This window comes from Motacilla alba, chromosome 21, assembly GCF_015832195.1.
Source record: "Motacilla alba alba isolate MOTALB_02 chromosome 21, Motacilla_alba_V1.0_pri, whole genome shotgun sequence".
Taxonomy (NCBI): Eukaryota; Metazoa; Chordata; class Aves; order Passeriformes; family Motacillidae; genus Motacilla; species Motacilla alba.
In genome coordinates, this window is record NC_052036.1 from 1608212 (window position 1) to 1662394 (window position 54183).

The 54183-nt window shown below is 48.4% G+C and overlaps 3 protein-coding genes across 6 annotated transcripts; 1 reads left to right on the forward strand and 2 right to left on the reverse strand.

Annotated features, from left to right (window-relative positions):
• Positions 1 to 3102: 3102 nt before the first annotated feature.
• Positions 3103 to 13103, reverse strand: C1QTNF12 (C1q and TNF related 12). Its single transcript, XM_038159637.1, has 8 exons — positions 12702 to 13103; positions 11263 to 11382; positions 10418 to 10529; positions 9287 to 9468; positions 7746 to 7854; positions 7042 to 7132; positions 5185 to 5263; positions 3103 to 3789 (listed from the first exon to the last, which is right to left on the reverse strand). Exons 1-8 carry the CDS (start codon positions 12852 to 12854, stop codon positions 3691 to 3693), a joined length of 945 nt encoding a protein of 314 aa, XP_038015565.1. The 5' UTR covers positions 12855 to 13103; the 3' UTR covers positions 3103 to 3690.
• A 7402-nt stretch (positions 13104 to 20505) lies between these two features.
• Positions 20506 to 28975, reverse strand: UBE2J2 (ubiquitin conjugating enzyme E2 J2). 3 transcript variants are annotated; one of them, XM_038159930.1, is made up of 7 exons: positions 28807 to 28942; positions 26638 to 26875; positions 25383 to 25423; positions 24779 to 24881; positions 24129 to 24267; positions 23105 to 23185; positions 20506 to 21959 (listed from the first exon to the last, which is right to left on the reverse strand). In XM_038159930.1, exons 2-7 carry the CDS (start codon positions 26766 to 26768, stop codon positions 21675 to 21677), a joined length of 780 nt encoding a protein of 259 aa, XP_038015858.1. In that variant the 5' UTR covers positions 26769 to 26875; positions 28807 to 28942; the 3' UTR covers positions 20506 to 21674. The 3 variants fall into 3 exon arrangements, with proteins under 3 accessions (XP_038015858.1, XP_038015857.1, XP_038015856.1); XM_038159929.1 differs by having other exon boundaries at positions 26638 to 26769; positions 28807 to 28937; XM_038159928.1 differs by having other exon boundaries at positions 21106 to 21959; positions 26638 to 26782; positions 28807 to 28975.
• Positions 28976 to 29032: 57 nt separating this feature from the next.
• On the forward strand, positions 29033 to 53076 carry SCNN1D (sodium channel epithelial 1 subunit delta). 2 transcript variants are annotated; one of them, XM_038159927.1, is made up of 13 exons: positions 29033 to 29168; positions 39877 to 40211; positions 41108 to 41363; positions 42349 to 42536; positions 43836 to 43939; positions 44676 to 44839; positions 45610 to 45708; positions 46156 to 46273; positions 47180 to 47258; positions 47679 to 47736; positions 48425 to 48480; positions 49876 to 49951; positions 52125 to 53076. In XM_038159927.1, the coding sequence occupies exons 2-13, from the start codon at positions 39892 to 39894 to the stop codon at positions 52374 to 52376; spliced, it is 1770 nt and encodes a 589-aa protein (XP_038015855.1). In that variant the 5' UTR covers positions 29033 to 29168; positions 39877 to 39891; the 3' UTR covers positions 52377 to 53076. The 2 variants fall into 2 exon arrangements, with proteins under 2 accessions (XP_038015855.1, XP_038015854.1); XM_038159926.1 differs by lacking the exon at positions 29033 to 29168 and adding an exon at positions 31606 to 32625.
• Positions 53077 to 54183: the final 1107 nt, after the last annotated feature.

Genomic DNA, 54183 nt, shown 5'->3' on the forward strand with positions numbered 1-54183 from the left:
GGGGGAAAGGAGGAGAAAAGGAGGGAAAAAGAGGGGAAAAAAGAGGGGGAAAAGGAAGGGAAAAGGAGGAAAAGGGGGGGAAAAAGGGGGAAAAAAGAGGGAAAAAGGAGGGGAAAAGGAGGGGAAAAAGGGGGGAAAGGAGGGAAAAATGAGGGGAAAAGGAGGGATTAAAGAGGGGGAAAAGGAGGGGAAAAAGGAGGGAAAAAAAGAGGGGAAAATGAGGGGGAAAGGAGGGAAAAAAGAGGGGGAAAAAGAGGGAAAAAAGAGGGAAAAAGAAAGGGAAAAGGAGGGGAAAAGGAGGGGAAAAAAGACGGGGAAAAAGAGTGGGGAAAAGGAAGGGAAAAGGAGTGAAGGAAGAGGGGAATCCCGGCTCCAGCCCAGCCAGGCGAGCAGGATCCAGGATCCCATCCCCCGGGCGGGATGTGGCGCCTGCAGGGAATTCGAGCCGTTCCCAAAGAAAATTGGGATTATTTCATTCCTGGCTCCGTGCCCAGGCTGGCGGGTTTTGGTGGAAATGATGGAAAAAAGGAGGAGATTCCCAAAAGTTGCTCAAATCTGTGGTTCCCGAGGTTTGGGGTTGTCCCGGGGAGAGGCTCCTGCAGGGGGGAGGGGAAGGGATGGAATCCAGATTCCCAAAATTCACCTGGATTGGGACCCAGAGAAATCCAAACTGCCCCAAATCCACCCAGGAAAATCCAAACTGCCCCAAAATGCACCCAGGAAAATCCAAACTGCCCCAAAATCCACCCAGGAAAATCCAAACTGCCCCAAAATTCACACAGGAAAATCCAAATTCCACCCAGATTCGGACCTGGAAAACTCCAAACTCCCCAAAACTCCAAATTCCCCCCAAATCCACCCGAATTTGGATCCAGAAAACTCCAAATTCCCCCAAATCCACAGGGAAAACTCCAAATTCCCCAAAATCCACAGGGAAAACTCCAAATTCCCCAAAATCCACAGGGAAAACTCCAAATTCCCCCAAAATCCACAGGGAAAACTCCAAATTCCCCCAAAATCCACAGGGAAAACTCCAAATTCCCCAAAATCCACGGAGAAAACTCCAAACTCCCGCAAAATCCACCGGAATTTGGACCCAAAATCTCTGGAAGCGCCCGGAGCAGGATTTTCCGTGGATCTCTCCCAGTCCCAGCCAAGCCCAGGGATAAAAGGGAGATTCCAGCTCTGGAATTGTGTCCCAGTTTTTGGGAAAAACTCCCAAAAACCCCCGTGGAATGGGGGCCCCCTCTCAGATTTTCATTTTTCACTTTTCCTTTCCCGTTTTTCCCCCTTTTCCATGGGTTTTTTTTTGGGAATGCGATATCCCGTGCCCGCCCCTCCCGCTCTTGGTCTGCGGATCAAAGAGACCAAAGGAAATCAAAACCCGGCAGGGAAAGAGAACAGCTCCTAATAAATGAAATAAATAAAAATAAAAATAAAGTGGAATTTTATCCTAAAATAAAGGGAATTTTGGGAGAATTCCTGAGGGCCCCACGCGGCTCCAGTCCCCGATTCCCTGGAAAACATCCCAGAGGCAGCAGCTCCCGGCTTTTGGGGAATCTGGGGTCCATTTGGGATGGTTTTGGTTTGCCAGGAAAATCCCTCAAACCCTTTTGAATTCCTTTTTTTTTTTTTTTTTGTGGGAATTTCCCAGGAATTCCAAAAAAAAAAGGGGGAAATCAATGGAAAGGGAGGGGACATCGGTGAATCCCAGGAATTGTGGCTGGGAAAGAAGAAAATCCCGGGAATTGTGGCTGGGAAGGAGGAAAATCATGGGAATTGTGGCTGGGAAGGAGGGAAATCCCGGGAATTTTGTGGCTGGGAAGGGGGGAAATTCAGGGAATTGTAGCTGGAGATGTCCTGGAAAAGAATTTAAAGGGAAAAATTTTGGGAGCAGATCCCAAAGCACCAAATTCCCTCTTCTTTTGAGGGCACGTCTTGGAGCAGTGCCTGGAATTCCTGGAATTCCTGGAACAGGCTCCTGCCGGGAAGAGAATTCCCCTCAGGGAAGAGAATTCAGGATTTATCCCAGATTTTCCAGCTCTAATGACTCCACGGCCAGTGGGCACAGGCAGGGAGGGAGGAGCAGCCGGAAAATACTGGAAAATCCCGGAAAATCCTGGAAAATCCTGGAAAATCCCGGAAAATCCTGGAAAACCCTGGAAAATCCCTTTTTCCCTGTGCTGGGAAAGCAGGAGAAGCCCCCAGGGCTGCAGGCTGTGCAAATCCCAGCCCAGCATTCCCACTTTTCCTGGGAATCTCCTGGCTGTGCAAATCCCAGCCCAGCATTCCCACTTTTCCCGGGAATCTCCGGGTCTGGGGTTCTTGGCGGTTTGGGGTTCTTGGCGCCGCGATCCGCGTTCCTCGCCAACGCCGACTGGAATTCCGGGCTCCCAGAGCTCCCGGAGCCGGGAAAAAACGGGAACAGAACAAAAATGTGCGATCCCAGGATGAGATAAACGGGGTGGGGACACGGAACGGCCCAGCCCGGGGGGGCTCCAGAGATTCCCGAAAAATCCCCAGGCCTCGTTCGGGGTCCCGAGTGGGATAAAGCCGCGGGATGGCTCCGGGAATGGGGCTTGGAGAGGGAATGGGGAGAGGCTGGGATTCCGGGATTGAGGGGGAGTTTGGGATTGAGGGGGAGTTTGGGATTTTGGGGGAGTTTGGGATTCCTGGTTTCGGGAAGAGTTTGGGATTCCGGGATTGAGGGGGAGTTTGGGATTTTGGGGGAGTTTGGGATTCCTGGTTTCAAGGAGAGTTTGGGATTCCTGGTTTCAGGGGGAGTTTGGGATTCTGGGATTTTGGGGGAGTTTGGGATTCCTGGTTTCAGGGAGAGTTTGGGATCTTGGTTTGAGGATGAATTCAGGATTCCTGGTTTGAGGAGGAGTTCAGGATTCCAGGATTTGAGGCAGAGTGAGTAAATAAACTGGGAAAGCTGTCCATAGAAACTATGGAAAACCACAGATACACACATCATTATATATATTCTATATTTTTAAAATATAGAGTATATATAATTATAAAATATTTAATCAGATCTATAATTAGATATATAATTATAATATATATAATTTTATTTTGATATAAAGGACCCCAATTAAAGAGTTCAAGCCTTGGATTCCTTGGATTGTGGAAAAATTCAACCTTTTCCTGGTCAAATACACCCGGGAGAGGATCCAACCCATTTCCAACCCCCTGGAAAAAGCAATTCTGCTGGAAAATCCTTGCCCCCTTTCCTCCCCACCAGACAGAAAAGAGTCACCGATTTATTTCTGACATTTCCCGACTCAATCCTTCATTTCCAACCCCAAAAGAAAAACCCCCAAATCCATCCCTAAAAAAAAACCCCAAACCCGTGCTGGTGACAAGTGCGACGGTGAAAGAATCAAATCACAGCGAGCCCCAAATGCCAGCGTGCTGCTCCGTGAGCGCCCGGTGAAGCGCACATTAAATATTCCGAGGGGTTTTTTTGGATAAAAAGAAGATAAAAAGCGGAATTCTGACGAAGAACGAGCTGGTGAGGACCTCAAAAACCAGCAGCGGCTTCTGGAAGCAAAGCTGGAGGAGCTGGGGGTGGTTTGAAATCCCGCGGGTACGGGGAGCGGTTGCACGTCAAAGCGGGGGTGGGTTTTTCAGTCTGAAAGGCGGGAAATCGGGAATTTGGGAATTTTGGGATGGCCGCCCTCGCCGCTAGGCTCCCAGCAGCATGCCCATGAAGTCGGAGCCCTGCAGGACGGTGACGGCAGCTCCGGCGCCGTTGTCCACGAAGATGGAGGTGTACTGCCCAGCCTGCGGGGAAACGGGAGCAAAACGGGAATTCCTGCAGGGAGAACAGGGAAATCCCCCCCAGCAGCAGGAATTCGGGGAGTTCGAGCTCGTTGAGTTTTAGCTCCTTTTTCCCCAGGCTGGGATTCAACCTGCGGCGGCGGTGGCTGCTGGGACTCGGATGTTTGTTGGTTTTCATCTGCATTATTGTCCCGTAAGAGCTCCGCAGCTCTGCCCCCCAACAAACGGACACGGGGCCGAGGCGCTGCCGGGCCTCCAGGGACAACGGGACCGACGCAGAAACGACACCTCCGTTAGTGTCACCTCCGTTAGTGTCACCTCCGTTAGTGTCACCTCCAGCCCCGTAACCAACAGCCACGGCCTGAAATGGGGGCTTTCCATCCACACCCACAAAACACACAAACCCAGCGAGGAGGAGGAGGAGGAGGAGGAGGAGGAGGAGGAGAAGGAGGAGAAGGAGGAGAAGGAGGAGAAGGAGGAGAAGGAGGAGAAGGAGGAGAAGGAGGAGAAGGTGGAGAAGGAGGAGAAGGAGGAGGAGGAGGAGGAGGAGGAGGAGGAGGAGGAGGAGGAGGAGGAGAAGGAGAAGGAGAAGGAGAAGGAGGAGAAGGAGGAGAAGGAGGAGAAGGACCAGCACCACCCTGAAGCCTCCCTCTTGCCCCACATCTGTCCCCACATTCTAAACCCCAAACTCTCCGTTTCCCAGGCCGTGCCCTCGCTCCCTCCTGTCCCAGCCCCACACCCACAGCCCCAGCTCCGTCACTCCATTCTGGAAGCTTCTCCACGGCCCCAGGTCAGTGCAGGGCTTTCCTGGGGCTCAGAGCCTGCCAGCACAGAAATCCGAAATTCCCAGCAGGAATCCCGCCCAAGCCTGAGTCGAGCTGATGAAGTGGAGGAATTTTTGTGGCTTTGGAAGGAATTTGCTGTGGTTTTTTTTTTTTTTTTCCAAAAAATCCTTCCTGCCCTGGCGCCTTTTTGGGTGAAGTGGCTTCAGAGCCCCCCCTGGGAGCTGGGAGGTCCCATCGGGAATGGAATTCCCAGAGAAATCCCATCGGGAATGGAATTCCCAGAGAAATCCCATCAGGAATGGAATTCCCACTGAAATCCCATCGGGAATTCCCAGAGAAATCCCATCGGGAATTCCCAGTGAAATCCCATCAGGAATTCCCACTGAAATCCCATCGGGAACAGAATTCCCAGAGAAATCCCATGGGGAATGGAATTCCCAGAGAAATCCCATCAGGAATTCCCAGAGAAATCCCATCGGGAATTCCCAGTGAAATCCCATCAGGAATTCCCACTGAAATCCCATGGGGAATGGAATTTCAGTTCCTCGGGAATGGGAGTTCCATTGGGAAGGGAATTCCATGGGGCAGGAATCCCCAGCTCCCAGGGCCCCACCTGCAGCTGCAGCAAGCCATGGACACAGACTGTGAAGACTTTGCTGTTGCTCTCCAGGCCAGCAATGACTTCCAAGGAGCTGGGAATAAGAAATAAACAGATTAAAAATGGAAACCTTGGAGCCGCTCGGACCTGCTCAGCTCAAGCCCAGCTAAACTCAGTTCTAAGCCTGGCTGCTTCCTGCCTGGCAGAGTTTTTCTTATTTTCCCAATTTAAGCAACCCCTTTCCTTCTTCCTTTTTTAAATTATGTTTCTCCCAGTGATGAATCCCTGCACATTCCAACATGTTTTTCCCAGAAAAAATAAAAAGCGGGAGCCCCTTGGCACCTGCTCAGCACAAACCCAGTTCAGCTCAGTTTTGAGCCTGGCTTTTCCTGATTTTCCCAATTTAACCGACCCCTTCCCTCCTGTTTTATTGTTTTCTAATTTTGTTTTTCCCTGTGAATCCCGGCAAGTCCCAGCGGGTTTTCCCGGGAGCAGTGAGAGGCTGGAGCCCTTGGCAGCGGCTGAGCTGAGCCGTGTCCCATCCTGCCCTGCCGGGGTGGGGCCGTCCCACAGCCCCGGGGGCGCTGCCAGCGCCATGGATGGATGGATGGGTGGATGGATGATGGATGGATGGATGGATGGATGATGGATGGATGGATGGATGGAGGGATGATGGATGGATGATGGATGGATGGATGGATGATTGGATGGATGGATGGATGATGGATGATGGATGGGTGGATGGATGGATGGATGGGTGGATGGATGGATGGATGGATGGATGGATGGATGGATGGATGGATGAGTCAGTGCTGGCATTCCCAGGAAATTCCACAGGAATGTGTCCAGGCAGGCGCCCAGCGCCGCTGCCGGCTCCGTCCGTGCCAGCCACGCGCGCCTGGCACTGGGACCTGCCCCAAACCCATCCTGAGGGACCTGGGATCCATCCCAAACCCATCCTGAGGGACCTGGGATCCATCCCAAACCCATCCTGAGGGACCTGGGATCCATCCCAAACCCATCCTGAGGGACCTGGGATCCATCCCAACCCATCCTGAGGGATCCATCCCAAACCTATCCTGAGGGACCTGCCCCATCCCAAACCCATCCTGAGGGATCCATCCCAAACCCATCCTGAGGGACCTGGGATCCATCCCAAACCCATCCTGAGGGACCTGGGATCCATCCCAAACCCATCCTGATGGACCTGCCCCATCCCAAACCCATCCTGAGGGACCTGGGATCCATCCCAACCCATCCTGAGGGATCCATCCCAAACCTATCCTGAGGGACCTGCCCCATCCCAAACCCATCCTGAGGGATCCATCCCAAACCCATCCTGAGGGACCTGGGATCCATCCCAAACCCATCCTGAGGGACCTGGGATCCATCCCAAACCCATCCTGATGGACCTGCCCCATCCCAAACCCATCCTGAGGGACCTGGGATCCATCCCAAACCCATCCTGAGGGACATGTCCCAAATCCATCCTGATCACTCCCATTGCTCTGGGATCTGTCCCAAATCCATCCTGATTTCTGGACCTGTGGATTTCTGGGTTAGGGATTTCTGGACCTGTGGATTTCTGGATCTCTGGGTTAGGGATTTCTGGATTTCTGGGGAAGCTCAGGGCAGGGCATTAAAATCACCCTGGGCAGGGATTTGGGGTCTGGGGCCAAGGACAGAGCCACAGCTTTGCCCTCTGCTGGAAAAGCTCCCAAAATCCCCCCGAGCCTCCCCTGGGACACAAAAAAAAGAATTTATGCTATAAAATCCACTTTTGGTGAACTTGGTCTTCCAAAGTTGGCTGAAATGTTGGAAAATGTGGAAAATGAGGGGGAAAGGATCCCCCAAGCCCCCCGAGGGACTCACGTGTGCCTGTGGCACAGGGACTCGATGCAGATCAGCACCCGCACGCTGTCCCGCGCGCGCAGCTGCGCTTTGCTCTTCAGCTCGCTGTGGTCTGGGGGAAACAGAGGGGAAACGTCAGCAATCCCACAAATTCTGGGGTTCGACGGACAGAGGGACACCAGCAGCCTTGGGATGGCTGCAGGAGGTGCCAGAAGGCTCCTCCATAACCGACGGAGCCAAAGGCAACGGATCCAAGGTGGATCCATCGCTGGTCATCAGGGCAGAACCTCTGGGATATCAGATTTTAAAAGGGGATCCCAGGTGGATCCATCAGGGCAGAACCTCTGGGATCGTGGATTTAGAAAGGAGATCCCAGGTGGATCCATCAGTGGCAGAACCTCTGGGATCATGGATTTAGAAAGGGGATCCCAGGTGGATCCATCAGTGGCAGAACCTCTGGGATCATGGATTTAGAAATGGGATCCCAGGTGGATCCATCAGGGAGAGAACCTCTGGGATATCAGATTTTAAAAGGGGATCCCAGGTGGATCCATCAGGGCAGAACCTCTGGAATATCAGATTTAAAATGGGATCCATCACTGGCCATCAGCGGCAGAACCTCTGGAATATCCAGGGACTCTCCGGGGGTTCTCTGGGGGTTCTCCAGAAGGTTCTCCAGGGGTTTGGGGTCTCCAGGGGGTCTGGGCTCCCTGGGCAGCACTCACCGATGTGGACGTTGGCTGAGAACTGGTAGATGCCGCCCACGGGGGCGGTGAAGCGGCCGGTGGCCAGGTTCAGCCCCGTGCCCCGCAGGAACGCGCCCTTGGCCGCGGGCTGCCGAGAGAGAGCAGAGCTGCAGCCCCAGTCCCTGGGCTGAGCCCAAATCCAGCCCTGGGCTGAGCCCAAGTCCCTGGGCTGAGCCCAAATCCAGCCCCGGGCTGAGCCCCAGTCCCTGGGCTGATCCCAAATCCATCCCCTGAGCTGATCCCAAATCCATCCTGGTGCTGATCCCAAATCCATCCCGGTGCTGATCCCAAATCCATCCCGGTGCTGATCCCAAATTCATCCCTGAGCTGATCCCAAATCCATCCCAGCGCTAATCCCAAATCCATCCCAGCGCTGATCCCAAATTCATCCCTGAGCTGATCCCACATCCATCCCCGTTCTGATCCCAAATCCATCCCAGTGCTGATCCCAAATCCATCCCGGTGCTGATCCCAAATTCATCCCTGAGCTGATCCCAAATCCATCCCAGCGCTAATCCCAAATCCATCCCAGCGCTGATCCCAAATTCATCCCTGAGCTGATCCCACATCCATCCCCGTTCTGATCCCAAATCCATCCCCGTTCTGATCCCAAATCTCTGTGCTGATCCCAAATCCATCCCGGAGCTGATCCCAAATCCATTCCCGTTCTGATCCCAAATCCGTCCCTGCTGTGCTCTGGCTCTGCATTCCCCTTTCCCAGAGGGCACAAGCCCAAACCCGACTCCTCTTGCCGCGGGCTGCGGCGCCAGCTTGGCACCCGGAGCTTCCCACAGCAGCTCCGAGCCAGGAAAAACCGGGAATGAGCTGGGCACCTCAGCCCTGAGGCCCAGGAAGCAGCAGCCCTCTGGGATGGCTTAATTAGTCCCATTTTCCCTGCTAATTAACGAGGCAGCAGCTCTCCCTCCAGCCCTGCCCACGCCGCGGGGCTGATCCTGCCTGGCTGCCAAAAGTCTGGGAAATAATGGAATTATGGATTTGAAAAGGGGATCCCAGGTGCATCCATCAGTGGCAGAACCTCTGGGATCATGGCTTTTAAAAGGGGATCCCAGATGGATCCATCAGTGGCAGAACTTCTGGGATCATGGATTTTAAAAGGGGATTCCAGGTGGATCCATCAGGGATAGAACCTCTGGGATCATGGATTTAGAAAGGGGATCCCAGGTGGATCCATCAGTGGCAGAACCTCTGGGATCATGGATTTTAAAAGGGGATCCCAGGTGGATCCATCAGTGGCAGAACCTCTGGGATATCGGATTTTAGAAGGGGATCCCAGGTGGATCCATCAGTGGCAGAACCTCTGGGATCATGGATTTTAAAAGGGGATCCCAGGTGGATCCTCCTCTTGCCTCCTTGGACACCTTCTCCTGGATTCTCTCTTCCTTTCAGCCCCAGAGGAGTTCCTGGGCTGAGCACGAGGCCCCACAGAGCCCAGCAGGGCCCTGGAGCGGGCAGGATGAGTCTGGAATCAATCCCAGCAGGATGAGTCTGGAATTCCTCACCGACTGGAAGTTCTGGAGCTCCACCAGGGTCTTCTTGTCCACCGGCACCTGGCCCTTGAGCTTGCAGTGGAACGCCTCCTGCAGCCGCCGGCGCGACGGGACCTCCTCCAGGGACAGCAGCAGCGGGGGCAGCGGGCTGGGGTGGGCTGGGACGGCCAGGGAGGCCCTGTGCTCCATGGCTTCTGAGGGAAAAGGGCAATAAAATGAAATAAAATTAAATAAAATGGAGTAAAATTGAATAAAATGGAATAAAATGGAATAAAATCTAAATTTAAGGGCCGAGTCTGTCAATGGGACCTCCTCCAGGGACAGCAGCAGCGGGGGCAGCAGGCTGGGGTGGGCTGGGATGGCCAGGGAGGCTCTGTGCTCCATGGCTTCTGAGGGAAAAGGGCAATAAAATGGAATAAAATGAAATAAAATGGAATAAAATGGAATAAAATCTTCATTTAAGGGTCTAGCTTGTGAATGGGACCTCCTCCAGGGACAGCAGCAGCTGGCTGGGGTGGGCTGGGACGGCCAGGGAGGCCCTGTGCTCCATGGCTTCTGAGGGAAAAGGGCAATAAAATGAAATGAAATGGAATAAAATGGAATAAAATGGAATAAAGTCTTCATTTAAGGGCCGAGCCTGTGAATGGAACCTCCTCCAGGGACAGCAGCAGCTGGCTGGGGTGGGCCAAAAGGACCAGGGATGCTTGGTGCTTGATGGGTTCTGAGGGGGAAAAAAAGGAAATAAAATGAAATAAAATAGAAGAAAGTGGAATAAAAGGCAATAAAATCCTCATTCAAGGGCCCGGCCTCGTGGGAGCAGCCGGCTGGGGTGGGCTGAGAGGACCAGTGAGGCCCCGTGCTTGATGACTTCTGAGGGGAAAAGGGGAATGAAATGAAATAAAAGGGAATAAAATGAAATAAAAGGAAATAAAATCTTCATTTAAGGGCCTGGCCTGTGAAACCATCCACGTGTGCTGGGAATCCTGCACTTGGATCTCCAGTTAAAGCCCAGCAGCACCGGGGGAACATTTCTGGTTGCCGTTTGGGTTCGTGGTTCTCCACCAAAACAAAGCTCCTCCAGCCTTCAGTACCCTTTTCCTTGAACATCCTTTGAAAAATCTTTGACTTTTTAACATCCTTTACCTTTTAGGATCTCCTTGAACTCCTGCAGAAGAACTTCCCTGGTGACTTCAGCCCCAGGAGCTCCCGGAGGCCCCTGAGGCCCGGGAGGCCCCGGAGGCCCCACCAGGCCTCGCTGAGGGAACAAACAAAGGAAAATTTGGGATTAAACCCAGGGAATTGCGGGAAATCCCGCAGGAACAGCAGCAACAGGAGGGGGTTTGTTCCCAGAAAATTCCTGATAATTTTTGGAGGACGCTTGAGGGATCAGGAAGGGCCAAGAGCTCTGAGAGTCCCTCAGGGATCTTCTCCAGCTGCTGGGACTCCCATTCCTCTGAGAATCCTCTGAAATTCCGTGGAAAAGCTGCCCAGACGTTCAGAGGATGCAAAAAAAATCCCCCAAATAATTAAAATAATTAAAAGAAACCAAGATTGCCCCAGCAGCAGATGAAAAGTGCCACACGATTAATGAGCTGTCACTCGGCTCGTTAATTTGAAATAAACCACTCGTCCACACCTTGATTAATTTATCCTTTGGGATACTTGGACTTTATCTCTTGGAAAGGGGGAAAAAAAAATAGGGATTTTCTTTTGAATGAGCAGGAAAAAACCCCAAAAAAAAGGCTCAGTTTGAGAGAGGCTGGTTCAAAATTCCCACATCTCCTCTGCCGGAGCAAGAAAGGCTCAAACTCCTCCAAAAATGGAGAAATTCAACGCAAAAAAAAAAAAAAAAAAGGAAAATTAAAAATGGAAATAAAAAAAAAAATGGAAATTCAGCACTCTTTGGGAAGAAAAAGTTGGGAAAAGCTGGAATTTCGAGGGTGAGCAGCAGGAAGGAAAGCTCGGGACACGCGCGGTGCAAATCCTACCAATTTCTTGTCCTTCCCTTTGCATCTCCTCTTGGAGCTCTTCCCGTCGTCCGGGCGGTGCACGAAGGAGATCCAGGTCCTGCGCGGGTCCGTGAGCCGCGCGTCCGCAGCCTCCAGCAGCTGGGGACACAGCGGGACAGGGGTCACCCACTGACAGCCTCAGAGGGTCCCGAAAATCCAGCCCGGGCTGGTGGGGCTGCCTTCGGAGGGTCCGTGAGGGATCGGGAGCGGCCGAGAGCGCCAAAAGCCCCTCAGGGATCTTTGAATTCCATGGAAAACCCACCCGGACGTTCAGGGGATGGAAAAATCCAGCCCGGGCTGCTTTTTGGAGGACACTGAGGGATCGGGAGGAGCCAAGAGCTCTGAGGGTCCCTCAGAGACCTTGAAATTCCATGGAAAACCCACCCAGATGTTCAGGGGATGGAAAAATCCAGCCCGGGCTGATCCTGCTGCTTTTGGAGGACACTGAGGCATCAGGAAGAGCCAAGAGCTCTGGAAGTTTCTCAGATCTTTTTTTCTGAGTCCCTCAGAGATCTTCTTCCAACTGCTGGGACTCCCGTTCCCTGATAATCCCCTGAAATTCCATGGAAAACCCACCCAGACGTTCAGAGGATGGAAAAATCCCGCCCGGGCTGATCCTGCTGCTTTTGGGAGGACACCGAGGGTGTCCTTGAGGGATCAGGAGGAGCCAAGAGCTCTGAGAGTCCCTCAGGGATCTTCTTCCAACTGCTGGGACTCCCGTTCCCTGATAATCCCCTGAAATTCCATGGAAAACCCACCCAGATGTTCAGAGGATGGAAAAATGGATCATTCTGGGATGACCCCAGCACCCAGCTTGGGACTTCTGTGCTGCTCCCAACGTGAGGAACAATGAAAATGAAATAAAAAACCAAAGGGAATTGATGAAATGAGGCTGGGAAAAGGCAGGAAAATCCCAATAAATCCAGGAATAAATCTGGGAATGATCCCAAACCCACCTTGGGAGTTCTCTGCTGTTCCCAACATGAGGAACCATCAGAATTAAAATTTAAAAAACCAAAGAGAATTGATGAAATGAGCCCGGAATCAGCTCAGAAAAGGCAGGAAAATCCCAATAAATCCAGAATAACTCCAGGAATGATCCCAAACCCACCTTGGGAGTTCTCTGCTGTTCCCAACATGAGGAACAATGAAAATGAAATAAAAAATCAAAGGGAATTGATGAAATGAGCCCGGAATCAGCTCAGAAAAGGCAGGAAATTCCCAATAAATCCAGAAATAAATCCGGGAATGATCCCGAACCCACCTTGGGACTTCTCTGCTGCTCCCAATGTGAGGAACCCTCAAAATTAAAATTAAAAAATCAAAGAGAATTGATGAAATGAGCCCGGAATCAGCTCAGAAAAGGCAGGAAAATCCCAGTAAATCCAGAATAACTCCGGGAATGATCCCGAACCCACCTTGGGCTGCTCCTCGCTGTTGGCCAGGGAGGCGTTCAGGGGCTCCGGGTGCTCCTTCCTGCCCTTCTTGTCCCTGTCCCTCCTGCTGGCTGTCACCACGCGGGGACACAGCTGGTGGCACAGCAGCGCCAGCAGCAGCCACCAGCCCGGCATGGCGGCAGCGAGGAAAACCGGGATTGGTGTCCAGAAAACCCAAACTGGGCAGGGCAGGGTCAGGGAGCCGGGGGAAAATGGTCCAGGACCAAAAAAAACCCAAAAAATCCGAATTAACCAGGTCAGGGTCAGGGAGCCAGGGGGAAAATGGTCCAGGACCAAAAAAACCCCAAAAAAATCCAAATTAAGCAGGTCAGGATCAAGGAGCCAGGGGGAAAATGGTCCAGGACCAAAAAAACCCCAAAAAAATCCGAATTTAGCAGGTCAGGATCAAGGAGCCAGGGGGAAAATAAAACCCAAAAAAAATCCGAATTAACTAGGTCAGGATCAAGGAGCCAGGGGGAAATGCTGCAGGACCAAAAAAAACCCGCAAAAAATCCAAATTAAGCAGGTCAGGATTAAAGAGCCAGGGGAAAATAAAAACCCCAAAAAATCCGAATTAACCAGGTCCGGGTCAAGGAGCCAGGGGGAAAATCCTTCAGGACCAAGAAAAACCAAAAATAATCTGAATTAAGCAGGTCAGGATCAAAGAGCCAGGGGGAAATGATCCAGGAAAAATTGGATTTGTGTCTGAGAAATCCAGATTTATTCGGTTAGGATCAAGGAGCCGGGGGGAAAATGCTTCAGGACCAAAAAAATCAGATTTGTGTCCCCAAAAAAATCCAAATGAACCAGTCAGGATTAAGGAGCCAGGGGGAAAATCCTTCGGGAGCAATGAAAAAAAAATCAGATTTGTCTCTAAAATAAATCCAGAATGAAGCAGGTGAGGAGGATCCGAGCGGATTTGTGTCCAAAAATTCCAAATTTCAGGAGGATCCAAGTGGATTTGTGTCCAAAAAAATCCCAAATTTCAGGAGGATCCACCCGGATTTGTGTCCAAAAAAATCCAAATTTCAGGAGGATCCACCCGGATTTGTCTCCAAAAAAATTCCAAATTTCAGGAGGATCCAAGTGGATTTGTGTCCAAAAAAATCCAAATTTCAGGAGGATCCAAGTGGATTTGTGTCCAAAAAAATCCCAAATTTCAGGAGGTTCCAAGCAGCTCCTCGGGATGGAAAAGCCGGAGATGAATTTCTTTGGAATTTCTGTGGAATTTCTGTGGAATTTCTGTGGAATTTCTGTGAATTCCTTTGGAGTTCCTTTGGAATTCTGGATCCTCAGGAGATGGAGCTGAGTTTGTTGGAGCTTCCCGGAAACCCCGCGAGCGAGGAGCTGCTCTGCCCTAAATCCGGCCTGGAGCTGGTTTTAAAGGAGCTCAGCACCCCAAAAACCCATCCTGAGACTGGTTTTACTCTGCCCCCCTAAATCCGGCCTGGAGCTGGTTTTAAAGGCGCTCAGCACCCCCAAAATGGATTTAAAACTGGTTTTACTCGGCCCCCTCTGACCCCCTTAATCCAGCTTCAAACTGGTTTTACTCTGATCCCCCAAATGGGGCTTGAAACCAGTTTTAAAGGCTCTCAGCCCCCCCAGATCGGGTTTAAAGCTGGTTTTAAAGGCTCTCAGCCCCCCCAGATCGGGTCTAAAGCTGGTTTTAAAGGCTCTCAGCCTCCTCCCCAGATTGGGTTTAAAGCTGGTTTTAAAGGCTCTCAGCCCCCCCAGATCGGGTCTAAAGCTGGTTTTAAAGGCTCTCAGCCCCCCCAGATCGGGTTTAAAGCTGGTTTTAAAGGCTCTCAGCCCCCCCAGATCGGGTTTAAAGCTGGTTTTAAAGGCGCTGAGGGCTGCAGGGCAGAGCTGGGGCCGGGCTCAGGCGGAGATCAGCCAGGCTCGGCTCAGAGCCCGGAGCCCGCCCCGTCCATCCCCGGGAGAAATCCCCGAAGTTCCCTCGGCGTCCCGGGAGTGGGAATGCAGGGAATCGCCGGCATCCCAGCTCGGGCCGGCCTCACACCCCAAACATCCCTCACATCCCAAAAACCAGATCCCAAAACCAGATCCCAAAGCACAGATCCCTCACACCCCCAAAAAACCAGATCCCAAAAGCAGATCCCAAAAAACAGATCCCTGGCATCCCCAAAAAACCAAATCCCTTAAAAAAAAAATCCCAAACCCCAAAGCTTTCAAACTCCAAAAAAACCCAACAAATCCCAAACCCCTCACACCCCAAAAACAAACCCCAAAAATCAAACCTCAAAGAACAAATCCTAAACCCCAAATCCCTCAGACCCCAAAAGACAAATCCCAAAAATCAAATCCCAAACTCCAAATCCCTCACACCTCAAAAAACAAACCCCAAATCCCTCAGACCCCAAAAAACAAACCCCAAAAATCAAATCTCACACCCCAAAAATCAAATCCCAAACCCCAAATTCCTCACACCCCAAAAAAACCCCCAACCCCCAAATCCCTCAACCCCCAAAAAACAAATCCCAAAAATCAAACCCCTCAGACCCCAAAAAACAAACCCCAAAACTCAAACCCCAAACCCCAAATTCCTCAGACCCCCAAAAAACAAATCCCAAAAATCAAATCCCAAACCCCTCACACCCCAGAAAACAAATCCCAAACCCCAAATTCCTCAGACCTCAAAAAACAAACCCCAAAACTCAAACCCCAAACCCCCCAGACCCCAAAAAACAAACCCCAAACCCCTCAGACCCCAAAAAGCAAACCCCAAACCCCTCACACCTCAAAAAACAAACCCCAAACCCCTCAGACCCCAAAAATCAGACCTTAAATCCCAAATCCGTCAGACCCCAAAAAACAAACCCCAAAAAAACAAACCCCTCACACCCCGCAAAAACCGCCCAAACCCCAAATCCCTCACAGCCCAAAAAACAAATCCCAAACCCCAAATCCCTCACAGCCCAAAAAACAAATCCCAAACCCCAAATTCCTCACAGCCCAAAAAACAAATCCCAAACCCCAAATTCCTCACAGCCCAAAAAACAAACCCCAAAACTCAAACCCCAAACCCCTCAGACCCCAAAACTCAAACCCCAAATCCCTCACACCCCAAAAAACAAATCCCAAACCCCAAATCCCTCACACCCCAAAAAACAAATCCCAAACCCCAAATCCCTCACACCCCAAAAAACAAACCCCAAACCCCCCAGACCCCAAACCCCTCAGACCCCAAAAGTCAAACCCCAAACCCCTCAGACCCCAAAAGTCAAACCCCTCAGACCCCAAACCCCCCAGACCCCAAAGCCCCAGCCCGAGGCTGCGGGGACGCAGCGCAGCCCCCGCGCGGCCGGAGCAGGTGGAGTTTTCCCAAATTTTTCCTCTTTTTTTTTCAGCTTTTCCCTAAAAACCCCCGCGGCCCCCGGCGCTGTCACGGGGCAGGACCCCAAAAACCCCCCCCAAAAAAACCCCAAAAAGCCCCGAATCGCGGCGGGATCGCAGCGGCGGCTCCGGCTCCCGGAGGAGATCCCATCAACTGCGAGAGGAGGAGGAGGGAAAAAACAGGGAAAAAAAAAAACAGGGAAAAAAAACAGGGAAAAAAAGGGAAAAGGAGGAGCCGGGAGGAGCCGGGAGGAGCCGGGAGAGGAGCCCCGGACAGCCCGCGACAGCCTGGGGGGCTCATCCCGGGAAAAAACCCTTTAGGATTCACCCCAGGAAAAAATCCTTGGGATTTATCCCGGAAAAGCCATGGGGGATTCATCCCAGGAAAAACCCTTGGGATTTATTTCAGAGAAAGCCATGGGGGTTCATCCCGGGAAAAAACCCTTTAGGATTTATACCAGAAAAAAACCCTTGGGATTTATCCCACGAAAAACCCTTGGATTTATCCCAGAGAAAGCCATGGGGGATTCATCCCGGAAAAAAACCTTTAGGATTTATCCTGGAAAAACCCTTGGGATTTATCCCAGGAAAAGCCATGGGGGATTTATCCCAGGAAAAAACCCTTTAGGATTTATACCAGAAAAAGATCCCTTATCCCTTTAGGATTTTATCCCAGGAAAAACCCTTGGATTTATCCCAGAGAAAGCCATGGGGGATTCATCCCGGAAAAAAACCTTTAGGATTTATCCCGGGAAAAGCCATGGGGTATTCATCCCACAAAAAACCCTTGGGATTCATCCCGGAAAAAACCCTTGGGATTTATCCCAGGGAAAGCCATGGGGGATTTATCCCAGGAAAAAACCCTTTAGGATTTATACCAGAAAAAAACCCTTGGGATTTATCCCAGGAAAAACCCTTGGGATTTATCCTGGAAAAAACCCTTGGGATTTATCCCAGGAAAAGCCATGGGGGATTTATCCCAGAAAAAATCCTTGGGATTTATCCCAGGAAAACCCCTTGGGATTTATCCCGGAAAAAACCCTTTAGAATTCATCCCAAAGAAAGCTATGGGGGATTCATCCCAGAAAAGCCCTCGGGATTTATCCCGGAAAAACCCTTTTGGGATTTATCCCAGAGAAAGCCATGGGGGATTCACCCCGGAAAAAACCCCTTTAGGATTCATCCCGGAAAAAAGCCTTGGGATTCATCCCAGGAAAAGCCAGGGGGGATTTATCCCAGGAAAAAACCCTTGGGATTTATCCCAGGAAAATCAGGGTTTTTTTGGGGATTTATCCCAGGGAAATCAGGGATTTTGGGGATTTATCCCAGGGAAATCAGGGATTTTGGGGATTTATCCCAGGGAAATCAGGGATTTTGGGGATTTATCCCAGGGAAATCAGGGATTTTGGGGGTTTATCCCAGGGATCATCCCAAAAATCATTTTCCCAATTTTAGTCCCATAAAACATTCCCAGGGAATTCCCACATTCCCAGAACCCCAAACACTCCAGGATTTCGTGGCAATCCCATAAAACATTCCAGGATTTTGTGGCAATCCCATAAAAGCTTCCAGGGAATTCCCCCATTCCCAGAGCCGCCCCCAGGGTGGGATTTTTTGGGGATTTTTTTGATTTTTTGGGGATTTTTTGGGGATTTTTGGGGAATTTTTGGGAATTTTTTTGGGGGGGGGGATTTTTTGGGGATTTGGGGGGGGGATTTTTTGGGACATTTTGTGGGATTTGTTTCGGGATTTTTTCTGGATTTTTGGGGGGATTTTTTGGGATCGCTCCCAGCCAGGATCCCCCAATCCCCGCTCCAGCCCCAATTCCCGGCTCCGCGGCGCCACCTCGCGGCCGATCCCAAAAAAACCCCAAATTCCCGGAAAAACGGGAAAAAATCCCCAAATTTCTCCCTCTCCAGAAGGGAAACAACCCGGCAGCGCAAAGCTCCCAGCGCTAATTACGAAACCCTAATTAACCCTAATGAGGCTCCTCATTCCCGGAAGAGAAATTCCAGGAATTTGGGATTAATTCCCATTTTTTTGGGGATTTTCCCACTGGAAATGGGATTTTCCTGCTTTGAAAATTCAATTTTTTCCCCATGGAAATGGCGGGATCGAGCTCCCTGATTAATTAAGTGATTGTCCTGATTAATTAAGTGATCGCCCTGATTAATTAGGTGATTGCCCTGATTAATTAAGCATTAATTACCTGTAATTATGAATTAAATTAACATTAATTAAGTGTTTATAAATTGTGTTTATAAATAAATCAGAGATGTAATGATGTGTAATTACAGAAAGCAGTTTACGACATTGAAATTGATAATTAAATATTAATTAATCATTAATGATCAGCAGGAATTCTCCCGAATGATCCCAAAGTTTCAAGGAATGAACGGAATTATTGGCGGCGAAGGAAAGGCAGCGAGGGATCCGAGGGAAGCTGGGAAATCCCACGGGAAAAAGGGGAAAAAATCAGGAAAAATGAAGATTTTCCACCCTTTATTTGTGAACTGAAACGGCCCCGACCCCGTTCCTCCCCACGGGATTTTATTCCCAAAAAAAACCCCAGAAAGGGGATTTAGGGTGGGGTTTTATTGGGAATAAATCAGTTTACAACACAATCATTGCCACTCCTCTCAGCATGGAAAGTCCAGGAAAAAGGGGAAAAAAACCCCAAAAATCCAGGATTTTTTATTCAAATTTTATTCAAATTTTATTCAAATTTCATTCAAATTTAGTAAAATCCATTAAAATCCAAATTGACTTTACTAAAAATCCATTTTAATTCAATTTTTATTCAATTTTTATTCAAATTTTATTGAAATTTATTCCATTTTTATTAAAAATGAAAATTCTGGGAATTTTGGGAATTTTATTCCCAAAAAAATGCCCCACAAAGTGGATTTAGGGTGGGTTTTTATTGGGAATAAATCAGTTTACAGCGCAGCCGTTCCCACTCCTCTGAGCTTGGAAAGTCCAGGAAAAAGGGGAAAAAAACCCCAAAAATCAATTTTTAAAAATTTTTATTCAAATTTTATTCAAATTTAATTCAAAGGAATTTGGGGATTTTTAAAAAAAATTGAAGTAAATGGAACCAAATTTGGGGTTTTCCTCAAAAAATCCCAAAAGGATTTTGGGGTTGGGATTTGGGGTGAAATGTTCTCAGAATCCCAAAGGAATTTTGGGGTTTGGGGTGAAATATTTCTGGAATTCCAAAGGAATTTTGGGGGGTTTTTTTTAAGAAAGAATGAAGAAAATGGACCCAAATTTGGGGTTTTGCCTCAAAAAATCCCAAAGGAATTTTGGGGTTGGGATTTGGGGTGAAATGTTCTCAGAATCCCAAAGGAATTTTGGGGTTTTTTAAAAAAAATTGAAGTGAATGGAGCCAGATGTGGGGTTTTGCCTCAGACCCAGCTCGGCAGCCGCTCCTTTGTCCTTCCCACCCCAAACCTGGAATCCTGCCCTCCCCCGGCACGGCTCCCTCCACCCCAGAGCCCAAAATGCGGGATTTGGGGACACAAACCCCATTTTGGGACAATAAAACCTCATTTTCGGGACAGAAACCCCATTTTTGCGACACAAAATCCCCATTTTTGGGACGATAAAACCAATTCTTGGGACAATAAAACCAACAAATTTGACTTCTGACCAGCAGCAAAACCCAAAGCCCCACCAGAAGCCAGGAAGGGCCAAAAAAATCCCAAATTTCCCACCCAAAGAGCAAAAATCCCAAATTTTCCACCCAAAGAGTCCCAATGATCCTGAATGAAAACTCAACGGAGTCAAAATTTGCTGAAGAACTTCAATTTTGAGATCACAGATGGAGAACTCTACAAAGCAAAGTGGTTCCTTAACAATGCTTTGACTTCCCAACCCCAAATTCCAAGACAACCCAGGAAGGGCAAAAATCCCAAATTTTCCACCCAAAGAGTCCCACTCCAAAGAGTCCCACTGATCCTGAATGAAAACTCAACGGAGTCAAAGTTTGCTGAAGATCTTTGATGTTCAAAGCACAGATGGAGGAGAACTCTACAAACCAAAATGGTTCCTTAACAATGCTTGGATTTCTCAACCCAAAGCCCCACCAGAACCCAGGAAGGGCCAAAAAAATCCCAAATTTTCCACCCAAAGAGCAAAAATCCCAATTTTTCCCCCCAAAGAGTCCCACTGATCCTGAATGAAAACTCAACGGACTCAAAACTTGACGAAGAACTTCAATTTTGAGATCACAGATGGAGGAGAACTCTACAAACCAAAGTGGCTCCTCAACAATGCTTGGATTTCTCAACCCAAAGCCCCACCGGAAGCCAGGAAGGGCCAAAAATCCCAAATTTTCCACCTAAAGAGCAAAAACCCCAGATTTTCCACCCAAAAAGTGCCACTCCAAAGAGTCCCACTGATCCTGAATGAAAACTCAATGGACTCAAAACTTGATGAAGATCTTCAATGTTCAAACCATAGATGGAGGAGAACTCTACAAACCAAAATGGTTCCTTAACAATGCTTGGATTTCTCAACCCAAAGCCCCACCAGAAGCCAGGAAGGGCCAAAAAATCCCAAATTTTCCACCCAAAGAGCAAAAATCCCAATTTTTCCCCCCAAAGAGTCCCACTCGTCCTGAATGAAAAACTCATCGGAGTCAAAGTTTGCTGAAGATCTTCGATGTTCAAAGCACAGATGGAGGAGAACTCTACAAACCAAAGTGGTTCCCCGAGCCCCACCACGACCCAGGCAGGGCCAAAGCCCCAAATTCCCCCCCCCGAAGAGCCCCGATCGCCCCGAACCCCGGTCAAGTTTGGTCTCTGCAGGGATTTCACTCCTGGGCTATGCTCCTCAGCACGTACTTGACTGTGTAGGCAAAGGCGGCGAAGCCCACGATGAGCAGAGCCCAAAGCCCCACCAGAAGCCAGGAAGGGCCAAAAAATCCCAAATTTTCCACCTAAAGAGCAAAAACCCCAGATTTTCCACCCAAAGAGTCCCACTCCAAAGAGTCCCACTGATCCTGAATGAAAACTCAATGGACTCAAAACTTGATGAAGATCTTCAATGTTCAAACCATAGATGGAGGAGAACTCTACAAACCAAAATGGTTCCTTAACAATGCTTGGATTTCTCAACCCAAAGCCCCACCAGAAGCCAGGAAGGGCCAAAAAATCCCAAATTTTCCACCCAAAGAGCAAAAATCCCAAATTTTCCATTCCAAAGAGTCCCACTGATCCTGAATGAAAACTCAACGGAGTCAAAACTCGATGAAGAACTTCAATTTTGAGATCACAGATGGAGGAGAACTCTACAAACCAAAGTGGCTCCTCAACAACTTTTTGACTTCCCAACCCCAAATTCCAAGACAACCCAGGAAGGGCAAAAATCCCAAATTTTTCCCCCCAAAGAGTCCCACTCGTCCTGAATGAAAACTCATCGGAGTCAAAGTTTGCTGAAGATCTTCGATGTTCAAAGCACAGATGGAGGAGAACTCTACAAACCAAAGTGGTTCCCCGAGCCCCACCACGACCCAGGCAGGGCCAAAGCCCCAAATTCCCCCCCCCGAAGAGCCCCGATCGCCCCGAACCCCGGTCACATTTGGTCTCTGCAGGGATTTCACTCCTGGGCTATGCTCCTCAGCACGTACTTGACTGTGTAGGCGAAGGCGGCGAAGCCCACGATGACAAACAAGTTCGCCAGGGCTCCCCCCAAGAGTCCGTGGTTCCTGGGGGGCTGCTGCAGCCCCCCGGCGTGCCCGGGCGCCAGGGCCACGTGCCCGTGGAGCAGGGGGTGCCCGTTGTGCCCAAAGTGGGCGTCCCCGTCCGGCACCACGTCGGGGAGAGGCAGAGAGGGAGGTCTGGAGCTCAGCTCGTCCTGGGCTTTCTGCTTTTGCTTCATCTCCTGGGAAAGGAGAGAGGAAATTCAACGGTGAGAAGGGAAATTGGGGTGATTGGGGGCTTTTGGTTGAGTTCCTGCAGGGGGGAACAGAAAATTCAGTGGTGAGAAGGGAAATTGGGGTGATTTGGGGGCTTTTGGTTGAGTTCTTGGAAAAAGGGAGGAGGAAATTGGGGTGGTTTGGGTGTTCTTGCTTCATTTCCTGGAAAGGGGAGGAGGAAATTGGGGTGATTTGGGGGCTTTTGGTTGAGTTCCTGCAGGGGGGAACAGAAAATCCAATGGAAATTGGGGTGATTTGGGTGTTTGTGGTTTTAGCTTTTGCTTCATTTCCTGGGAAAAGGGGAGAAAATTCAATGGTGAGAAGGGAGAAATTGGGGTGATTTGGGGGCTTTTGGTTGAGTTCTTGGAAAAAGGGAGGAGGAAACTGGGGTGATTTGGGTGGTTTTGGGAGGTTTCCTGTAGAGGGGAAGATGAAATTGGGGTGATTTGGGTGGTTTTGGGTGGTTTCCTGCAGGGGAAAGTGGAATTTGGGCAGGGGCAGAGAGGGAGGTCTGGAGCTCAGCTCGTCTTGTGCTTTCTGCTTTTGCTTCATCTCCTGGGAAAGGGGAGAAAATTCAACGGTGAGAAGGGAAATTGGGGTGATTGGGGGCTTTTGGTTGAGTTCCTGCAGGGGGGAACAGAAAATTCAATGGTGAGAAGGGAAATTGGGGTGATTTGGGGGCTTTTGGTTGGTTTCCTGTAGAGAGGAAGATAAACTCATGGTGATTTGGGGGGTTTTGGTTGAGTTCCTTCATGAAGGAACAGAAAATCCAATGGAGATTGGGGTGATTTGGGGGGTTTTGGTTTGTTTCCTGTAAAGGGGAAGATAACCTTGTGGTGATTTGGGTGTTTCTGGTTGAGTTCCTTCATGGGGGAACAGAAAATCCAATGGAATTGGGGTGATTTGGGTGATTTCCTTCATGGGAAAGTGGAATTTGTGGTGATTTGGGTGGTTTTGGTTGGTTTCCTGCATGGGGGAACAGAAAATCCGATGGAATTGGGGTGATTTGGGTGATTTTCATTGATTTCCTTCATGGGAAAGTGGAATCTGGGCAGAGGCAGCAAGGGAGGTGTGAAGCTGAGCCACAACTAACGGATGAAGGTTTCCTTACCTCCACCACTTCAGGGAAGAGCTCGCAGAAGACTTTATCTTTTAAATTAAACGCTAAGCTCTGTGCAGCCAGCTGCCTTTTCTGGGGAGAAAAACCAGCTTTGTCAGCAACTCCTTGAAAATTCCACCCCTTTCTATCCACCCCACAGCTGATTCCCAGCAGAACGGCGCAAACCTCACATCGAGAGGTTTTTAACATCTAAAACATCAAATCTGGGAGGATTTTTCGCTGAAATTAAATTTACGGGCACAATTTGTGGTGATTTTGGATCAGGGTCAAGGAAATTCCAGCTTTAAGCCCAAGGTATCCCAAATTCCCAAAGCTTCCCAAGCGGTTTGTAGCTCTTAAAAGGGAGGATTTTTCACTAAAAGTGATGGTTATGGATATAAATGATGGTGATTTTTGATGCTGTGGGATCAAGGAAAAAGGGCTGGAAAGAGGAACCAAATCCCAGCCAGGCTTCACCCCTGAGATATCCCAAAGTCCCAAAGCTTCCCAGATGGTTTCTAACACTTCAAGCATCAAATCCGTGAGGATTTCTCACTAAAGTCGATCTTTTTAACACTTTAAACATCAAATCTGTGAGGATTTCTCACTAAAATCCACGTTTTAACACTTCAAACATGAAATCTGGGAGGATTTTTCACTAAAATCCACGTTTTAACACTTCAAACATCAAATCCGTGAGGATTCCTCACTAAAATCCACATTTTAACACGTCAAGCATCAAATCCATGAGGATTCCTCACTAAAACTGACGTTTTACCACTCCAAACATCAAATCCGTGAGGATTCCTCACTAAAATCCACGTTTTAACTCTTCAAGCATCAAATCCGTGAGGATTCCTCACTAAAATCCACGTTTTAACTCTTCAACCATCAAACCCGTGAGGATTTATCAACACAACTGATTATTTTGTTGAGCCTGTGCGATCAAAGCCAGGGCAGCAAAAGGAACCGAATCCCAGGCAGGCTTCACCCCCGGGAGGTCCCAGAGGTTCTGGAATTTTCCCCGCTGACTCACGGTGAACTCGGAGGTCTCGATGCTGCCCAGGGTGGGCCCTTTCTCCACCATGAAGCTCAGCAGCCCCGTCAGGATGGTGGACACCGACCAGGCCGGGTTCCAGGTGTCCGGGTGGAAATCCGTGATGGACAGACACAACCTGCGAAGGACACACGGACACGGGGACTCGGCGTGGGAACGCTGCGGGGACGGGAAGGGCTGGGGTGGGAATGATCCTGGAGTTGGGAAGGGAATGGCTGGAGGGATGGGAAAGGTCCTGGAGTTGGGGTGGGAAAGGTCCTGGAGTTGGGGTGGGAATGGTCCTGGAGTTGGGGTGGGAATGGTCCTGGAGGGATGGGAAGGGTCCTGGATTTCGGGTGGGAATGGCTGCAGGGATGGGAAGTGTCCTGGATTTGGGACGGGAAGGGTCCCGGATGTGGGGCGGGAAAGGCTGGAATGCCGGGAAGGAGTCCAGGATTTGGGATGGGAATGGCTGGGATGGGAAAGGTCCTGGAGTTGGGATGGGAATGGCTGGAATGCTGGGAAGGAGTCCTGGATTTGGGATGGGAATGGCTGGAATGGGAATGGCTGGAATGCTGGGAAGGAGTCCAGGATTTGGGATGGGAATGGCTGGAATGGGAATGGCTGGAGGGATGGGAAGGAGTCCTTACCTTGTGTTGCACTTGAACCTTCCATTGGGGGTGATCATATAAATACTGGGGGGCTTGAAAGGGAATTCTCGAGGGAATATTAATTTTCCGTGGTAATATCCACCTGCGAGCCAGCAAGAAATGGGTTAAATGAGTTATATTTACCAAAAAATTCCCATCCTCCATTCCAGTTCCCATCCCCAACTCCCCTGCTTTGTTCCTTCTTCTAAACTACCCAAAAAATGGATTAAAAAGATTACATTGAATTAATAATTCCCATCCTCAATTCCTCCACTTTACTTCTCCTAAACGAGCAAAGAAAAGGTTTAAATAAATAATATTTAATTCATAATTCCCACCCCAATTCCAATTCCCATCCCCAATTCCCCTGCTTTGTTCCTTCTCCTGAACTACCCCAAAATGAGTTAAATAAACTTCAATTACTAAATACATATTGAATTATCTGGAATAAATCATCCCCACTCGTGATAAGAACGATGGCCAGCAGCAGCCCTCTCTCCTCACCCCTCTCCCCGTTTCTGGAGCTCTTTTCAGTGGGGTTATTTTGCCTCTCCCACCCCCTGGAATTGCTGAATTTCCAAGCAGGCCCCAGGCAGGGATTTACCTTCATACGGGGTCAGCTCCGGCCCTCGCACCACGTAGTGCCTGGAGGAGAGGGGAATGGACACTGGGAAACACAAACATCCCAAAAACCACCCCAATTCCCAGGGGGATCATCAATCCACCCCATCTCAATCCCCAATTCCCATCCCAGTTCCCACCCCAGTTCCTACCCCCAATTCCGATCCCCATTCCTACTCCTCGCCCCTTCCCACATTTCCCACCCCAATTCCCATTCCCACTCCCCAATTCCCAATCCTCATCCCAATCCCCACCCCAGTTCCCATTCCCACTCCCATTCCCAATCCTCATCCCAATCCCCACTCCCATTCCCAATTCCCTCCCCATCCCACATTCCCCACCTCAATTCTCATTCCTACTCTCATTCCCCATTTCCCACTCCCCATCACCACTCCCAATTCCCACCTCAATTCTCATCCCCAATTCCCAACTCTATTCCCATCCTCAATTCCCACTCCCCATTTCCCCCTCCTCATTTCCGCCTCCCAAATTCCCCTTCCCCAATTCCCACCCCCATCCCCAATTCCCCCTCCCCAATTCCCTATCCCCATTTCCCATCCCCATTCCCCATCCCCATTCCCTATCCCCATTTCCCATTCCCCTCCCTAATTCCATCCCCATTTCCCCGCCCCAATTCCCATTCCCCAATTCCCCCTCTCCATTTCCCATCCCCATTTCCCAGCCCCAATTCCCCCTCTCCATTTCCCATCCCCATTCCCATCCTCAATTCCCATTCCCCCCAATTCCCCCTCTCCATTTCCCATCCCCATTCCCATCCTCAATTCCCACTCCCCCCATTTCCCCTCTCTAATTCCATCCCCAATTCCCATCCCCATTCCCATCCTCAATTCCCACTCCCCCCATTTCCCCTCCCTAATTCCATCCCCATTCCCATCCTCAATTCCCACTCCCCCCATTTCCCCTCTCTAATTCCATCCCCAATTCCCATCCCCATTCCCATCCTCAATTCCCATTCCCCCCATTTCCCCTCTCCATTTCCCATCCCCATTCCCATCCTCAATTCCCACTCCCCCCATTTCCCCTCCCTAATTCCATCCCCATTTCCCAGCCCCATTTCCCCTCTCCATTTCCCATCCCCATTCCCATCCTCAATTCCCACTCCCCCCATTTCCCCTCTCTAATTCCATCCCCAATTCCCATCCCCATTCCCATCCTCAATTCCCATTCCCCCCATTTCCCCTCCCTAATCCCATCCCCATTCCCAATCCCGTCCGCACCACTCCAGGATGTTGGAGGGCAGGGGCTCGGCACAGATGTAAGGCACGGGGTCCTTTTTGATCCTCAGGTAATCCTGCTTCAGCCTCTGCGTGGCTGTGGTGGGGGCCCTCTTGCTGCTGCTGCTGCTCATCCTGGCACAAACACCTTAATTGCAATTAGCGCTCATTAGCGCTCAGCAACGCGAGGCGCCGAGCTCCACAGAGCCCTCCCGGGCCCCTGTAAAATTCACTTTTTTGGCTGTGAGATGTAAATTGAATTATTTGGGTTTTAGGAGAAACAATCACAGAGAACCATAATAATATAGTTAATAAAAATTAATTAATACAATGTTAATAAGCACAGAGCTCCACAGAGCCCTCCCCAGGTCCCTATAAAATCCACTCATGGGCCCTGAGATGGACATTGAATTATTTGGGGTTTTAGGAGAAAGAATCACAAAGAATATTAATAATATAATTAATAAAAATTAATTAATACAGGGTTAATAAGCACGGAGCTCCACAGAGCCCTCCCAGGCCCCTATAAAATAAAGCTCCTATAAACCCTATAAAATCCACTCATGGGCCCTGAGATGTACACTGAATTATTTGGGGTTTTAAGGAGAAACAATCACGGAGAATATTAATAATATAATTAACAAAAATTAACTAATACAGGGTTAATAAGCACGGAGCTCCACAGAGCCCTCCCAGGCCCCTATAAAATAAAATCCCTATAAACCCTATAAACTTCACTTTTTTGGCTGTGTGTGAGATGTAAACTTAATTATTTGGGGTTTTAAGGGGAAAGAATCACAGAGAATCTTAATAACATCATCTAATTAATAAAAATTAACTAATGCAATGTTAATAAGCACAGAGCTTCATAGATCCTTTCCCCAGGTCCTTATAAAATCCACTCATGGGCTGTGTGTGAGACAGACATTGAATTATTTTGATTTTTAAGGAGCAAGAAGCATGAAAAACCCAAGGGATTTTATTTTATAGGTTGCATTTGAGATATAAATTCAATTATTTGGATTTAAATTCAATTATTTGGATTTTTAACGAGCAAGAACCATGGGAAAAGAGGGGGAGAAAAAAGAGGGGGGAAAGAGGGAAAAAATGAGGGACAAGGGGGAAAAAGAGGGTAAAAATGAGGGACAAAGGGGAGAAAAAGGGGAAAAAGAGGGTAAAAATGAGGGACAAAGGGGGAAAAGAGGGTAAAAATGAGGGACAAAAGGGAGAAAAAGGGGGGGAAAGAGGGAGAGGAGGAAAAAAGGAAACAGAGAGGGAAGGAAAAGGGAAAGAGGAAGGGAGGGACTGAGAGAGGGGAAAGGTGGAAAAGGGAGGGGAAAACAGGAGATGGAAAAATGAGGGGAGAAGGAGAAAGGAGGGAGAGGGGGAAAGGAGGGAGAAGGAGAACGGCAGAGAGAGGGGGAGACAGGAGAGCAGCCGAGGAAAGGAGAGACTGAGAGAGAAGGGAAAGACGGAAGGACAGAGGAAAACGGAGGGAGAAGGAGAACGGCACAGAGAGGGTGAGACAGGAGAGCGGCCGAGAAAGGAGGGACTGAGAGAGAAGGGAAAGAGGGAAGGGCAGGGGAAAACGGAGGGAAGAGAACGGCACAGAGAGGGTGAGACAGGAGAGCGGCCGAGGAAAGGAGGGACTGAAAGAGAAGTGGAAAATGGAAAAGGGAGAGAACGAGGGGAAAACGGAGGGAGAAGGAGAACGACAGAGACAGGAGAGCAGCCGAAGAAAGGAGGGACTGAGAGAGAAGGGAAAGACGGAAGGACAGGGGAAAACGGAGGGGGAAGGAGAACGGCACAGAGAGGGTGAGACAGGAGAGCAGCCGAGGAAAGGAGGGACTGAAAGAGAAGGGAAAGACGGAAGGACAGGGGAAAACGGAGGGAGAAGGAGAACGGCTCAGAGAGGGTGAGACAGGAGAGCAGCCGAGAAAGGAGAGACTGAGAGAGAAGGGAAAGATGGAAAAGGGGAAAACGGAGGGGGAAGGAGAACGGCACAGAGAGGGTGAGACAGGAAAGCAGCCGAGGAAAGGAGGGACTGAAAGAGAAGGGAAAGACGGAAGGACAGGGGAAAACGGAGGGGGAAGGAGAACGGCACAGAGAGGGTGAGACAGGAGAGCGGCCCTCCCGTCCCTCCCGGCCCGCTCCCGGCGCAGCCCCGCTCACCTCTCCGCGGCCGCCAGGCCCCGGGCGGCCCCTCCTGGCCGCGGCCTCGGCAGGGAGGCGGGCGGGCGGCGGCGGCCGGGCCGCGATGGCGGCGGAGCGGGCGGGGCGGGGCAGGGCAGGGCTCCCTCACGGCTCCCTGAGGGCTGCGGCCAAGATGGCGGCGCTTCCGGGGCCCGCGCGGGTTCCGCTTCCGGGGCCGCGCGCGCCCGCGGCGGGAAGCGTGAGGGGAGCGGGGCCGGGCCTGTCGCGACAGAGCCGCGAGATGGCGCGGGCGCGACACGGCCCCGGCGGGGAGCACCGACCAACGGCGAGGGACAGCGCTGAGGAATTCACAAATGTTCGACAGAAAAGTTGGCTGAGAGGTGAAAGAGGCGATGTCCAGCGCTGAGGTGGTTGGCAATTTGCCAGAGCGCGGGCTGAGCTTTAAGTAATTTTTAATGTGTTTTTGCATATATATACATGTATATATGCATGTATGTATATATGTGTGTGTGCGATATGTGTACTTTAGGTAGATACATGTAAAGGTATATGTTTTTAATATATTTTACTTATGTATGTATGATAAATGTAAGTAATATACATGTAAAGGTACAATAAAAAGTGTATGTGTGGGTATGTATATGTGTGTATATATATGTCCTTTTAAAAATCTCTTTTTAAGGAGGAATATCCCAAAAAACTCCTTTTTAAATGAAGAATATCCTATAAAAACTCATTTTTTATGAGGAATATCCCAAAAAAATCTCCTTTTTAATGAGGAGACCCCTCATAAAACTCTTTTTGAATGAGGAATATTCCATAAAAGTCATTTTTAATGACCAATATCCCAAAAAACTGCTTTTAAATGAGAAATATTCCATAAAAACTCCTTTTTAAACAAGGAATATCCCCCAAAAAGTCATTTTTAATGAGGAATATCAAAAAAACCTGCTTTTTAATGAAGAATATCCCCTGTTTTTTCAAATATATTTTTAAAGTTTTTTTTAAAAAAATAAAGGGGTTTTTAAATGATTTTTTCAAAAATAAAGTAATTTAAAAATAAAGTTTTTTTTCAAAACTGAAGTTTTTTTAAACAGAAATATTCTTTAAAATGAAAATTTTTAAAAATAAAAGTTTTTTTGCAACAAATAGTTTTTAAAAGAAAGTCTTTTAAAAATGATTTTTAATAAAGTTTTTTTTAAAAGGAGTTTTTATAAACAATAAAGGTTTTTTCAAATATAAACTGTCTTATAAAATAAAGGGGTTTTAAAAATAAATATTGTAAAAATAAATGGTTTTTAAAATAAAGTTATTTAACAGTGATTTTTTAACACACAGATTTTAAAACTAAAGGGTTTTGAAAAACAAAGTTGTTTTAATGAAGGTTTTTATTAAAAAATAAACTATTTTTAAATAAAAATTTTTAAAACAAATTGAATAATAAAAATTTTTAAAAGTAATTTTAAGTGAAGAATTAAAAATAATTCTTGAAAAATAATTTTAAAAATAAAGGTTTTTTAAAAAATAATTTTAAATGAAGATTTTAAAATAATTTTAAAAATAATTTTAAAATAATATTAAAATATAAATATATTTTAATATTATTTTTATATAAAATATAAAATATAAATATTTTATATAAAATATAAAATATAAACATTAAAATATAAATATATTTTAATATTATTATATATAAAAATATAAAAATATTTTAAAATAATTTAAAAATAATTTTAAAAAATAAAGTTTGAAAAAATTTTCTAAAGTAATTTTAATTTTTTTTAATACAATTATTTAAAAATCTGATTTTGGCAGCTTTATTTGCGCTTCCCTGCTCCAGCTCTGCGGGGAATGCCGGGAATCGCAGCTGGATCCATCCCAAAAACCCCTGGCGTTGAGCAAGGGCACCTTTAATGAGCTTTAATGAGCTTTAATGAGCGTTTGGTAATGAGCGCTGGTTAATGAGCGCTGGTTAATGAGCGCTGCCTCTGCGTCCCCTCCCTCCCTCCGCAGCCGCGGCTCCTGCGCTGGGAATGCCCGGGGAGCTCTGGGATCCGCGCTGGGATCCGCTCTGGGAATCCATTCTGGGATCCATTCTGGGATCCGCTCTGGGAATCCATTCTGGGATCCGCTCTGGGATCCGCTCTGGGAATCCATTCTGGGATCCGCTCTGGGAATCCATTCTGGGATCCGCGCTGGGATCCGCGCTGGGATCCGCTCTGGGATCCGCTCTGGGATCCGCTCTGGGAATCCATTCTGGGATCCGCTCTGGGATCCGCTCTGGGAATCCATTCTGGGATCCGCGCTGGGATCCGCGCTGGGATCCGCTCTGGGATCCGCTCTGGGATCCGCTCTGGGAATCCATTCTGGGATCCGCTCTGGGATCCGCTCTGGGAATCCATTCTGGGATCCATTCTGGGATCCGCTCTGGGATCCGCTCTGGGATCCGCTCTGGGATCTGCTCTGGGAATCCATTCTGGGATCCCATTCTGGGATCCGCTCTGGGAATCCATTCTGGGAATCCATTCTGGGAATCCATCCTGGGATCCGCTCTGGGATCTGCTCTGGGAATCCATTCTGGGATCCCATTCTGGGATCCGCTCTGGGAATCCATTCTGGGAATCCATTCTGGGATCCGCTCTGGGATCTGCTCTGGGAATCCATTCTGGGGCTGCTCCAGCACCTGCGAGGGCCTCCAGCTCTTTTTCCAGGAATTTTTGGGATCCTTATCTGCTCCAGGAGCTGCGAGGGATTCCAGCTCTGCCTCCAGGAGTGTTTTGGGATTGCTCATCTACTCCAGGAGCTGGAAGTGATTTCCAGCTCTTTCTCCAGGAGTTTTTGGGGATTCCTCATCTGCTCCAGGAGCTGGAAGTGATTTTCATCTCGTTCTCCAGGAGTTTTTGGGGATTCCTCATCTGCTCCAGGAGCTGGAAGTGATTTTAATCTCGTTCTCCAGGAGTTTTCAGGATCCTCATCTGCTCCAGGAGCTGGAAGTGATTTCCATCTCTTTCTTCAGGAGTTTTTTGGGATTTCTTCATCTGCTCCATCTGGAATTCCTGCCCTGGGAACCCATTTTGGGACTGCTCCAGGAGCTGCGAGGGACTCCAGCTCTTCCTCCAGGAGTGTTTTGGGATTCCTCATCTGCTCCAGGAACTGGGAGAGATTCCAGCTCATTCTCCAGGAGTTTTTGGGATTGCTCATCTGCTCCCTCTGGAATTCCTGCCCTAGGAATCCACTCTGGGGCTGCTCCAGGAGCTGCGAGGGATTTCCAGCTCTTTCTCCAAGGTTTTTTTTGCGATCCCTCATCTTCTCCAGCTCCATCTGCAATTCCTGCCCTAGGAACCCATTCTGGGGCTGCTCCAGGAGCTGGAAGTGATTTCCATCTCTTTCTCCAGGAGTTTTTTGGGATCCTCATCTTCTCCAGCTCCGTCTGCAATTCCTGCCCTGGGAATCCACTCTGGGGCTGCTCCAGGAGCTGGGAGGCGTTCCCAGCTCTTTCCCCAGTTGTTTTTCTTGGGATTTTTGGCTTTCTTCGGGAGGGAGCGATGGCGTTTGGAGCTCCAGGATGGCTGCAGCTCTGCTCTCCTCCCAGCAGGGAGCTTCTGGAGCTCTCCAACCCTGGGAATTCCCACGGATCCCGCTGGGTCTGACTGGAAATCGGAGCTGGAGCCGGAGCAGGGCCCGTCCCCAGCCAGGATCCCACCCTGGGGACATTTGGGGTTTCAGGGGGTGACAGATCCCTGAGGAAAGGACCCAGAAGAGGAGGAGAATCCCAAAAAAACCCCCAGGAATTCCAGAGGAATGCCAGGAGCAGCTGCAGGTCCCCTCCTCACGCAGGTGAGTGGATGAATGCTGGCTCATCCCAGCCGGATTTTAATTTTAATTTTAATTTTAATTTTAATTTTAATTTTAATTTTAACTTGGAATTTCCGGGTTGGATTTGAACCCCCTGCGCCCCGGGCAGGGCTGACGTGGAGCTTGCTCATTAAGGAGGGGTAATTAAGGAAGATTTCCAGGGCCGGTGATTAACAGGTTCGTCATGTGCCTGGGAGTTTTATTTTGGAAAAATTGGGATTAAAAGCGAGCCCAGCAGGGGTTAAAGGGTGTCGAACCAGCCCGGAGCAGGTTTGGCAGCATTGGGACATCCCAAATCAGGTCCCTGGGAGGGACTGCAGAGAAATGTCCCAGAGAGGAAAAAAGTCAATTCAGGGGTTCCAGAGGGGAATAAAAATCAATTCAGGGGTTCCAGAGGGGAATAAAAATCAATTCAGGGGTTCCAGAGGGGAAAAGAAAATCAATTCAGGGGTTCCAGAGGGAAAAGAAAACAATTCAAGGGGTTCCAGAGGGGAATAAAAATCAATTCAGGGGTTCCAGAGGGAAAAGAAAACATTTCAGGGAATCCCAGAGGAAAAAAGGGAATTGAGGGAATCCCAGAGGAAAAAAAAGGAATTGAGGGAATCCCAGAGGAAAAAAAAGGAATTGAGGGATTTCCAGAGGAAACAGGGAATTGAGGGAATCCCAGAGGAAAAAGGAATTGAGGGAATCCCAGAGGAAACAGGGATTTGAGGGATTTCCAGAGGAAATTTAGGGGTGTAAAGCTCCGGGAGAGGAGGAAACCATCCAGAAACGGGAGGAATTCAGCACAAAAAGCAATTGAGGGATTCTCTGCATGTTCTCCTGCTCTCCTGGAGCTTTGCAAACCAAAATTTCCTCTGGGAATCCCTGAATTCCTTTTTGTGCTGAATTCCTGCATTTTCTGGATGTTCTCCTGCTCTCTGGGAGCTCTGCACCCCCAAATTTCCTCTGGGAATCCCTGAGTTGCTTTTTGGGCTGAATTCCTCCTGTTTCTGGATGTTCTCCTGCTCTCCTGGAGCTCTGCACCCCAAAATTTCCTCTGGGAATCCCTGAATTCCATTTTGTGCTGAATTCCTGCATGTTCTCCTGCTCTCCTGGAGCTCTGCACCCCCAGATTTCCTCTGGCAACCCAGAGTGGGAAGAATGAAGAAGGGACTCGTGGTTTGTTCCTGTCAAATTTTAAAATTATTGAAAAGCTTCGAATCCTATGAACCAGCTGTTATCCTCTGTTCTCCCCCTCTTTAATATTAAAGGAAGTTTCACAAAACATCCCTGGAACTTTGTTTAAATTAAAAACAAACCCACAAAAACCCCAACGTTATTTCAGCAACTTTAAATTAAAAATCGTAATTTTAAAAATCTTTAATCATTTTAAATTTTAATTTTGAAAGAAATCCAGCTGAACGAGGAGTTTTAGCGGGGCCAGGGGAAGAGTTAATTAGCTAAAATCTCATTAAGAACCTGCTGGCTCTGGGAACCTTGTCCTGGCACATCCGTGCCTCTCGTCACGCCGCGTTGTGCAATGGAAAATGCAACGATCCGCCCCCAGCCATGCAGTTCTTGCACAAGGAGCAGCCACCCAACAGCTCCCGCTGCCTCCCCATGGCAGCACCTGGGCAAGAAAAAAATCCCTGTCCAATTCCCTCCAGGAATTTCTTGTTTTTCTCCTGGAAAATCGGGGAAAAAAAAAATCTGGATCAACGTCGCTGATCTGAAAATCACTGAGAATCTCCCAGTTCTGTTTTCTGTTGGGTCTTTTTTGTGGATCCCGAACTGGGAGAGAAGGGGGAAAAAAAAAACTCCTTCGCTGCTTAAAAATGTGATTTTTTTTTTTGTGGTTTCAAAATGCAGAGATTGTGGAGATAAGAGCCCTGAGAAAGCCCTGGGGGGGTTGCAGGGCTGTCATTAAAAATTCTGAGTAAGGAAATGTTGATTAGGGCTTGGCAGGGAAGGAAGGAGAAAATGTTCCTTGTGTCCTGAGGAGCAGCAGCTCTGGACGTGGCCAGGAGGTTCCTTTCCCTGCTGAATTTTAGTTTTTGGTTTTAATTTGTTGATTTTCATGGAATCGCGTCCAATGGGATTGGTGAGGGCTGCAGAGGTAAAGGAAATGTTTTCCTTTAAAAAAGGAATTTTACCATTTTTATGGGAGTTTTTATGGACGAGCTGTGCACACTCTGTCCTCGGCCCTGCACTGGGTGATTGTCTTTTGGGGTTTCCAGGACAAAATCCAGACCAAATCAAGTGTAAGCAGGATGAAATCAATCCAAATCGGGAGATTCCTTTCCCTTCCCCTTTGTCCTTTCTCCCTTCTTTCCGAATCAAAATTCAAAGAAATTCCAATTTTTTTTTTTTTTTTTTTTTATTTTTTGCAAACCCTGACGTTTCACAGCTTCCAGTGGGAGAGGAAACCCGCTTTGGGAAGGCAGGCTCTGAATTCACCCAGATCCCAAAGGTTCCCGGTTTCGCATTAAGAATATTCCCGCAGAGCTGTTTTCCACGCGGGAAAGGATCCAAAGCAACCCTGGAAGTTTTCCTTGGGGCCCCAAATCCATTTCTCCATCCTTTCTGCCTCTCTTTAACCCAACCACAGCCCCAAGACCTGATTGGAACGGGGGCGGTTTGGTTCTGGGCCCGTCTCGGCACCTGAATCCTGGATGGGGATGGGATGGGGATTGGGATGGGAACTGATTGGCATTGGGATGGGGATTGATTAGGATTGGAATTGGGATGGGAATTGATTAGGATTGGAATTGGGATGGGAATTGATTAGGATTGGAATTGGGATGGGAATTGGGATGAGATTGGGGTGGGATTGGGATTGGAATTGGGATGGGAATTGATTAGGATTGGAATTGGGATGGGATTGGGATGGGATGGAATTGGAATTGGGATGGGAAATGATTAGGATTGGAATTGGGATTGGGATGGGATTGGGATGGGATGGGAATTGATTGGGATGGGATTGGGATTGGAATTGGAATTGGGATGGGAACTGATTGGGATTGGGATGGGATTGGGATTGGGATGGGAATTGATTAGGATTGGAATTGGGATGGGATTGGAATTGGGGTGGGATGGGAATTGATTGGGATGGGATGGGGTGGGGTGGGATATTCTTGGAGAAGCAGGAGGAAATCCACACTGATTCCACCGAGGAATGCAATTCCTCAAGGCTTGATGGCTCCAATTCCCTGGGATCCTGCCAGGCTCTGGAAAACAGGAAAAGAAAAATCCTCCATAAATGGGAAAATCCCGAGCGGGAAGAGCAAAGATGGGAAAATCCCGAGCGGGAAGGGCAAAGATGGGGGAAAATCCCGAGCGGGAAGGGCAAAGGTGGGAAAATCCAGAGTGGGAAGGACAAAGATGGGAAAATCCAGAGTGGGAAGGACAAAGATCCTCCCTAGATGGGAAAATCCCGAGCGGGAAGGGCAAAGATGGTGGGAAATCCCGAGCGGGAAGGGCAAAGATGGGAAAATCCAGAGTGGGAAGGACAAAGATGGTGGAAAATCCAGAGTGGGAAGGGCAAAGATGGAAAATCCAGAGTGGGAAAGACAAAAATGGGAAAATCCAGAGCAGGAAGAACATTCTGGCATCCATGGTTATTTCCCTAAAAACGATGACTCTCTGATCATGAGGGGGAGGGAAGAAAAATCCAGGTGAACACGCCAGCAGCACTTAAACCCGGCTTAACTCGGTGTGAGCGCCGCGTTAACCCGTCTGTCCAGTTCATTCACTTCCTATTATTCCCTGGATCATGCTTTGAATAACTTCCATCATCTCTTCCTCCAGTCCTGCCCCTTTTGATGTCATCCCTTCCCTCCATAAAGGCTGGACAGCTCCAGGGCCTCCCAAAAATCCCCCAGCTTTGGGCCAGGACTCGACTTCTGCTCAGGGTTAAGCCCAGGGCTGGGTTTAGTGGCTTCTCTAAACGCTCAGAGCTCAGAGTTCCTGCCAAGGTACAGTGGGGAAGGGGCTGTAATTTGGTTATAATTGGATTTTTTTTTTGTTTTGATGTGTATTTTTAGGTTTGTAGCTGTGAATCTTGGGCTGTGCTGTTTCTCCAGATTGTTTCGGAATTATTTTGCTCCGTTGAATTTTTTTAGAGCGATTCATTTTAGCAGAGCAGGTTTAAACAGGATGGATTCACCATCAACTTAAAATCCCACTCAGGACTCCTGAAAACTGGATTACCTCTGGCGACCAGGCTTTGCCTGGGGGTTTTTAGAGTCAAAATTAGAGATGAAAAAAATCTGTGTTTGAGAAATTCTGTCAGCATTCATTTTGGGTCATTATTGCCCTTTTCCCACATTTCCTCATCAGCAAGGACTAGATTCTGTCAGCATTCATTTTGGGTCATTATTCCTTTTATTCCACATTTCAGCAAGGACTAGATTCTGTCAGCATTCATTTTGGGTCATTATTCCTTTTATTCCACATTTCCTCATGAGCAAGGATTAGATTCTTGTAGCATTCATTTTGGGTCATTATTCCTTTTATTCCACATTTCCTCATCATCAAGGACTAGATTCCTTCAGCATTCATTTTGGGTCATTATTATTATTTTTTTTAATTCCACATTTCCTCGTGAGCAAGGACTAGATTCTTTCTAGATTCTTTCATCATTCATTTTGGGTCATTATTCCTTTTATCCCACATTTCCTCATCAGCAAGGGCTAGATTCTTTCTAGATTCTTTCAGCATTCATTTTAGGTCATTATTATTTTTTTTTTATTCCACATTTCCTCCTGGCTAAAGACTCAAAGCTTCAATTTCATTAAATTCAATTAATTTCATCAATTCCATCACAGAACCTCTCCCGACAATCCTTTAGCTTCTTCTGCTCTCCTCAATTTCAACCTCTGTCCCTGAATCCCTAATTTTTATTGTTTTTTTTTTTTTTTTATTTGGAGCAAAGGTTGTCCCAAAGTTTGGCCTCAGTAAACTCCTTTTAATGACATAATGAGCAGGGTGATTCACGGGCTGCTGTCATGTTGGAAATTCTCACCCCGTCATCTTCAGGACACGGAAATGTCCCAAACTGCCACCAGAGCCAGTTCTCCATGCTCAGAAATGCTGGAATTATCCCTGGAATAGCACAGGAGATCTTTTAATTACTGGGAGAAATTAGAAATTAAAAAAATCTGGGTTTTTAGTCGTATTTACGTTGCTCTTTTGAGTGGTTTTCAATTTCTTTTCCATTTCTTTTCACTGCTGTAAAATACAAATACCTAAATTCCTATTTACGTGGCAAAATTGCCGTTAATAATGTTAATAAATATTAATAATATACCAACATTATGATATTAATTAATTAATATTTTGGTGGTCTTGAAGAAACACCCCGAGGATGTTTTTATTTGACTTCCAGTGGTTCCTACAATTTTGGAATTAAATTTTCGAGTTCAGTTCTCTCTCCACACCCTGATTTGCCTCGTCCCCTCTGTGCTTCCAGCTGAGGTTTCTCACCATTTCCATCCCAAAATCCCTGCCTGCGCCTCCTGTGTTTCATCTTGGAGCCGAGTTCAGAGATGAATTCATCCCGTTTATTCTGCAGCACGCGGTCCTGCAGCAAAAATTAAAACCAGCTCCTAATTTTTTAATTCAGCCCGTTGAAAGCTGAATTTTCCCCCTAATTCTTTGCCACAAAAATGAAGCCGTAGGGGGTTTGAGCCAGTCTTGTTTTAGGCCCGTAAAACAAGAAGAAAGAAGAAATAATTCTATAATAAATAATAGATATCGAAATAATAGATATAATAAATAATAGCTATCATTAATAATACATTCAAACAAATATATAAATAAATAATAAATCATATATAGAAATAATATCATAATTAACGATGTTTAAACCAGAATATTCCACTGGAAATATTCCCCTCATTGTGAATCACAAATCTGTGGGGATCCACAACAAGCTGGCACTTCGGGATGGAACCCTGCTCCTTGGAGTTCTTGGGAGGAAGAAAATTCCTCACCTTTTCTGGCCTCAAACTTCCCAGCGTTAGTCCCGAATCCACCTTGGCAGGGGAATCCTCTGGAGGTGTGGGAAAGCTCCTCAGAGTTCCTCAGCTGCAGCAGAATTTGGGGTTTTGCTCCTTCCCGGCTCCGGGTTCCGGGGGATCTGCCTGGATTCAGATTCTCTGCAATTTTATGGTCAGGTTTTCCTGGTTACAAACTCGTTTGGGGCCCGCTTGGGAAAGGTTTCTTTGGAAGAGGAAACTTTGGAAAAGTGTCTTTGGAAAGGCCTCTTTGGGAGAGGCAACTTTGGAGAAAAACTGTTTGGAAAAGGACTCTTGGGAGAAGCCTTGTTTGGAAGAGGGCTCTTGGGAAAAGGCCTCTTGGAAAAGGACTCTTGGGGAAAAAAGGGCACTTTGGAAAAGTCTGGAAAAAGCCACTTTGGAAAAGGCCTGTTCGGAAAAAGCCTCTTGGAAAAGGCCACTTTGGAAAAAGCCCTTTTGGAAAAGCCTTGTTTGGAAGCGGCCACTTTGGAAAAACCCTCATTAGAAGAGGATTGTTTGGAAAAGACCTCTCTGGAAAAAGTGTGTTTGGAAAAGGCCTCTTTGGAAAAGCCTGTTTGGAAGAAGTTCTTTTGGAGATGGCCATTTGGAAAAGGCCTCTTTGGAAAAGCCTGTTTGGAAGAAGTTCTTTTGGAGATGGCCATTTGGAAAAGGCCTCTTTGGAAAAGCCTGTTTGGAAGAAGTTCTTTTGGAGATGGCCATTTGGAAAAGGCCTCTTTGGAAAAATCCTTTTTGGAAAAGCCCATTTGGGAGAAGCCTGTTTAGAGAAGGCCTCTTTGGAAAAGCCTCTGTGGAAGAGCCTCTTTGGGACAATCCCATTTGGGACAATCCCATTTGGGAGAAGCCTCTTTGGAAAAGCCTCTTTGGAAAAGGCCTCTTTGGGAAAAGCCTCTTTGGAAAAGCCTCTTTGGAAGAAGTTCTTTTGGAGATGGCCATTTGGAAAAGGCCTCTTTGGAAGAGACCTCTTTGGAAAAGCCCATTTGGGACAATCCCATTTGGGAGAAGCCTCTTTGGAAGAGACCTCTTTGGAAAAGCCTGTTTGGGAGAAGCCTGTTTGGAAGAGGTTTCTTTGGAAATGTTCTCTTTGGAAAAAACCTCTTTCTTTGGAGAACACCCCTTTGGAAAAGCCCTCTTTGGACAAAGCCTGTTTGAAAAAGCCCTTTAGGAGAGTCCTCCCCTCAGGTTAATATGATTTTTCATTGTTTCCCATGCCCAGAAAGCCGTTTAGAGGATGGACCCCGAGCTGCCCGGAGGAGGAGGAGGAGCTGAGGAAGGGCTGATCGAGTTCTACGGCTCCTTCAAGGAGATGTTTGAGTTCTTCTGCAAGAACACCACGATCCACGGCACCGTCCGCCTGGTGTGCTCGGGCAGGAACCGCATGAAGACGGCCTTCTGGACGCTGCTGCTGCTGGCCAGCCTGGCCATGCTCTACTGGCAGTTCGCCCTCATGCTCGGCCAGTTCTGGGCCTACCCCGTGGTGCTCACCATGTCCGTGGACTCCGAGCCCAAGATGTTCCCGGCCGTCACCATCTGCAACCTCGATCCCTCCAGGTGGGCTGAGGTTTGGGGATGGGCTGGGATGCGTCCCTAAAGGTCTGGGGATGGTCTGGGATGTGTCCCTAAAGGTTTGGGGATGGGCTGGGATGCGTCCCTAAAGGTCTGGGGATGGTCTGGGATGCGTCCTTAAAGGTTTGGGAGTGGTCTGGGATGTGTCCCAACGGTTTAGGAATGGTCTGGGATGCGTCCCTAAAGGTTTGGGAATGGTCTAGAGGTGTTCCTAAAGGTTTGGGAATAGTCTGGAGGTGTCCCAAAGGTTTGGGGATGGTCTGGGATGTGTCCCCAAAGGTTTGGGGATGGTCTGGGATGTGTCCCAAAGGTTTGGGAATAGTCTGGAGGTGTCCCAAAGGTTTGGGGATGGTCTGGGATGTGTCCCAAAGGTTTGGGAATAGTCTGGAGGTGTCCCAAAGGTTTGGGGATGTCTGGGATGCGTCCCTAAAGGTTTGGGAATGGTCTGGAGGTGTCCCTAAAGGTTTGGGGATGGTCTGGAGGTGTCCCTAAAGGTTTGGGAATGGTCTGGAGGTGTCCCTAAAGGTTTGGGGATGGTCTGGGATGTGTTCCAAAGGTTTGGGAATGGTCGGGGACACGTCCCAGAGGTTCTGGAATGGTCTGGGATGAGTCCCAAAGGTTTGGGAACTGAATAAATTAAATATTAAATTAATATTATTAGAGCTAAGTGTGCTGAGCAGCAGAATTTCTGGGTGTTCTCCCACAGGCCCCAAGGAATAACCTTTCCATGGAGCCTGTGAGATCAGAAATGTGGGATTTTTCCCCAAATGTGGATTCCCCCATCCCTGCAGGTTTGAGCTGGTCAGTGAGAGATCAGAAATGTGGGATTTTTCCCAAAATGTGGAATTTTTCCCTAAATGTGGATTCCCCCATCCCTTCAGGTTTGAGCTGGTCAGGGAGCAGCTGGAGCAGCTGGAGCGCATGGCCGAGGAGTCGCTGGCCTTCCTGTACGGCCCCAAGGCCTCGGCCAGGCTGTCCCACCTGAGGGACAGGGACAGGGACAAGGACGGGGCCATCCGTGTCCAGGCCTGGGCCAACCTCAGCAGCGCCGGCTTCAGGCTCAGCCACAACTTCTCCCTGGTCAGGATGTGGGACCCCGGCGCGGGCAAAAAACATTCCAGAGTGGGGTTCCGGCTGGTGAGCGGCACAGAGGGGATGGGGGCACCCCAAAGAACCTAGGGATTGACCCCGAAATACCTGGGGATTGACCCCGAAATACCTGGGGATTGACCCCAAAGAACATGGGGATTCACCCCAAAGAAGCTGGGGAGTCACCCCAAAGAACCTGGGGGTTCACCCCAAAGAATCTGGGGATTGGGATTAACCCCAAAATAATGGGATGGGATTTGGGGTTCACCCCAAAGAAACTGAGGATTCACCGCAAATAAACTGGGGATTCACCCCAAAGAACCTGGGGATTCATCCCAAAATACCTGGGGATTCACCCCAAAGAACCTGGGGGTTCATCCCAAAGAACCTGGGGATTCACCCTGAAATACCTGGGGATTGGGATGGGGGTTCACCGCAAAGAAACTGGGGATTGGGATTTACCCCAAAATAATGGGATGGGATTTGGGGTTCACTGCAAAAAAACTGGGGATTCACCCCAAAATACCTGGGGATTCACCCCAAAATACCTGGGGATTCACCCCAGAATACCTGGGGATTCACCCCAGAAATACCTGGGGATTGGGATGGGGGTTCACCCCAAAGAAACTGGGGATTGGGATTTACCCCAAAATAATGGGATGGGATTTGGGGTTCACTCCAAAATACCTGGGGATTCACCCCAAAGAATCTGGGGATTCACCGCAAAGAAACTGGGGATTCACCCCAAAATAATGTAATATAATGTAATGTAATGTAATGTAATGTAATGTAATATAATATAATATAATATAATATAATATAATATAATATAATATAATATAATTGCCATAATAGTAATAGATTATGGTAATAAGCTATCCCACTTACGGCTGTAATAAGTTCCCACATAACCCAGTAGTCCATACAATACACCATAACACATGAGAACAATTACTGCCATATCCTACTAACAATCCCCACACTAAAGACAGACCCCATCCCCTTTCCCTTTCCCCTTTCCCCCGCGTCCCAGTGCAACTCCACGGGTGGGAATTGCTTCTACACCTCGCACCCGTCGGGCATGGACGCGCTGCTGGAGTGGTACCGCTTCCACTACGTCAACGTCATGGCCCAGCTGCCGCCGGGGCCGGCCCCGCACCCGCAGCACTTCCAGGACCTGGTCTACTCCTGCCAGTACGACGGGGAGCCCTGCCGGCCCGGGTGGGTGCACAGCGCCGAGGGCCACCGGGGAGATTTGGGTCGGGAATGGGGAAGAAGTTTCTCATGGAAAGGGGGATGGAGTTCTGGAATGGCTGCCCGGGGAGGTGGTGGAGTCTCCATCCCTGGGTGAGGCACTGGGTGCCAGGGTTGAGTTCAGGGGTTGGGTCCAGGGAGGTGGCCGAGAGCCACTGGGGGAAATTTGGGTTGGGAATGGGGAAGAAGTTTTTCATGGAAAGGGGGATGGAGTTCTGGAGTGGCTGCCCGGGGAGGTGCTGGAGTCCCCATCCCTGGATGTGGCACTGGGTGCCAGGGTTGGGGCTGGGTTCAGGGGTTGGGGCTGGGTTGGACTCCATGGTCTTGAAGGTCTCCTCCATCCTGGCGATTCTGAGAATTTGGGGGAATTTTGGGAATTCCCAGGAACCGGGGAGGTGCTGGAGTCACCATCCCTGGGTGTGTTTAACACAGCCTGGATGTGGCACCAGGTGCCAGGGTTGAGCTGAGGGGTTGGGGCTGGGTTGGACTCCATGGTCTTGAAGGTCTCTTCCAACCTGGGGATTCTGTGGTTCTGGGAATTCTGTGAAATTGGGGTTTCCAGGGAATGCACAGCTCCTTCCCCCTGTCCCAAATACACCCAGCTTCAAATTAAGGTGATATCACACTTGTAATTAAAACCCCATCAAATCTCTCTTGATTTTCCATTAAAACCCCATCAAATCTCTCCTGACTTTCCATTAAAACTCCATCAAAACTCTCTTGACTTTCCAGAGATTCCCATTTTCCCAAACACACCCAGCTTGGAATTAAGGTGGTGTCATATTTGTAATTAAAACCCCATCAAATCTCTCTTGATTTTCCATTAAAACCCCATCAAATCTCTCTTGACTTTCCAGTAAAACCCCATCAAATCTCTCTTGACTTTCCATTAAAACCCCATCAAATCTCTCTTGACTTTCCATTAAAACCCCATCAAATCTCTCTTGATTTTCCAGTAAAACTCCATCAAAACTCTCTTGACTTTCCAGAGATTCCCATTTTCCCAAACATGTCCAGCTTGGAATTAAGGTGGTGTCACACTTGTAATTAAAACCCCATTAAATCGCTCTTGATTTTCCAGTAAAATCCATTAAATTTCTCTTGATTTTCCATTAAAACCCCATTTAATTTCTCTTCATTTTCCATTAGACCTCCATCAAATCTCTCTTGACTTTCCAGTAAAATCCCATTTTCCCGAGCACACCCAGCTTGGAGTTCAGGTAATCAATCCATTAATTAAAGCCCATCCAATCTCTGATTTCCCAGCGATTACGTTCACTTCCACCACGCCGTTTTCGGGAGCTGCTACACGTTTAACAGCAAGGGGACAGATCCCTTCTGGGCAGCCACGAAACCAGGAATTCCCTATGGTGAGTGATCTGCAAAATGGGGGAAAACCCTAAAATTAGGAGAATTTATCAAATTTGCCCTCAGGGCAGGATTTAGGGACAAATTTAGGCATCTCTTTTTGTGCCACCACAATGTTTTTATTTTAAGCCCCGGCCACATCTGGGCTTAAAAAAACCAGAATTTCTTTTTTAAAAAACCCAGAATTTCTTTTTTAAAAAACCAGAATTTCTTTTTGAAAAAAACAGAATTTCTTTTTGAAAAAGCAGAATTTCTTTTTGGTTTGGAGTAGAATGTTCTCACAGTGTTTATTGCAGAATATTGGGATTTATTGGGCTTTATTTATAGGGTTTTTATTATTTATTATGGGATTCTTGAGGGTTTGGAGGGGCTGCCATTGTCACCAGGGCTCTGAGGAATAAAAATGCCTCTTGAAGGATCCCAGAATCCAAATCCGGGTTTGTTGGGTTTTATTTATAGGGTTATTGTGATTTATTATGGGATTATTGAGGGTTTGGAGAGGCTGCCATTGTCACCAGGGCTCTGAGGAACAAAAATGGCTTTTCTGGGATCCAAAATGAGTGATCCCAGAACCCAAATCTGGGATCCAAACACAAAAATGAGGGATTTGCCCAGTGCTGGGCACTCCAGCTGTCCCCCTGTCCCCAGAGCTGTCCCCCTGTCCCCCCAGCTGTCCCCCTGTCCCCCCCGGCTGTCCCCCTGTCCCCCGCCTGTCCCCAACCCGCCGTGTGTCCCCAGGGCTGTCGCTGATCCTGCGGGCCGAGCAGAAGGAGCACATCCCGCTGCTGTCCACCGTGGCCGGGGTGAAGGTGATGATCCACAGCCACAACCAGACCCCGTTCCTGGAGCACGAGGGCTTCCACATCCGCCCCGGCATCGCCACCACCATCGGCATCCGCCAGGTGGGCGCCGGCTGGAACCTCCAAATCCAGGCACCCCAAAGCACCCCAAAGCACCCCAAACCACCCCAAACCATCCCAAACCATCCCAAACCATCCCTTTTGGCATCCGCCAGGTGGGCGCCAGCTGAAACCTCCAAATCCAGGCACCCCAAACCACCCCAAACCACCCCAAACCACCCCAAACTATCCCTTTTGGCATCCGCCAGGTGGGCACCAGGTGAAACCAAATCCAGCCACTCCAAAGCCACCCTGAACCATCCCAAACCACCCCAAATCATCCCAAGCCACCCCAAACCATCCAGTTTGGCATCTACCAGGTGGGCACAGGGTGAAACCAAATCCAACCATCCCAAACCACCCCAAACCACCCCAAACCATCCAAAGGCACCCCAAACCATCCCAAACCATCCCCTTTGGCATCCGCCAGGTGGGCACAGAGTAAAACCAAATCCAACCATCCCAAACCACCCCAAACCACCCCAAACCACCCCAAACCACCCCAAACCATCCAAACCACCCCAAACCATCCAAAGGCACCCCAAACCACCCCAAGCCACCCCAAGCCATCCCCTTTGGCATCCGCCAGGTGGGCACAGCCCCTGATGTCACTTACCAAGGTCCGGCTCTGCTGCTCGTTAGCTCCCTGCCCTTCCCGCAGTCAGGTCCTGAGGGTGATGGCTGCCTCTGATTGACCCTGCTAATCAATCCCTCGGGGCACTAATTAATGAGCCCTGCTAATTAATCAGCCGGGCTCCTTGGTGTCCCCACAGGACCAGGTGAATCGCCTGGGGGGCAACTACGGCAGGTGCACCACGGACGGGGCTGACGTGGCCGTGGAGCTGCTCTACAACAACTCCTACACCCTGCAGGTACTGAGCCTGGCTTAGCTAAACCTGGCTTAGCCAGGCTGGAACTGCTCTGCAACAGCTCCTACACCCTGCAGGTACTGAGCCTGGCTTAGCTAAACCTGCTCTAGCTAAACCTGCCTTAGCCAGGCTGGTGCTGCTCTACAACAGCTCCTACACCCTGCAGGTACTGAGCCTGGCTTAGCTAAACTTGCCTTAGCCAGGCTGGTGCTGCTCTACAACAACAACTCCAGTTTTTTTTGCCCTTGTCTCCTAAAAGCTCCATCCCACAGATTCAGAATATTTTGGATTTATCCAATTTTTTTTTTCCCTTTTCTCCTAAGAGCTCCGCCCCCCAGATTCAGATGTTTTCCTGATTTATCCAATTGTTTTTCCCTTTTTCTCCTCCCGACAGTTCCACCCTAGAAATGCGGAATGTTTCTGCTCACGGCCGTGTTTTCCCCGTTCCAGGCCTGCCTGCACTCGTGCTTCCAGCGGGCCATGCTGCAGCGCTGCGGCTGCGGATACTTCTACTACCCGCTGCCCGCCGGCGCGCGCTACTGCGACTACAGCCGCCAGCCCGCCTGGGGTAAGAAAGGGAAAAGAATTAATAAATATAAAATAATATTAATAATTGTAATAGTCGCTACTGCGACTACAGCCGCCAGCCCGCCTGTGGTAAGAAAGGGAAAGAAATGATATAAATACAATAATAATATTAATAATAATAATAGTCACTACTGCGACTACAGCCGCCAGCCCGCCTGGGGTAAGAAATGATATAAATACAATAATAATATTAATAATAATAATGATAATAATAGTGGCTACTGCGACTACAGCCGCCAGCCCGCCTGGGGTAAGGCAGGGAAAGAAATTAATAAATATAAAATAATATTAATAATAATAATAATGATAATAGTCGCTACTGCGACTACAGCCGCCAGCCCGCCTGGGGTAAGGCAGGCAGAGGAATTAATAAATATAAAATAATATTAATAATAATAATAATGATAATAGTCGCTACTTCGACTACAGCCACCAGCCCGCCTGGGGTAAGGCAGGAAAAGAAACTATATCAAATAGAATAATAAAATAATAATCATAATAATAGTGGCTACTGCGACTACAGCCGCCAGCCCGCCTGGGGTAAGGCAGGGAGAGGAATGATATCAAATACAATGATAATAATAATAATAATAATAATAATAATAATAATAATAATAATAATAATAACCCTATTATTACATTATTATAGTAATAATTATATTAATATTATATTACGTAATATTATTATATTATATATATGTATAGACATTATATATAATATATATTTAATATATAATATATTATGTATACAGTATATAATATAATATAATATAATATTATATTATATTATATTATATTATATTATATTATATTATTTATTATTATTATCATCATCATCATCATCATCCAGGGAATTCCCGACTGTTCCTTCCCTCCCCTTTTCCAGGGCACTGCTTTTACCAGCTCTACTCCCGGCTCCGGAATCACCGCCTGGATTGCTTCCAGCACTGCCCCAAGCCCTGCCGGTGAGCCCCGGATCCTCCCTTTCCCTTTCCCTTTCCATTTACCCTCCCGTCCTTTTGGAACTCCATTTAAACTGAAATTAAATTTAATCGAAATCGAATGTAATCGAAATTAAGTTTGATCGAAATGTAATGGAAATTAAAATTAAATTTAATGTTCCCACGTTTTTCTCGTTTAAATTTAATTATTTAGATTTATTCTATTGAAATAGACAAATTTATTTCTATGATCTACGTTTATTATGTTTAATTATTCCGGGTTTATTTTGTCAGCTGAATTGGGAAGCTTTTCCCAAAGTTCTGAAGAGCTGCCCTGGGAATTTTCTGGATCTCTGGGAATTCTCCCTGGGCAGCTCCTGGCGCTCAGAATTCCGGGTTTGTCACAATTCCGGGTTTTTCAGAATTCCTGTTTTTTCTCCCCAGGGAATCCCTGTACAAGGTCTCAGCTGGCACAGCCAAGTGGCCCTCGGCAAAATCCCAGGTACTGCAAAAATTCCAAAAAGGAACATTCCAGTAACAAATATTCCAATAGAAACATTCCAGTAATGAACATTCCAGTAACAAATATTCCAATAGAAACATTCCAGTAATGAACATTCCAGTAACAAATATTCCAATAGAAATCTCCCAATAACGAATATTCCAACATCGAATATTCCAATGAGAAACATTCCAATGCCAATGTTCTATGAATGAACATTCCAGTAACAAACATTCCATTAAGAATATTCCAATGGAAACATTCCATTAACAATGTCCCATTAACAACATTCCAATGGAAACATTCCAACACCAGCATTCCAACAACAACATTCCAATGCCAACGTTCCATTAACAGCATTCCAATGCCACCATTCCAATGCCACCATTCCAGTGTCAACATTCCAGTGTCAATATTCCAATAACAAATATTCCAATGCCAACGTTCCATTAACAACATTCCAATGCCAACAAATATTCCATTAACAAATATTCCATTAACAAATATTCCACTGGAAACATTCCATTGGAAACATTCCCATGCCAGCATTCCAATAACAAATATCCCATTAACAATATTCCATTAATAATATTCCATTGGAAACATTCCAACAACAAATATTGCATTAACAACATTCCATTGGAAACATTCCAATGGCAACATTCCAATGGCAACATTCCCGTGGCAGGACTGGGTGCGCCAGGCTCTGCGGCACCAGAACGGCTACAACTCCAGCAGCAGCAGGTAAATCCCGGGATCATCCCGATCCCAGCGGGGTCAACCCAATCCCAGTGGGGTCATCCCCATCCCAGTGGGGTCATCCCCATCCCAGTGGGGTCATCCCGATCCCAGTGGGGTCATCCCGATCCCAGTGGGGTCAACCCGATCCCAGTGGGGTCATCCCGATTCCAATGGGGTCATCCCAATCCATGGGGTCGACCCAATCCCAGTGGGGTCATCCCCATCCCAGTGGGGTCATCCCGATCCCAGTGGGGTCATCCCGATCCATGGTGGCTGGGCTGGGCAGCGGAGGGCAACGGGAAAACCGGCAGGATCATCCAAAAAACCCCAAAAATCCCCAATAAATTCCCACTAAAGCCCAAAAAGCTCCCAAAGAAAGCCCCAATAAATTCCCAGTAAAACCCCAGTAAATTCCCACTAAATCCCCAAGAAACGTCCCCCCAGTCCCAGCTGGGAATGTGCCCCAGTCTCAGCTGGAAATGTCCCAGTCCCATCTCTGAATGTCCCCAGTCCAAGTGGGAATGTCCCCAGTGCCCCCCGGGAATGTCCCGGTGCCCCCCAGGAATGCCCCATGCCAACTGGGAATGCCCCTATGCCAACTGGGAATGTCCCCAGTCCAAGTGGGAGTGTCCCCAGTGCCCCCTGGGAATGTCCTGGTGCCCACTGGGAATGCCCCTATGCCAACTGGGAATGCTCCATGCCAACTGGGAATGTCCCCAGTCCAACTGGGTATGTCCTGGTGCCCCCTGGGTACGTCCCCAGTCCAAGTGGGAATGTCCCCAGTGCCCCCTGGGAGCGTCCTGGTGCCCCCCAGGAATGTCCCCAGTCCAACTGGGAATGTCCTGGTGCCCCGGTGTCCCCTAAGGATGTCCCCAGTCCAAGTGGGAATGTCCCCAGTGCCCCCCGGGAGTGTCCTGGTGCCCCCCAGGAGTGTCCTGGTGCCCCCTGGGAATGTCCTGTGCCCACTGGGAATGTCCTGTGCCCACTGGGAATGCCCCATGCCAACTGGGAATGTCCCCAGTCCAAGTGGGAATGTCCCGGTGCCCCCCGGGAGTGTCGCGGTGCCCCCCGGAAATGTCCCCATGCCAACTGGGAATGTCCTGGTGCCCCCTGGGAATGTCCCATGCCAACTGGGAATGTCCTGGTGACCCCTGGGAATGTCCCATGCCAACTGGGAATGTCCTGGTGACCCCTGGGAATGCCCCATGCCCCTTGAGGATTTCCCCAGTCCAAGTGGGAATGTCCCGGTGCCCCCCGGGAGTGTCCCCAGTCCAAGTGGGAATGTCCTGGTGCCCCCTGGGAGTGTGGCGGTGCCCCCTGGGAATGCCCCGTGCCCCCTGGGAGTGTCCCGGTCCCCCCGGGAGCGGCCGGCGGTGCCAGCTGTGCGTGTCCCTGCAGGAGGGACCTTGCCAAGGTCACCATCTTCTACCGGCAGCTGAGCTCGCAGGCTGTGCACGAGGCCCCGCTGCTCTCGGTAGGTGACAGCTCCTGTTTGTCCCCTGGCCGCGGGATTCCGGAGAGTTCCAGGAGGGGTTCATTCCTAGGATTCAATTCTTTACCTCTAATTTTACGTTAGATACAAATGGATCTGTTTATCTCTCTGATAATATTAATTGCTAATTAATAGAAATTAATTCAAGCTTTATTTTTACATTATATAGCAATATATTTGCTTATATGATATTATTAATTAATAGAATTTTATTTTTATTTATATCTATAACTATATATAGCCAATTAAATGATAATATTAATTATTAATGAGCTCAGCTCCCAGGCTGTGCACGAGGCCGACAGCAGAATTCCTGTCCCCAGAGCTCAGAAAAACAAAAAATTAGATTTTTTTCCCCAGGAGAATTTGCTGCTGGGAGATTTGGGATCGGTTTGGGGTTTCATTTAGGGAGAATTATTGGGAAAATGAGCCACGGATCCCATAGGCTCCAAATTTGGGTGTGAGGAATAGAAAAAAACATAGGAAACCCCCAAACCACCCCAAACCCTGTCCCTGGCTGACCCTTTTTGGGTCTTTTTAGGAGAAGCTGCTGCTTGGAGCTTTGGGATCGGTTTTGGGTTTTTGTTTAGGGAAAAATGAGTTACTGACCCAAGAGGCTCCAAATTTGGGTGTGAGGAACAGAGAGAAGAAAGAAAAAGCAAAATAAAACCCCAAACTGTGACCCATCCTTGAACATTTTTGGGTTTTTTTTAGGAGAAGCTGCTGCTTGGAGCTTTGGGATGGGCTTTGGGTTTTTGTTTAGGGAAATTCCACGGAAAATGATTGGGAAATTGAATCACTGACCCAACAGGCTCCAAATTTGGGTGTGAGGAACAGAAAAAAACCTAGAAAAAGCAAAATAAAACCCCGAACTGTGACCCATCCTTGAACATTCTTGGGTTTTTTTTAGGAGAAGCTGCTGCTTGGAGCTTTGGGATCAGCTTTGGGTTTTTTTGTTTAGGGAAAATTATTGGGAAAATGAGTTACTGACCCAACAGGCTCCAAATTTGGGTGTGAGGAACAGAAAAAACCTAGAAAAAGCAAAATAACCCCCAAACCGTGTCCCATCCTTGAACATTTTGGGTTTTCCAGGAGAAGCTGCTGCTTGGAGCTTTGGGATCGGTTTGGGGTTTTTTTAGGGGAAAACGAGCTACTGATCCCATAGGCTCCAATATGGATGTGGGAAACAGAAAAAACATAGAAAACCCCAAAACCACCCCAAACCCTGTCCCTGGCTGACCCTTTTTGGGTCTTTTTAGGAGAAGCTGCTGCTTGGAGCTTTGGGATGGGCTTTGGGTTTTTGTTTAGGGAAAAATGAGTTACTGACCCAAGAGGCTCCAAATTTGGGTGTGAGGACTAGAGAGAAGAAAGAAAAAGCAAAATAAAACCCCAAACTGTGACCCATCCTTGACCATTTTGGGTTTTTTAGGAGAAGCTGCTGCTTGGAGCTTTGGGATGGGCTTTGGGTTTTTGTTTAGGGAAATTCCACGGAAAATGATTGGGAAATTGAATCACTGACCCAAGAGGCTCCAAATTTGGGTGTGAGGAACAGAAAAAAACCTAGAAAAAGCAAAATAAACCCCAAACCCTGTCCCATCCTTGAACATTCTTGGGTTTTTTAGGAGAAGCTGCTGCTTGGAGCTTTGGGATCAGCTTTGGGTTTTTTTGTTTAGGGAAAATTATTGGGAAAATGAGTTACTGATTCCAACAGGCTCCAAATTTGGGTGTGAAGAACAGAAAGAACCTAGAAAAAGCAAAATAAACCCCAAACCCTGTCCCATCCTTGAACATTTTGGGTTTTCCAGGAGAAGCTGCTGCTTGGAGCTTTGGGATCGGTTTGGGGTTTTTTTAGGGGAAAACGAGCTACTGATCCCATAGGCTCCAAATTTGAGTGTGAGGAAGAGAAAAAACCTAGAAATAGCAAAATAAACCCCAAAGCATATCCCATCCTTGAACATTCTTGGGTTTTTTAGGAGAAGCTGCTGCTTGAAGCTTTGGGATCAGCTTTGGGTTTTTTTGTTTAGGGAAAATTATTGGGAAAATGAGTTACTGACCCAACAGGCTCCAAATTTGGGTGTGAGGAATAGAAAAAACCTAGAAAAAGCAAAATAACCCCCAAACCGTGTCCCATCCTTGACCGTTTTGGGTTTTCCAGGAGAACCTGCTGCTGTCCAGCATGGGCAGCCAGTGGAGCCTGTGGTTCGGCTCCTCGGTGCTCTCGGTGGTGGAGATGCTGGAGCTGCTCGTGGACACCCTGGTCCTGTCCCTGCTCTTCTGCCTCCAGAGGCTCCGGGCCGGGAGCGGGGCTCAGCCCGGCCCCGGGGAGCTCCGGGAATCGCGGGGGGCAGCGGGACAGCTCCGGATTGGGGCGGGGAAGAGCCGCGAGCAGGAGCCGGGACGGCCCTGAGGGATGAGGGGCTGGGATTCCCAAATTCCGGGGGAAAAGTGACAGGGGTGTCCTGGATCCACAGCTGAGGGGGCTGGGATTCCCAAATTCCGGGGGAAAGTGACCGGGATGTCCTGGATCCACAGCTGAGGGGCTGGGATTCCCAAATTCCGGGGGAAAAGTGACCGGGGTGTCCTGGATAGACAGCTGAGGGGGCTGGGATTCCCAAATTCCGGGGGAAAGTGACAGGGATGTCCTGGATCCACAGCTTAGAGGACTGGGATTCCCAAATTCTGAGGGGAAAAGTGACCGGGATGTCCTGGATCCACAGCCGAGGGGGCTGGAGAGGCTTAGAATTCCCAAATTCTGGGGAAAAGTGACAGGGGTGTCCTGGATCCACAGCTGAGGGGGCTGAGATTCCCAAATTCTGGGGAAAAGTGACAGGGGTGTCCTGGATCCACAGCTGGGAGCTCTGGCAGTGCTTGGAATTCCCAAATTCTGGGGAAAAAGTGACAGGGATGTCCTGGATCCACAGCTGAGGGGGCTGGGATTCCCAAATTCTGGGGGAAAAGCACTAGGGATGTCCTGGATCCTCCCCTGGGATCTCCCTGAGCTTGGCAGTGCTTGGAATGCACCTGGGCTCTGATCCCAGCTGGAATTCCCCAAAAACCTCCTGGAATTCCCAAACCCCTCTGGGCTCTGATCCCACCCAGAATTCCCAAACCCCTCTGGGCTCTGATGCCAGCTGGAATTCCCAAACCCCAGCTGGAATTCCCAAAAACCTCCTGGAATTCCCAAACTCCTCTGGGCTCTGATGCCAGCCGGAATTCCCAAACTCCACCCGGAATTCCCAAACCCCACCTGGAATTCCCAAACCCCACCTGGAATTCCCAAACCCCTCTGGGCTCTGATCCCAGCCAGAATTCCCAAACCCCACCTGGAATTCCCAAACCCCTCTGGGCTCTGATCCCACCCAGAATTCCCAAACCCCTCTGGGCTCTGATCCCACCTGGAATTCCCAAACCCCAGCTGGAATTCCCAAAAACCTCCTGGAATTCCCAAACCCCTCTGGGCTCTGATCCCAGCCAGAATTCCCAAACCCCACCCAGACCTCTCTGGGCTCTGATCCCAGCCGGAATTCCCAAACCCCACCCGGAATTCCCAAACCCCACCCGGAATTCCCAAACCCCACCCAGAATTCCCAACCCCCACCCGGAATTCCCAAACCCCTCCTTCCCTCTGGAATTCCTGCTGCTTTTGCATTTCCTGGCTGATTCCCGAGGGAAATAAATAGGAAAAAAAAAAAAAAAAGCCAGGATTGGGAATTCTTTGGGTGCCAGGAAAAGCCTCCGGCTCCTGTGGAGTGCTGGGCTTTTGCTGCAGGGCACCGGGAGAACGATCATTTCCGTGAATATTTGTTAATGTTAATTAATTTTTGTTAATTTATCTGTACATAAAACAGAATAAACGACTTTATTTTTATGGGGCTGCTTGCACAGGAGCATTTTACTCTCTCGGAACCCACAAACTTTGTTGTTGTTTTTTATTTTTAATTATTTTTGAAATAATAAAACGCTCGGAAAACAGATTTTGACTTTTTTTTTGAAGAAAAAAAGCAGATTTTTTGTTGCCGTTCAGTGCCCCTCAGCTCAGCCTGGGGAAGGAAAAAAGGGGTTAAAAATGCAGGTTTTGGTTAATCCGGCAAGAAACCAAGCCGAGGAGGAGAAGGGAAGGAGTTTTTTAATCCAGATTTTTATTAAGAGTGCTCCAAGAGAAGGGAGAGGGGGAAAAGGCAGAGAGCACAAGGAAGAGCCTTGGGATCGTCCAA

Excerpts from the sequence above, each read along its gene's own strand:
- C1QTNF12 (XM_038159637.1), bottom strand. The coding sequence starts at position 12,854 with ATGCCGGGCTGGTGGCTGCTGCTGGCGCTGCTGTGCCACCAGCTGTGT. Across the intron at positions 11,383-12,701 it reads ACAGCGAGGAGCAGCCCAAG|CTGCTGGAGGCTGCGGACGC; the intron begins GTGGGTTCGGGA and ends CTGTGTCCCCAG. Across the intron at positions 3,790-5,184 it reads ATGGCTTGCTGCAGCTGCAG|GCTGGGCAGTACACCTCCAT; the intron begins GTGGGGCCCTGG and ends GTTTCCCCGCAG.
- UBE2J2 (XM_038159930.1), bottom strand. The coding sequence starts at position 26,768 with ATGAGCAGCAGCAGCAGCAAGAGGGCCCCCACCACAGCCACGCAGAGG. Across the intron at positions 24,882-25,382 it reads GGAGCTGACCCCGTATGAAG|GTGGATATTACCACGGAAAA; the intron begins GTAAATCCCTGC and ends GCTGGCTCGCAG. Across the intron at positions 23,186-24,128 it reads TCGAGACCTCCGAGTTCACC|AAAAGGCAGCTGGCTGCACA; the intron begins GTGAGTCAGCGG and ends TTTTCTCCCCAG.
- SCNN1D (XM_038159927.1), top strand. The coding sequence starts at position 39,892 with ATGGACCCCGAGCTGCCCGGAGGAGGAGGAGGAGCTGAGGAAGGGCTG. Across the intron at positions 41,364-42,348 it reads CCAGAGTGGGGTTCCGGCTG|TGCAACTCCACGGGTGGGAA; the intron begins GTGAGCGGCACA and ends CCCGCGTCCCAG. Across the intron at positions 47,737-48,424 it reads GGCCCTCGGCAAAATCCCAG|GACTGGGTGCGCCAGGCTCT; the intron begins GTACTGCAAAAA and ends TTCCCGTGGCAG.